The 72,089-nt window shown below is 38.8% G+C and overlaps 1 protein-coding gene across 1 annotated transcript; it reads right to left on the minus strand.

The window, feature by feature from the left end:
• Positions 1 to 21,362: 21,362 nt before the first annotated feature.
• On the minus strand, positions 21,363 to 59,280 carry TRIQK (triple QxxK/R motif containing; the record flags this gene model as incomplete). The annotated part of the gene is made up of 3 exons (XM_082282257.1): positions 59,204 to 59,280; positions 31,405 to 31,490; positions 21,363 to 21,476 (listed from the first exon to the last, which is right to left on the minus strand). The coding sequence occupies exons 1-3, from the start codon at positions 59,262 to 59,264 to the stop codon at positions 21,363 to 21,365; spliced, it is 261 nt and encodes an 86-aa protein (XP_082138383.1). The 5' UTR covers positions 59,265 to 59,280.
• Between the last annotated feature and the right edge of the window lie 12,809 nt (positions 59,281 to 72,089).

Raw genomic sequence — 72,089 nt, forward strand, 5'->3', positions numbered from 1 at the left:
TGTGTCTGATAATCTGCCAGAACACACCAATCTCTCCAACCTGGCAAGGAAGCATCACTCACACACCACTCACCTGCAAAACCAAACAATGTCTTTGTAACTATGCAGAAAAAGTGATGTCCCCAGGGTATCTCCTTTTTTGAATGGCTTTGGCATTAAGTCTTCTGTAGTAGAACATTTTATCAAGAAATCTTTCTGATTATTTTTCATAAACAGAAAATCCTCAGTGCACCAGTTACAAATATTCCTCTTCCTATTGAGCATAGATCTATGCTGGGTGTCCGTGTCAATGATCCCTATTCCAAGAAGCCATTCTGAGACAAAGATGCTAATGATCTTCCCAGATCAATAGCAACTCAAACGCTAGCCTGCTAAACTACCGTTGCTTAATTCTACTCCCACACCAAGGAAGCTCCTGGGTAATCACTATCCTTCTCTTTCTTCAGAGCTAGGAGCAGGATACCAGGTCAAGTTTGGCTGTACCATCTCCTGTACACACTTACACCCTGCGAGTGGTGTAAAAAGGCAAGGTTCACTCAGGATGATGCTGTATTATCTTATGTAGAGTTGCCTCATATGTAGCAAGGCTAAATTGCTCCCTGAATCCCAAAGATCACTCCCACAACCCTGCTATGGCACAAGTAGTTAATAAATCTTCAGAGTGCTACCATTTCTCAAGGTGTAGTTGTCCTTAATGCAGCAGGAATAACAGAGTTCATGCTCCTTGACAGCCTTAAGTGTCCCGCAGAAAGAGACTGCCCATCCCTCACAACCAACCACAAGGGTTCATAGGATTTGTGGTCTGAAATGGGCCAGATGCTCCCACAGAGCAGTTCCAGAGATCAGAGGCAGAGGTGCCAAGGGTCCTCTTACAAGCGTTATGTGCATTGGCTGATCTTATATTAGAAGAGTGTCTTAAAAAGCCTGTATGGAAACAGACCCCTTTGCCTCCGGGCATTGTTTGCTGCCAGTGATTGCAGCATCACAGTTACTCTCCCTGATGTGGTCTATCGAGTATTTCCTGCTTAAAACTAATAAGCTGTGAGAGTGTTATTTGTTCCCCCACCTCCCACTTTTTCTAATTTTCACTGCAAACACAGCTTATTTACACTCTGTCTCTTTTAAAAATCAAGTGTCAACCAAGTGCTAAACTGCTGCTATTTGCCAATGTTTCATTAACACCTTATTAACTTCCAACAGCTGAAGGTGACTGGACCCTCACCTCTGTTTATTTCCTCAAAGTAACAGTTAACTGAAGCATCAGGATAGAGGCACCCCTGTAAATATGACTGAAAACAAATATGCACGCAGAATATAATCAGGCACAACTTCAGCCAGATCTGCTAACTGACACATCTAGTTAATTTTATGCACAGTCACATACTATCAAGTTTGGAGCTCAGATTTTTATTAGAGATGATAATAAAGATCTCTGCTTTTTCCCCTAGTCCATATCAGAAACTGGCTAAAACAGAAATACAAACCTTGTACAAATTAGGCCACCAGTAGTTTGCTATTTTGGTTTAAATACCAGGTACAAAGATGTGATCCTCTTGTCATGTAAATCAGCACAGCTCCACTGATTCCCATAAAAACTGTAGTGTTTTACATAGCTGAGCCCCCTCCACATCTATATACATTCTTCTGTATTGAATTTCAGTCTATGTAGATATAACTGTAAAAGAAACAAGGAAAAAAAAAAAAAACTACAAACCCCAAGAAATAGGACTCCCAGAGCAAGAGGATATGAAACATCCTCCTTCAGAGGGATCCCTGAATTGACGGAATTCAAACCTTTCTTCAGCTTTCCACTATTCCCCTGCCCTAACCTCCCTCTCCTCACACCCACTTCTGTGTTCTCATTTAATTTGAAAGGAAAGGGACAGGCGAGCTTAGATATACATGTTTTCTATATCTCTTTCTCTGTTTTTAATTAAAAAAAAAAAAAACTTTCCTGCTGGTTTTTTTTTGTCCCACCCTTCCAGATTATCATTTTACACACCTGGAAAAAGTAACCAATTTCGTGGAAAGCAATATATAGAGATTTTTGTTCCTCCACCCAAATTGGCAGGGTCTTTGAGCTCCAGTAAAGCTGGAGGAGCTGGAGGTCTTATGGTTGTTCTCCAGTTTATACTTCTGTTTTTGAATGGCACATTGGTTTCTGCGACTGCATCACATATGTATTAACTCTGGGAACTCAGTGGTGAGAATGCTGAAAAGTTAACACTTTTCATTGTCTAAACAGGAAGAATACAGATGTTTCCAATAAGCTAAAAAGGGGGAGGTCTCTTCTATGAATAAGCATTCAAGAACTTGAACTAATCAACAATAAAATTTTCATGCATATAGTGAAAATAAATCACTTTTTGAAATAATCACTGGAAAAGCTGGTAAATCACAAAGCAGCTAAGGTGAGAAGAGTAAAAGGAAAGGAATTGGCAGGTATTTAGCCAGAAGTCTAAAGTCCAGAAGTACAAAGAATCATATGGGTGATTAATAAAACATGGCTAAAATAAATAGGGTGCTGGTGGCACTTACAAGAGTAGTGTATCTAGTTGTTGCAAGGGTGGAAACTTGGATTATAGGTCCCATCTCAAAATACTGTGTTAAACTAGCACATTTAAAAATATTTGCAAGCTCATAACTTGAAAATTTATGTAGCTTATCTGATTCTCTTTTTTTTGCATCTACCCAGGAACATTCCCAGGTTTTACTAGTTTTGGTATAAGCTAGTGGATAGCTTTTAATCTTTTAGTGTTAACTCTGTTTATGCTTATTGTTACACAGAGACTTGTGTTCAAGGATTTTAAAAAGTCGGCAGTGTGGTATATTTTACTTGAGGATTGAAATGAATGCTTTGCTCTCAGATCTCTGCAAGTAGATTGGACCAAATTTTGGTCTCATTATCACCAATTTAAATCTGGAATAGTTCCACTACTCTCTGTAATGTTACTCCCAATACATGCTGATTTAACTGAGTTCACAAGCTGGTCCATTGACCTAAGTGGTGTCAGTGGGAATGTACTGTGAAGAAAATTTGATCTACTAAATTCAAATCCTTGAGGTGTTGTTCTAGCAGCCAAGTTGTTTAGAAAGAAAACACTGAACTTGAATGTCGACCCTCCATCCCAGCTGGATCTCCATGTAAACTGTGCTCCTGCTGTAGCCTTTTAAATAGATCAGCAATTTACATTTTAAATAGATCAGCAATTCAAATTAGTAAAATGCCAGGATGTAGGTAGTGTGCAGTGGGGAGATTTAGCACTACCTGAAATTTCATCAGTGTTCAGCAATGTAACTCTCCATACATTTTCTGAGAGCAGGGACTGGATGGGCTGTAGGGATTTGGCTACGGCACCTCTGTACCCAGGGATGGCAGAGCTGGCTGCTAGATAAAGGACAAGCAGAGATGGACATGATGTCCCAGATTGTCACCAGACCTTGACTGAATATAACAGGTGGGCTGAAGCATGAATCTTGCTGGGGAGAAACATGCCAAAGAAGCATTTTGGACAACTGTGGGAGACACAACCATGCTCCAGCCTGGCATGGTTTGCTTATGTGGATGTGTCCCACACGTATTCAGAGTGTGGGGAATGGAGTATATGGAGCAGGGATGTGACAAGATGATGGCTCTGTGTTCCAATTTCTACTCCTTTAAAAGCCCAAATGTTTCCAAGAATAGGAGGCATTTGCTCCTGGGAGCTCTGGGATCTACTAAAATGGATGTGGGTGCCTCTAGGCTTAAATCACAGTGGCCTGTAGGTTTTCAAATCATATTCTTGAATTTTAGTGGCAAATAGGTGGTCCAAGTCTCACCAAAGATAAATTACTGGCAGTGAGAGCAATGCATAGAGGAAAATGTAAATGGAAAGGCCAGTGCAAAAGTGTATGACTATGTGGCGTCTTCTGAAGGCCCCAGGCCCCATCAGTCTGTATCATACAGTGGCTCATCAGGTCCTGCTAGACAGGGATCTGTCCTTCTGCCTTCCCACAGAGCCACATCCATGGCAACAGTCACCTGTCCATGGGGGCCCAACTCGTGCTCCGTACAATAAGCCTGTGGGATTAGTCATAAGGTAGAAGCAGCTAGTTCTTCTGATTCAGTGGTGCGAAAAAATACAACTGACACAGAGTGAGATTTTAATCAGATGTTTTGTTTGTTTGCTGCTTTTTGCAGCTTCCTCATTTATTTGTCCCTCCCTTCATGTATTTAACCATTGCTGCTGGGCAGTGAAAATTAGCCTTCAGCACTGATCTTACTCCAAATGGGCCAGATGATTTTGGGGTGATAAAATGCTGCTGCAGTTCTCAAGCCCAAATAATTTTCCCCTCAAAGAAATAGTGAAGTTTCAGTACTTATGCTCATCTACATCCCTTGCTTCACACGCACAAAGAGCCTTTAATTGCTGCCACCAATTAAAGGCCTGTAGTGCAGGCATGCACCCCTCACCCCCCACTGTGCTAGGTCTGTCTCTCCTTGGCTGAAGGAATACCACTGCATTTTATCTGCCTCCCTCACAGCCTGACACACAGTGCAGAGCAGTGTCACACACCTCAGCATCTGCCTTAAAAAGCATCTGTGCCAATCACAACACAATTATTCTTAATCCCTCCAGCTCTGGCATTTGTTCACCTCACACCAGGAGGAAGAATAGGGGACAGTTGCTTGGGATAAACAAGAATGACTGTGGGTGATCCTCTCAGGAGCAGCCCTGTCAGAGAGGACATTTGCCTCATTGACAGCCCCACGTAGCCTGTCGGCTTGGCTGCTGCTCTCCACAAGAGAAATGGCAGCATTTCAGGCTCTTAAGGGTGTGATTGATGGGTGCTGTCGGTCCCTACCTGTCAGCTCATTGCACTGACAGGAGTGAGATCCGCCAGGGGAGGCAGCCTTACACAATACAGCCCAGCCGTCCTGTTCAGTGAGACCCCGATGCCCTGCTGCAGCGCTCCTGGCAGGTGGCAATCTGCTTGGCAAGACTGGGGAAGGGCAAATGAAGAGCTGGGAGCGCAGTTTTTGCTGGCAAGGGCAGTGACATCTCTCTCAGAAGTACCTGGAGACTCTGGAGCGCGGCTGCCAGAGCAGCTGAGGCAGGCTGGCTGCTGCAGAGCGCTGGTTCAGCCTGGGGTTAGGATAGATCCTGCTGCTGCAGCTGCAGCTGAGGGGACGTCAGTGGGAGAAACTTGTGGGATGCTGGCACGACTCCATGGCTTTGCATGTGCAACATTAAACACGTGCAGAGGGTTTGCAGTATGTGCTCCTGAGCCCAAGGGATGACAGAGGTGATATAACCATTTACCCCTGCCTGGAGGAATCCCCCACAGATGCCCATGGCAGAGCTGGCACACGTAGGTGTGAATTCCTCACCCCACAGGAGCGAAGCTCAATGTCATCTGACTGTTCCTCTGGTTTTGCATCAAACTACATAGAAGAGTGTGGTCAGAAAAATAATTCACTCTAGGAACCAGGAGCTTTTTTTCTGTTTTGTGTTTGACAGCAGGAGGTTTAAGGCTATTTTTCAACATTGAAGTTTAAAGAGGATCTTTTAATCCACAAGAACATACAAAACCTCAGACCATTCAGCCAGTGTTAACAAGAAGAAAGCAACAGCAAGAAAATCCAGCTGCCTTTCAGCCTTTTCTGGCTTTCCCCTTCTCTTCCCCACCCTCTGCCCCTCCAAATCAGCAGTGGTTAATCTTTGAGCAGCTTGACCTGACTCTCCCTGCACCTGGCTCAAATCAGCACCAATGCTCTTGGGCCAGGAAACCCCAGTGGGGTCATCCAAAGCCCAGTGAAGTCAGTGGAAATACTCCCACTGGCTTCAGGGGAGGCTGCATCAAGCCCAGTTCGAAGCAGGGCCATCTTTCCTTTAAAACCTTTGCTCGACATTTCGGAGCCCACACTGTCTACGCGTTAATACTTTTGGGGAATTGCTACAGTGCCTGCAAGGCAAGCACTGACATCACAGCTGGATCACTCCTTTCAGCTGGTGCCTCGGATAACAGTCTCACAGCTTCCCTTTCCCCTCCAAATCAAAGGCAGCGGCTGCAGCTGCACAGACCAGCAAGTCTGTTTAGTTTCTGTGGGCCAACAGCCACCAGCTGTAGAGGCTGCTGTGCTTTTTACTGGATGGGAGCTTTTAATTCCAACAGACAATGTGTACAAATATTTCCCATACCAAAATTGTTCCATATCTTCCTAAGTTAATTAAATGCTAATTTTCTAATGAGGTGGCAACAATGGCAACAACCTGTTATCAGCATGCTAGCTAGTGCCCGTAACCAACCGGTGAACACAGAACCCTTCCGCTGTTATTAAACTGCATTCCTATATTAATTAATTACTTTTGCAGCTGTATTATTCTGAAGCTGGACACAAATGTGGATAGTAATTAAATAAAAAAAAAACATTTACATCATTTGTAGATTCCAGAGTTGCTTTGTGGAATTTATTATTTCACAGTGTTGTTATAGAAACCCCTCATGCATCTTCAGTTCCGCTGTATGCTAGTTTAGCAAAAAATGGTGGAAGGAAAACTCAGGATGAAAATGCTTTTTGTTGTGGTCTAACCCCAGCCAGCAGCCAAGTCCCACGCAGCTGCTGGCTCACTCTCCCACCAGCAGGGTCAGGGACAGAATTGAAGGACAAAAGGTAGAAAACCCATGGGTGGAGATAAAAACAGTTTAACATGGAAAGCAAAAGCCATGGACACAAGTAAAGTAAAGCAAGGAATTAATTCACTGCTTCCCATGGACAGGCAGGTGTTCAGCCATCCATAGGAAAGCAGGGCGCCATCATACACAATGGTTACGTGGCAAGACAAACACCATCAATCTGAACATCCCCCTTCCTCCTTCTTCCCACTACTTTATATACTGAGCGTCATGCCACATGGTCTGGATATATCCCTTTGGTCAGTTGGGGTCACCTATCCTGGCTGTGTCTCTTCCCAACCTTCCATGCACCCCTAACTTCCTCACCATCATGGCAGTACAAAAAGCAGAAAAGGCCTTGGCTCTGTGCAAGCCCTGCTCAGCAATAACTAAAACATCTCTATATGATCAGCCCTGTGTTCAGCACAAATCCAAAACACAGTCCCATACCAGCCACTGTGAAGAAAACTAGCTCTACCTCAGCCAAAACCAGCACACTGTTCAATATACACTGAGCATAAATTAAAGTTTAAAAGTTTCCTGAGTTGTGCAATAAGAATGAAATCTTAAGAGTTCAGATGGAAGGGTGGGCATACATCTGTCATGGCTTTATACTCAGAAGAGGACTTAAGTGCTTAAAACCTGGCAGAGTGGGAGTTTATGTGCTTACATTCAAAAGAGAGATTCTGCTATCTGCTTCAGATTTCCAGACTCTGAGCTCAGCTGCCAGGACAAAATCTTCCCAGACATCTTGAATTTGGGTCATACCCAAGAGCTCTTTGATTTTAAAAAGGTCAAGTTGCCCAGTATCCCATTCAGGCACCACCTTAGTTCAGACACAAAAATATGCTCCTCTGTTTATCTCCCCCCAGGGCTGGTTTGAGCACTCCAAAAATTCATACTAAACAGCTCTGAAATTGGATTTTTCATAAAACACAATGGCAGCTATTGATTTCTTTTGAAATATGGCTGCTGGAGTCCTCCCCTGGTCTAAGCTATTGTAGTATTTGAATGGGATATGAGAGATGCAGCTCAATGCCTCACTATGCCCAGTCAGAGCTCATAGAATCACAGAGTATCCCAAGTTGAAAGTAACTCACAAGGATCATCAAGTCCAACTCCTGGCCCTACAAAGGACCATCTCCAAGAGTCACACCATGTGCCTGAGAGCATTGTCCAAACACTTTTTGAATTCTGTCAGGTCTGGTGCTGTGACCACTTCCCTGGGGATCTTGTTCCAGTGCCCAGTGACCCTCTGGGTGAAAAACCTTTTCCTGATATCCAACCTAAACCTCCCCTGACACAACTTCAGGCCATTCCCTCAAGTCCTGTCACTAGTCACCAGATCAGTGTCTGCCCCTCCTCTTCCCCTCATGAGGAAGTTGAGGACTGCAATGAGGTCTCCCCACAGTCTCCTCTTCTCCAGGTTGAACAGACCAAGTGACCTCAGCTGCTCCTGATACGGCTTCCCCTCAAGGCCCTTCACCATCCTTGTTGCCCTCCTTTGGACACTCTCTAGTAGCTTTATATCCTTACATTGTGGCACCCAAAACTGCCCCCAGCACTTGAGGTGAGGCCGCCCCAGTGCAGAGCAGAGCAGGACAATCCCCTCCCTTGCCCAGCTGGCGATGCTGTGTCTGATGCCCCCCAAGATGTGGTTGGCCCTCCTGCCAACTCCCCTTGACTCACATTCAACTTTCCATTGACCAGGACCCCCAGAAGAACATATTCCTCTTGTGATATACTCTAGTCAGCAGATTTCATCTCCCTGGGAGGTCAGTGCGAGATTTTCTCACCCCTTCTCATAGAAAAGAAATGGCAATTTCCATCAGGAGCATGATTAAGAGATCCAACAGGTGCTCCACTTTTGACAGAGCTGGCACCTACTACCATCAAGAGAGCAGTCAGATGGTGGGGAAAAGGACAAGCCTTCTTGATGGCATTGAAATTAAAAAGTCCATTAAAAAGCCATTCCAAAGTGGGGAAGGCCATGGGATTTCAGACAGGCTCCTGACTTCCACATCTCCGTGTCCTGTCACCAAGTATGCTCCACCCCCCAGCACCTCCATGCACTGTTCATGGACCCTGGTCACCCAGGTCACCCAATTAAGGATCAGGTACTGAGAAACTGTATACATCAGTGGTAGAGTGTTGTGACAGTAAAACCTGCACTGGTCTTGAATTCTCTTAAATCCTGGGATTTGTATTTGGGAAACTCCAAATATTTTTCTGCCAATGGCCAGCATGCTTCAAAGATACAAAGGACAGATTTTTCCCCACTGTTGGAGAACAGACTATGTTTATAGTGACTGACAGATTTTATTAGGAATAAATTGTATGCACTATGTTTAGATAATGAGGTAATGCACTTCCATGTAGAACATTTTACAGCCATTCTCTAAATGGTATGAATTTCATCACAATGAACAGGTGAGATGCCCCTGTAAAACATTTCTTTGAGGGCTTCACAGAGCCAGTGTAATGATGTCCTACAAAGGAATAATAAAGTCTGCCAGGAAAATTAAGACACAGTGTGAAATTCATGTTAAATCTGTTCAAAACAACTTGTTTACTGAATTCAAATACCTCCAAACTGTTTTCATTACATTTACTACTACCTGAGTTAAGGAAAAAAAATACAAAGCTGATAGTAAACTATGAGTCCATTTACATTAAGCGATAGGTAGACAATTACCTCTGCTGTATTCCTGTGTGCTTCTTTCTACTCCTAATGTGGATAGAAAAATTCTCAGTATTCACGCCTAGTAGTTGAAGACAATGACAGTAATAATAATGATGATGATAATAGTGAAATAATTTACATTTAAATAAAACATTTCCAGTAAATAATTCTACAAACTTTGCAAAATGAGGCAGTGGGACCACTTTACCCAGTTACTGAAATGCAGCCACCTCTGGAGTGAATCACAACATCTGCTCAAATATGGGTAAGGTCAATAGTGTATGATAGTTTAGGATCAGGAGAAGGAATAAATACTACTATGTAAAAATTAAAGGGAAAGTATTTGAGTTCAGGTTTGTAGGAAAACAACAGCTAAACCTCTCTGCTTCAGAGGAAAGTCCTACACAGTGTTTAGTAATTATTAGGTTTTTGAGTTTCACTTCAACCTAATGGCAAAATCTTAAACTGTGCAGTGATCCAAACACCATACTGGAGGATGGAAAAACCTGGCTATGACATACCAGCACTGTAACTTCCCAATGGCTGTGAAACATCCTGAGCAGGTTTCAGGAGGAAGCCTGTTGGCACCATGCACTGAATGAAGTGAAAAGGTTTTTAAGACGACTCTTTTCATCCCAACCTATCACTTTCATCTAAATGAATTTGGTATTATTCAGAACAGTGGATTTAATTAAAGATATTTAAAGTATTTAAATTATTAATGATTTAATAATTAGAAGTATTTTAATTCATGACTGAATAATATATATTATTAAATTATTTTTTTTGCAAATAATGGTCTATTCTTTTCCCTGTATTTTCAATTCAGCATTGTTCAGACATTGCAACTCCGTTATACTGGCTTGTTGCAAAATACAGTGAGTGCAAAACATCTTATTTAATGTAGCCCAAGAAAACACACATGCATGTGGGACAAAGAAAGTGACAAAGTCTCCTAAAGCTCTGCTAAAATCTCAGTAGTGATTAGATATAGTGGTGGGAAAAACACTGGAAAAAACAAATCACAAGACATAAACAAAAAGGTTAGAATTACGCCAGAGAAAATTTACAACTTTTATACCACTAGAAATAGGACAAGAGGTAATGGCATTAATTTGGAAACTGATAGGTTTTAGGAAAAAATTCTTTACTGTGAAAGTGGCACTGTCAGACATTGGAACAGGTTTCCCAGGGAAGTTGTGGATGTCCCATCCCGGGAGGTGTTCAAGGCCAGGTTGGATGGGGCTCTGAACAACCTGGTCTAGTGGAAGATGTCCCTGCTTATGACAGGGGGGTTGGAATTAGATGGTCTTTAAGGTCCCTTCCAACCCAAACCATCCATGATTCTACGCATGTGCTCACAGAGTCTTGCTCAACACAACATCATACATAATCATGTGTATTCGTCCTTCATACAGGCAACAAACATGGGCTAGCCTGGGAGCAGCTGGAGACAGCCCTTCAGAAACCACACACCCAAGCACACCCACAAGTAAATTTAATATTGCCATGGCATGAAGTGGGTCAGTGCATTACCAGACAGGCTGTTGCAAAACACAACACCTGGTTGTTCCACTGTGGACAGGGAGCAGACATCCTGGTGGGTGGTGGCCCTTTGGTGACATATCCACACATCTACAACTGCAGACTGCCTTCTGCTCTGCAGAGTCTTCTGGTGTGCCCAGTTGTTCACTGTACACTCAGGATCTGTTGAGAACCAGCCCTAAACCAAACCAACATCTAAATTCCCTTCATTTCTGACCAGAGTTGGATTTGGACACCAGCCTTCTGAGAATTCAGCAAATCTAGGCTCTGTGTCCCCTGTGGCTTCTGCTCATCCTGTCACATGCATTCATGACTTGGTTTTGCCTCCAGGGTATTGCTTGCTCAGGTCTACTGCAGAGACCAGTCCTGTCAATACTAAAACTGCCTGGAAGGCTGATTCAGCAGCAGGGAGCACATCAGCTGCACTGGCCCTGCAGGGACTCCGGACTCCCAGAGCAGGCAATACCCCTGGGAGAAGTGTGTCATGATGGTGTAACCATGAACAGACTCCTGCCTTCTCCAAAACAAGCTGCCCTGCCAGAGACACTGCACCCATCTCTGTGCCAGCCACAGTGAATCAAACAACTATCTGCGTGGGCTTTTTTTTTTCTCTTTAATGCAGCTGCCATATATTCAAAAAACAAGTAATTAGGAACATAGCAGTATTAGTCAAATCAATTTTGTTTATCAGAGGGATGAAAGCCAGTGATACAGTTCACAAGTAGGGAGTGTCAGTGGGTGGGAGTATTATGCAGTTTTTCAAGCTCTCTTCTTCCGTGTGAGCAAATTTTCATTCTTGCAGAGACCTCCTGCATAATTGCTGTTGAAGGTCACACAAGCTTTGGTTTTCCCAAGCTCCCAGGTAGAGTGAACTGGCCAAAGGCTTGGGATTCAGATGGAGAGGAAGTGCTGCTCCTCCAGGCCATGGCACTGCTGTGGATTTGAGGCTCTGAAAAAGAGACTGCTCTGCTTGCTGGTTGCTTTCTTCATTTCAGTACCATCTATTCAGCCTTCCACATCACTGATTATTCCTCCACTGGGACATAGATGGCCCAAAGCTTTCTTCACTGTGCTTTCCAAAGAGGAACAACAGTGTCTTTCCCAAAATACATTATACCAGTTCCACCTCCAAGGACAGATGAGATATGTGCCTCCAAATAATTAAGACTAGCACAAAGTAGAGGTTTTTACAGACGATCCTCTTTTTCTTCCTCAATAGCCTGCCAACTTCATCTCTCAGCCCACGCTAAGGTCAAGGAACAACACCTTGGGAGAGGACCAACATAATACAAAATCTCTCACAGAGTCTCTGTATTCCTCAAGACTTCTGAGATACATAAGAAGTCAACAGAGCGTGAATATGTTGCTGGTGGATCTGTTTTTGATATTTGGCTGTAATAGTGGGGTATCTATATAAGCTATAATTTAATGAACTGAGAGTTTTATTTCTTCAGCTCTCTAAACTGGGGCATTTAGGTAGCCTGGTGTTTTGTAATCCTGTTTTACTTAATTAAAGTATTCCGTTGGCTCGGTGGAAAGATGTGTTACCCTGTGACTACCACATGATGAAAGGAGACATCAGTAGTGTACATGACCTCCTTCCTCAGACTCCATCAGAGCCAGGGCCTTTGTAGTTCCTCTGGAAGAGAATTAGCATATTTCTTATTGAAATGTTTTTCAGGTTTGGGATTTGGGGTTTTTTTGGGGGGGGCGTGTGTTGTTTTTTCTCTCATATCCAGCCGCATCAACTCCCTCATTACAAGAATTAAATTGTTTAGTTATCTGTAATGTATATCGACTTCTGTGAAGCTTTACAAAGGAACTTTTGCTGTTATGCTAAGAATGGTTTATTGTAGCACTTGCAGTTCCTATAATCCTGAGTTGTTAATGAACTGAACAACTTTTCCTCCTTAGCATAAGAAACACTTCTCATGGTCTTACTTATGAAAAGACTGCATTGGGGTCCTCTCCTAAGTTTTCTTGGGTTTCTGCCATTGGAGGAGGGAGTCCATAAGCAGCAGCATCTGGCAGAACATCTGCATCAAGTCCCTGCTGACATCCCGAGATCTGTCTGCCCAGGCTCACTTGTCATACAGAACTTGTCACACTGTGTACCCCACTGCCAGAAAACCTCAGCAAATACTTCTCTCTCCAAGGGAGGCTGTGTCAAGTTTTTCAGTGTGCTCATCCTGTGTTACCTCATTGCTCACCTGATGGAAGACTGCTCAGAATCTTTTCAAACTGCTAAGGCTCTCTGGAAGGAACCGGACGAAGAGCCTTGATCTGAGCAAGCTGGAAAGCCTGATCTAGGTGCGAAGATCAAATCCAGCCTTCTCCAGACCAGGGACCAAGGAGTTTTAATTCTTTACAAATGACAGGAAAACTAAGTAACTAAGATAAATGTCAATGAGTGGATGTGACAAATCTCTTCCTCAAGGTTTTGCAAGGAAGCAGCAAGGAAGTGCTGAAGGTCCCCAAGCCAGCTCCGTAGCTGTTTGGTTGAAAGTCAGTCATATTTTTTTTTCTGTTATTTTACATCACTTTGAGTTATACATTATTGCAAATACCCTCTGGTAGACCCTTTCAAAGCAACCGAGTAACTCAGTGTTTAACAAAGATACTTTAATTTTCTTGTTTAAGTTCTGGGAAATTCAAGATCATTTTTCATTCTGAGTTGGCAATGACGATCCCCAAACTAGTGGTGGAATAGGAAGAATAATAGCTTTGTGGAAATTATTCTAGAGATCTTTATTGTAAGGAATGGTGGATCAAGGAAATCTTCCTTTCTGTATTTGTATTTTCTTTTAAATTGAACATGTTATCTTTTAAATTGCACAACTCCCATGCCACAGGAATGATTCTTGTTTCCAAAGGCCCTTGCTCATGGGGAACATTTTTTCTTTTTTTTTCTGTAAAGACATATAAAACAGAATCTATCTTTTTCTGTAGATAGGAATTAATTTAGTAAGAGACATCTCTTCTGTGTATAGGAGCCTAATATAGTGTAGAAGAAATACTTGCCACTGTGGGTTTGAGGGTGCTACATTCACAAGCAAAGTGAGCTGTCTCAGATGTGCTGCCTCTCCATCACCCCATAACTCTGACATAGCCCAGTCGAAGCAGTGTGTACGTGAGGTTGAAAAATGCATGGGAACAGCCTCTCAAGCATTTATTTTAGTCCTTTCATTTGTCCTTCAGGCATTTCCCACTCCATCCCAGTATCAACTTGAAAATTTCTTAATACAGAAGATAAAACCTGCTGACAAGGAAGAATTTCAAAACCATTGCTTTTGTTAGAGTCATACATCTGATATTTCTGTGGAGAATTTTCCAAATTTCATCACAGTCTTCAGAAAAAGTCATACATATTACAAGTAATTCTTATTTTGAGTTAACCCTTAACAAAAGGGATGTAATTATCATTCTGTAACATTTCAGATGAGAAGCTATATTTGACTGAACTGTATCACTGACCACTCTTCTATTAATTAAAGGCAGCTGATGATCAGTTTATGAGAAAATAAAAAAATCAGATGTATTCTCATGAATAACACAGCCATGTTTATAACTTGTCTTATTTGAATGAGAACTCAGAAGCCTCTATGTATAAGCGCAAGGACTGTCAAATATAATTCACAAGAATAGGTTGTTCTTCAAAATAAAAATCTATATAGTGTATGGGAGAATGCCCCCACATATATTGCCTAACTTTAAATTAATTTGTGGCTTTGGTAATGGTCTAAAAAAGCCGCTCTACTCTCTTTTCTGTTTAGTGCATCCTGTTATTACTGGAGCAGCAGAGATAGAGTAGAACAAAGGCAGAGTACTGCCTGAGAAGGGCAGGTCAAGAAAGGCTATGATTAATGAACATAAACATGGTCACCTGCAGTCATGAGCTCTTTAGGGCAGTGAAAACCCATGATACTGTTGTTAAAACAGCCCTGCCTTAAGTAGAGAAGCATAGTACCCTAGCTCATCTTAAGCTGAAGAAGTCATCAAAAGGGAAGTAGGCAAAATCCCGGAGTTTCACCATGCTTGCAGCTCTAAAATTTCCTCAGGCAGGAAAGGATAAATAAAGCTGCCCTGAATTCACTATTTGCTGTCCTCACCAAAACAGAAAAAAGTTTTACTACATTACACAGTAATAGCAACTTGAGGCCTCTTCAGCATCAGCCAGGTGAGAGCAGGGGAGACAGCAGGTCATTCCCCAGCCACTCCTTGCAAAAGAATAAGGCAGCAGGCCTCATACTACCAAAGAGCAGTAGGCATGAGTGTGGCATTCTGTGACTGGATAGAAGTACCACAGACAGTAGGAGAAACAACTATGCTGAAGAGTTTCAAAAGAACAACAAAACACAATTTTTCTGGCACCTTCCTGAGAACCTAATAAATAAAAGTGAAATGGCTGAATGTCTCAGCATCTATTTACTTGTGGTAACAAATCAGGCACCAGTAATGGTAGGACGCTCACCCCATAGGTTAAGCTCTGCTCTGTTCTTTTTGTAGCCTGTCCAAAGCAATCCAAGACTGCAGTCCTACTCTAAACACCAGCAGCTCCCCACTGAGCCGGAGAGATGCTTTAGGAGTGCAGAATCAGCAAAAGGGCTCCCCTGCCATTTCCCTCGACATCCCTCCACTCTGCTAATAGTATCACAGGAGAAGGTGCCTCTAGAGAAATGTGGACCTTACCAGTATCAGAACGTTTACATTTAACTCTGTAACAGACACACAAAGATACTCTAGCTTGGCATAATGTGACTTTCTCCACACGTGAAGGCAGCAGCAACTACTCTGTGTAAATCCCCAAACCCTGTTTCTTTCTTACCTAAACAAATGACCCACTGGTCCAAGAAGAAGCTGCTTTGCTCCTGACACCTTTATCTCCTTGTGGTCCTTTTATCGTCCTATGAAAAAGAAGTTGTTGTGGTAGCTCTGATTTTATATCAGACGTATCTCTTCTTGAACAACATGGTGAGATGTGAGGTGGTTGTCTCCTGGAAGAAGTGGCCATTTTGCTTTGATTTTCTACCAGTCTTGTTTAGAGGAAGTGCGATAGAACATCTGTTTGTCACCAAACTTCAAACTCCATACTCACCCCCGGTGGCTGCGCTATTTTAAATTCCTACAGTATCTTTGTGAAATGGCAAAGGAGTACTAAAGATCATTATGTTGCTCAGCTTTTCCATGGTTCAGCAAAACAAAGCTCTTTGTAGCTCACATTTGTAACTGATGTTGATGCCTGAGATGTGGACACACACCTTTTAGGGAGAGTTTGGGCAAGGCATGAACTGTGGTCCAGGGCGGACAGCTCTTATATGCAGTTTGTAGCTATGGAGAATAAGACAACAGAATCAAGCCTATTGATTGACTAGTCACATATTTATTTGTGGTTTTAACATGCAAAACCAGTATAACAATCACGGAATTTAGAAAAAATGTAGCACTGAAAAAAAGTATTCATGCAGAATGAGTATTGTACTTGAACTATCCTCCACAATCATCAGTTAGTCTGTCCCAATATTTATAGTTCATCATTACAACTGCCAAAACTGGCAACCACCAGGATTGTTGTCTCAATTAAGGACAGTAAACAGATTGTCCCATTTTTTTAATGAAAAAATCTAAAATGTAATACTTCACAGTTTAACATGTTTATTCATTTAAACGAGCTAAAAAATAGTGGTGTGACATCTGCTTGAAAGACACTGGTACCTAACATTTTGGCTGTCTCCCCACTAATTTGATTGTGATTAAGGGGGATAAAAGGATGAGTAGAGGATTCTGTCAATTAAATGAATTGATGAACTGCAAAAAAATTTTTTTCATTCTTGGAAATGTGTAGAAAGAAATACATCTACAAAAATGCATTACAGCAAACTAAGAGGATGATGGGGAAAAGTACTGCAAAATATCTCTGCTGGCTCTTTCAGGGAAAAATATTGTAAGCATAAGATCACAGACAATCTTTGCCAATTTATTCATTTCATGGCTTCACTTCCTAAAGTGCAGACATAATCCACTGTAAAATCTTTTAGGATGCAGTTCCAACATCACATTTCTGCTGTCTTATTGATGTGCCATATTGTTATTTTCTTAGTCATAAGCACCACTAATTACTATGCTACTGTAAGTAGAACTTGAAATGCGATCAAGATCTGTAGTATCTTTTTTGTTGGCACTCTAACTTGCCTACTCTGCTTTTCAAGTATAGTCATCTACAGAGAATCATCCCGAATGCATTTGACCTTCACCAACTGGCTCAGCTGTGCCTTACAGGCACAATCCCCTATCAGTCATCACTCTACTGGGAGCTGCTAGCAACATTTTCCTTCTTGAAATGGCAGCATTCAAAACTTGGCCCTAAGTCAGAAGATAAGCCTCTTCCATGGTAGCAATTTTCATGGAAGAGGCATGAACAGTTTTGTAGGTCTTTAACTGTGCTTTCCTTTAGTAGGGTTGTTCAAAACCTATGTTTTCAAACACAACTTTTAGGTCAGCTGCTCTAGAGGACACCTAAGTAAACAGATGACTTTGCTTGTGTCATAGCTATCTGCAGTTATGTGCAGCAGCACAATCTCCCAGTCTACATGTCATCCCTGCTACAGCTGGTCTGATGCATGGAAGGAGCTATTTCTGATCCTGAATCACGATGTCTATATGATATGCAACAGTGAACTTTAACTAAAGCATTCTTCAAGAAAAGCTTAAATGTATCTCTAGGGTCTATTAGGGAAATGCTTAATGTGCCTCCTAACTTCCAGTAAAATATGTTTATGGACTCTAGGAAGTCGAGCTAGAGCCTTTCCTTGGCAATGTTCACTAGAAGCACTAGTAAAAATCCTAGACTGAGGCTTCTGTCCTGAGATGGTCTCCATGCTAGTTCTTCTTTTGTAGGATCAATGGGAAAAGAAAAACGGCCTAGGAAGATATACTGAGCAAAATCACTGCTGGAAGACTGTTATGCCTTCCTAGCCAGAGATTCTTCCAGACAAGACATCTGCTCCCACCCACAGTACAAGGACTCAGTATAGGCATCTCCTCCACAACCTCTGCTAGAAAGAAACTCAGTTTACTCCAGGAGGGCAACAACACTACTGATGTCTACCTTTTCCTACAGGTAAATACCTTTGAAAAAACTCATTAAGCCACATTTGCCGTGTAAATTATTTGATCAGCAATCCTTATTTGAAACAAGCATATAGAATTATTTATTTTATAATAAAAAATTCTTGTAAGACTGAGGTGATAGAGCTGCATGGATCAATTGCAGAATGAGATCTGATGTATTGGTATTGGGTAGGAAGCCAAATGAAGTTCTCTTCATTGTCCTTTAAGTATTCATAGGCCACATTTAGTTTTAATATGAGCTTAGGGGCTAGAACTGCCTAAAATAATCCAGATATTCTAAAACTGACATCAGTGCTCACTTTTTAACATTGTGCTGTTTAGATTGCTTTAATGTCATTACAAATGCATACATAATTCAATGTGTTCAACATTAATAAGAGAACCAAAATAGAAAAAAAAAAACATTTCTTAATAAAATAAGACACCGAGCAACTCATACAAAGATAGATGGTCCAAAATCCAAAAGGTATATTTCAATCTCAGATACAATTAAGGGCAAAATAAACCACATGTCCCATTAGGAATTATTGTACTGATAAGAGAGGAAGTATATTTGTTGCAATATTGACCATGTATTCCTATGTACACTGAACAGAAGTCTACCCAGTCTAAGCAAAAAGAAATTTTCCCCTTACATGAGACTATCCTTCTAGTACCTGAAGGGAGCCTAGAAGAAAGATGGACATTTTACAAGAGCATGTAGTGACAGCACAAAAGAGAATCGATTCATATTAAAAGAGAGTAAATTTAGATTAGACATTAAGAAAAACTTTATTCTGAGGGTGGTGAGGCACTGGAACAGGTTGCCCAGGGATGCTGTGGATGTCCCATCCCTGGAAGCTGGACGGGGCTTTGAGCAACCTGGTCTAGTAGGAAGTGTCTCTGCCCATGGCAGGGGTTTTAGAACCAGATGATCTTTCAGGTTCATTCTAACCCAAACCATTCAATTAATTAATGATTCCATGATCTTTCATGCAAATGAAAAGACCTAATTCAAACAAAGCCAATAGATAAACTGCAAACTGTGGGCAATATGGACTCATAAGCCACACATAGGGAAAGCTGACAGAATCTCATATATACGCACTTCAGATTTGGTCTGATTCATAGCCATGGGAAATGGAATATTCCTGTTCTAGGAACTTCATGTTCACAAATTTGACAGTAAATTGCTTGCTTTTTAACACAACCAACTGAGAGAGCAGGTTACGAGATGACCTGCATGAAGGGAGTAACTACACATCTTTCTCAGACCACACATGACCCAGAGAGCTATATGCTGACATTAAGAAAGCAATCTTCCCAGCATGTTATAGAGCAGAAAAACTGCTAATGCAAAGTAACAGGAGAGGTGTGCAGCTTCTGTGACATGTGGTTGGGCACTGGTGAAGTGAAAGGCATGTCACATCCAAGGAGACAGCTTGTGATATGCTTTTCCCTCCAGTGGAAGTTGGGCTATGTGTCAGATAATGCTTCACCATAAATTCAACATGTTGCGAGAAGTTTGGTCACATGTGCGACTAGCACTGGACTATAAGTCATATGCATGCATAAATGTTAGGATTTTGTAACAGTCATAATTAGAAAATGAGATATATTTGCATATATATGTTTCTCTTTCATATATTTTTTGGAAGACTGTTTACTCTGAATTTCTAGAGGCGCTGTTTTGCATTGCATAAAGTGAATGAAGACGATGACACGTATGAAATGGGTCCTTAGAGACTCATAATGTATATGGTCATAGTTACTGTATGTTTTAAAAATTAACTGTATTGATCCAAGTTTCTTAAGTGCTGATAATGGTACTGTGTCAATTTAAAAGAAATATATTTTCCATTATAATATTTGCTGCGATTTGTATTCCTTTGTCTTCAAAATCGCTATAAGAAATCTTAGGTATCTAAGGAACACGACAGTAAATATCTCAGCTGCAATTAAACCTAACATTCAGCTCTGAAGCTGATACCAAAGGCAAAGCCAAGCTAGTTCACTAACTCCAGTATTATGAAAACTTTTCTGGAAGTCAGTCTGCCTAAATTCCTTGCCACATTCAGCACCAAGGGCTCTACGTGTTTCTTGATATCAAACTCAGAGAAGGACTGACCACATTTTTAAGAGGATCAAAACTGAGTCTTTACATCCACAAGCTGAGTTGTATACCAAACTCAAAGCAGAACAGGATAAAGCCAGAATTTTAAAGCTCCCTGCAGCTGCTCTGACACACCAAATTCTTCAAGTGGCTTCTGGCTATCAAAAGGAACAAAAATGCTATCTACAGTGCCTAATTTGAAAGGTAATTTGCAAGAACTGGAGGATGTAATGGAGCCAAGAGTTACCAATTATTAGTACACTGGAAAAAAAAAGTGTTTTCTTATTACTTACAATCTCTCACATTAGTTTGATGATTAAAATGACTGTATAGCTGGAAAGAAGTGTTTTTATACAACATGCCCCTAGCAGGTAGAGCAAGTTGATACCAAAAGAATCAGGAAGAGCATAATTAAAATACAATTTTGGCTTTATATTAATAGTAGACCAATACACTAATTAAAACCAACATCGACTAAACTTTCTATTTACACTAGTTCAGACAGCACAGGAGGCAAAGAACTGTGTTTCAGAAGCATATGTGAATGTTAGAGCTTCTGTCATCCAGGTGCCATTTCTAACAGAACACATGTGTGCTGAACAGTTGGCAAAAGAATGAAAAAGATTACTGCAGATACATGGGCACACAGAATCTGGAATGACAGAAAATTAAGTCCATATAGAAGGTGACAGACTGCTTGTAAGAAGGTATTTTTTTCCTACAAGTTCTTCCATCTTCACGCATGTGCATGCATGCAGAAGAAAGATTAAAAGGGAGAGAAAGGATGAGGTGTTTTTGATATATTTTAAACACAAATGAAGAAAATACTTTTTATTTGGTATTTCTGCTTTCTTTTGGGAAAGGAAAAGGAAGCTAATTTGGTTATTAGGAAGCTCTGATTCCTAAATTTGGCCAAGGCAGACACTCCTCCTGTGAAGTCAGCATCAATACCCATGATAATAGTAGCACCTGTCTTTTGACATCAAAGTTCTCTGCCTGAGAAAAAAATAATGTAAACAATAAACTTCATCTATTGTACTGTTGCTCCTGGCTTTGGTGTTAAACAAAAACACTTGGCCAGGCATAAGTGTTCTTATTTTGGAGACCTGGAATGTGACCGACGTATTGCAAAACGTTCTTATGAATTCGGACTGCAAGAAATGGTATTGTTTACTGTCTTACAGTAAAGGGGACTGTGTGTTCCTATGTAGTCTTGTTGAAGCTGAAGAAATCTTGATGATAGATTCATTACATCTGCTAGTTTTCATCTGGATCCAGATCAAGGTCAACTTCATTGGAAACATTAAGATAAAAAAAAGCATAGAAAGCCAACAAAAATACCAGTATAGCTGCAAGGACAAGGGCAACTTCCTGTAGAAACAAAAGAAAACAAAAACCTGTTAGAAATAGTACCATATTTTCAGATTAATCATGACTAAATATTACTTGCCTTCTATAATGCACATCAAATAACATCACACATATAAAATTGCATCAGGCATTGATGTTTTAATGATTTCTCTACTGTGGTTACCATTTCAGATGTTGTAGAATCCATTCACTTAATGAAGATTTTGGTGAGTCTGCTGTACCATCAGAAAGAGGCTATTTAGCTTAAAAATCTTTAGTCTGACCTAGAAATAGGAGCTTTATATCTTATTATCCTATTCCTTCTTTTTTAAAGGAAAAGACAGAATTCACAAACCACAGTTTTGAACACAAATTTAAGTTATGAATTTACACTGTGAATTTTGATGTTTTCTAGCAATATGTTACTGCTTTTTGCCAACAAATTTGTAATTTTTTAATGAAGCAAACACAGTATGGTGGAAGTCAATGAAAATTGCTACCTCTACCTCCCAACCTCCTGGCATGCAGTACAATATGGAACTACAAACTCCTTCAGAATTGGATCAAACTTTTCTTTCTTCCGCTCTGCAATAAGGCAAAAAGCACAACAATTTGCACTTGCCTCTCTTCCCATAAAATATTGCAACTTGCTGCATCTTCCTTAATTAACATAAAAGAGACTTCCAAAGTATACATGATTTATAGCAGCTTTCAGAAGCAGAAAAATGTTTTTGTACTACACATACTCATTATGTGGCTGCCTATCATCTTAAGGCTGGACTCTGTAAAAATACAATAAATTATTGTATGATCATCCTCTTTATTTTCTTTCTTATATTTCTTTCCTTTCTATTTCTTTCAAAGACACAGTATTTCACATTTTAAAGTTTTTATTTTTCTGTACGGCACAGCACACTTCCTATAGTGTTGACTCTTGTTTTGCTATACAATGAAAGATGAAACTTGAGAAAATTCCTTCTGTCCCTTCAGCTCACAGAAAGTGTGACTCTACAGCTAACAACATCTACTGCTTCACTCCTGACCATCACGATGTATTTTTAAGAGTGTGCACTCAAGATGCTCCAAACATTAGTACAGTCCAAACCTCACTCTCCCTCTAAAGAAAGAAGCCAAACTTCCCCTCCAATTCTCAGCTTCATGTTAAGCTACAAAACAACTACATCGGAACAATCCCAAAGTACATTTAAAATGAGAAGAAAAAAAGTTCAGTGATTTTATGACAACTGATCTGAATTGGTACAGAAGATGTCACATTAAACCTACTCTGTCAGTGGGACCGAAAGGAAATGCCTACACTGAACCAAGACAAGACACCATTTACTGTCCAAGGACAGAATCTGACCCTCTTTGGTCTAAGATTTATTGTGTCCTTTAAGACAAGCCAGGTGAATTCTTCCCGAAAATCACCATTTCTTCCCTTAGACTAGAAGGGAGTGCCGATGGTATCTCTGGTGTGCACTGCGGGATTAATCCTACCCAGCATCTCTACATTGGTGGTGGCTTTGTACCAGCATTGTGTGTCCACTGACACGAAGGAGTTAAAACTGTGCATTTCATTTTTTAGCCCATAATCTGGCATTCTTCTTTGGAACAGCATTTCATTTGCATTTACATGAATGCATTATATAGTTTATCAGAATGTTGGATCAATAATTCAACATATGCCATCTAATAAATTTTGAAATACTACTGCCTAGTTGGCATATGTTCTATAGGAGCATATTCTTTATTCTATAGAAACCTTTGCTTTATATTTTATATGGATGATTGAGATGTACTTTAAATTTGTTTTACCACATAAAAATTGCTCCTGCAAATTTGCTGAGGCTGTTGGCTACAGATTTCAGCTACATTTTCCTCTTAGAATTGTACCATCCTCTGAACTTCATCCTCCTGATTCAAATGATTTGATTTTAAAAAAAAGAACATCTAATACACTAATATATTAAAGGAAAGTGATTTTTGCTTTGTTGCAGTTGCAACACGTCAGTATCTCACAAAAGGGCATGGCAGCATCAGACAGGTTTCATTTATTTCCTTGTATCCACAGCTGTGCTCCCAGACCCATCTGGCCACACAGCTACTAATCTTAAGAGGATGTAATAAACAAGTGACATACAACTGCAGGCTCCATCTGCTCAGGAGAGTGGACAACAAAACCGTACAATGCAGGAACCATTCACACTTGACACAGAGAGCAAATTCATTCCAGTATTAAAAAGTTTTTCCCTTGTTTGGATGCCACACTTCCCACGCTTTCTGCTTTACAATAGCTTTACCTTTCCCCTCCCTTCTCCCCAGTCTCCCTTACAAAATGCTGTGGTAGCAGCAGCAAACTTTTGAGGAACCTCTGCATTAAAGATTTATTTCAAAGGAAGTGGAATTGGGAAAATCCTGAGTTTTATTCTCAGGCTGCCCAGTAACTGCTGGAGAGCAGCAGTTCTTCAGTTCCTCTGCCTTAGTTTCACAATGAGTAACACTGTGATAACAATACTATTTTCCTTGCACAGCCATTAGGAACTGGGTGGCTGGATCAGTATTTATTATTCCTGGGAATGAAAAATCGTAATGAAACCCCAGGCTGGAGAATTGTGCAAGAATCTTAATTTTGAGTTACTGAAAAAGGCAGAGTAACAAAAATCTAAAATAAATGGCCTAACAAAGTACATCTGGCTCTCAGCTAGGGATATGCAGTCTCTTAAGAATTGCATCCAGTTTATGAACTTTTATAAACATAAAGTTTGCAAGGTAAATAGCAAATGAGATCCTACACCACTATACTGTATTTGCAACAACAGATATATATTGTCATTTTGTTTTATACTTTTCAGGCTTTGCTATTTGTATTTTAAGTCATGCATAGAAATGAAATGCTAAAATACTCCCCGCTTGGCATATATAGCTCCCTTTCTCTTGCACTTTATGGATCATCCCCGTCATCTTCTGAAAAATCCATTTACGCAAAGGATTTCACCATCAATAATTAAAGAATATAGAAAAAGTCCTATAGAAATAAAATGATCAGAGGGTTTTTTTTCTCCCTTTCTTTTTTCTTTTATATCATGGCACAGAACACTAGGAAACAACATCCCTCCTCTCAAATCCCAAAGTACAGTCAAAGAAGCCTTTAAAAAGGAACAGAATTTTCTATTTTATTCTCTTACATTTACAATAACATATGTAGAACCCTACCGATTTCAGTTTAAGTTTTACAGAAACTTTTCATAAAGGAAATGCATACCATTACAGCATAATGTAGATTTAATTCTCCTATCATTTTTTGTCAGTTTTATGTCCCTCATGCCAAAATACTTGGATTATGTCCTCAAATTCACCCTGATGGAGCAAGTGGCAGAGCTGGGATCTAAACAAGATTGATCAGAAGATGGGGTGAGGAAAAAATGTAAGCTATGATAACACAAATCTGGACACTGTGTATGGCAGCATCATACCCTACACATATAGAGAAATATAATTCTTCCAGGAAATTTCAGGGCGATTTTACATGTTTTTTAATTGTCCTTCAAAGAGAATCACACCTTTTTTACCTGAAACCTGCTTAAAACTAAGTGAAAGAGTACCACAAATTGCTCTCTTTGAAGTGCTAAACTATTCCTAGCTCTTTCTGAAAAGAGATGGAAAGAAAATCAAGCTGACCAAGGACACCTGTAAAAATAAATATATATTAACTTGAAAATCTTTTTATCTCATATAGTTTTTAACTAAACGCTTAAGGTGGATATTCACTGCGCCCATTTTTTAGAGTTTTAACTAAACCATATTTAAAAATAAATGTTTACTTCCTTAATGCAGGACATTCTACAGCTAACAGAAGGCAGCAAAAGTAATTTATGAACTTTTATCCACACTTTTTCAGTTCTAATTTTTTACTGTAGGTGGAAGAGAGATCTTCTTCAGGTGGAAGAGAGATCATTGTTATCTCAAATAATGAGAACAAGGTACTATTAGAGAGTCATCAAAAACACTCGGCTATATGCCTACAAAGCAACAGGATTCATTTTAATACAGCTAAATGCAAAATAATATATACAGGTATCAAAGATGAAGACAGTACTTATAAAGTGCAGTACTCTGCCTTGAAAAACTATGATTCTAAGAAGGTCTCTGGATTTCAGGAGTAGCTACTCCATCAGCGTGATTTTTGGATGTACAAAGGTGGAGGAATTTCCAGCAGGGAGATGACCAGTATTTATTTTATCATAGAGAAGAATGAGAGGTAGTTTGGTTACAGCATATAATTATATACACCTTATTTGAGTAAAGCATTTCACAGTGTGTGGTCCTTCTATCCTGTTTACAAGAAACTTTCAAGGCCCAGCTGCATTTAGATAAGTTCAGCCTTGAACTAAGATGCCATTTTCTAGGAGCAAGAATGATTGAACATTCTTCGGGAAAATACGGACTTCCATAGCTGTGAGTCTTTTATCAACTGATCTCTCTCCAAAAAGTACAATTTTATTTAGCAATTGTGAAGAATACTTCAACTCGGGCTTGTGTGAAAAGAAGGACCTGGCTGTCAGCCTTGGAGTCAGCAAACTCAGCTCTCCTAGCTGTTCCTCTCCTTCAGGGCCATAGGAAAACTCAGATTACTTCCACAGTCAATGTTATATTCTGAACCCCTGAAGTATCAGGTTACTAAAAGTAATAGCATCCTATGTTTAACTGCTCAGACTTTTTTATATAGCATAAAAAGTTTCTTGATGTAGAAATTTTCCTCCAATTGTATTGATTTCATTTCTGGGACTTGAGGTTTTGCTGTTGTTGATTATTCTTTGAAGTGTTACAGATTTGTCCTAAGTAGAGACATAAGAAGGTTTGAGAAAGATGAGCTACTGCTCCAAGCTGGTACAGAAAATCCTCCTAAGATTTTACTTGGTGCATCTTCTTCACACCTCAAACCACCATGAGTACAATACATGTGTTCAGGTCAGTCAAGGGTCTGATTTTGTTCTTTACTTTGTATGTGTTGTTTCTCCTCCCTTTCATTTCGAGGTCAGGGGTCAAAGCCTGACCACTGGGATAACTGGGAACATCACACTTTATTCATTGGTGGCACATTAAGCTGCTCTGCACTTTGTGAGACACGTAAGTTGTTTGAAGGCCCAGTATTCTGGCCATTAGAAAGTGCTTGGACTTTGCAGAAAGTCTTTGGATGAAATTTTATGATCTGTAACATATAGAAGTGCAGATCAAATAATCTAATAGTCTCTTGTGGCCTTAATTTCTGCAAAGCTATGAAACTGTATCTTGGCAAATACAGTTGACTAATTTAGCAGATTATGAACAGCATGAAATCGGAGAATACCCCTTGCCAAAATACACTAGGAATGTCTTTTTATCTATATCTATATCTAACTTGTTCCAGATGAGATAAACTCTCCATAGTGAGGTAGCTAATTACACAACAGATTAAGCAGATATGCAAAAGAATGACAGACAGTAAGCTCTCACTTTGTCTAGGAAACATTTTTTCCTTAGCTGAATTGATGTACTATGTTGCTAATTCTCTATGGATTGATATTCTGCAGTCAGTTATGTCTTTGCAAGTACTTTGCAAATACTACTTTTAAGATTTTTGCCTACCTTTCAAGAACACAGAAAACTTCATCACTTGTCCCATGGACCACTGATTTGTTCTTGCAGCCTGTGAAAAAAATCTCTCCCCAAGAACTCCCATTACTTTCGGTCTCTGCATACCAAACTCCAGCTATCTGGGGGCAAAGCTTCCACACTTCTCAAACCATTTTCTGCTTGTCACCCTCCTGCTGGCACATCTTCCTCATCCACTGAGAGCAGATCCAGCACCAGTGGTGGAAAGGCCTTCCTGCTCTACTTCGTAAGGAGGAGCAGCTGGACAACAAAACGACCCAAAGAAAGTTCAGAGGCTCCCTTTTTGGTACTGCTACAAAGAATTTTGTCTTATCCAAACACCAGGAGACAAACAGCATACTGCTTTCTCTTGGAGTCGTTTCTTAAGACAGGGGTCCTGCTTTTCCAAGAGACACAATGTATTTTGGCACTGTCTACATTAGTGTCACATATACAAACAGAGCCAGTACAATAGCTCTGCTAAAATATTTAATCTTTAAACATGTTTAAAGAGCAAATATGACACACCAAATACGAGCATGGTCACCCTGCTTGAGCTAACTTTTGATAGTTATTAGTGCTCAGCTGCTTCTCTGACATTATCAACACAGATAAAAATCCCTCATTGGGGAAATTAAAAAGTACTAAATGCCAGTGACTGAAAGAAACTTTGTTACTTTAAACCTTGCATTAAAATGACAAGGCAATCAAAGTTTGACAAGACAAGCTAATTAGTATGCCAGCGATGAAATGTGAAGAATCTCCAGGGGATTGGTTCTGAAAAGTTTTATGTCATTTATAGGGCCTTTTTTTAAGCTAATGTTGTCAGCTCTCATGCTGAAATACACAACATTTGAATTTCATTATCCTCGTAGAAATTAAGGACTAAAATCCCTTCACTATTTTCTAGTTCTCTTTTTTTCCACCCTAAATTCTACACTAAGTCTTAGTTTATAGCAAGACATTTAAGTTCTTCAGGACACTAATGCAAAGCAACCCTAGAGTTACCAATGACATTAAAAAGCCTATTGTTTTAAGAGGCTGTATGGTGCTTAGTGTGTTAGCTTATTGTGTACTTCACAGAACTACAAAAATATTCCCCTTTCCCAGAGAGTTTATACTTTTACATTTATCCTTTCTCTACAATATTTTTATTAACTTTAACTTAGCTTTTTATAATAAAAGGTTTATTTTGTAATGCTGCATACTGCATCATGTACTGAATAGCTATGTATATAAACAAATAAAATACATTCCAAATACACGTATGTGTCTGGTTTCTTCTCAAACATTTACAAGAACTTTGGACTTTTATTTTTATTTATTATTTATTTATTTATATTTAAACTGCCTACTGATTATTACAGCATTGTAGTTTTATCACTTTTTTTTTCCTCTCAAGACAGATTGAAGTCAATCAGCTGCTACAGCACAGAATAAGGGCCTACATAATAAAAAAACTAAAATCCCAGCCTTTGGAAGGTGAATCATGTTGCTTATTACAATCACTCATCACAGGGATAAGGAGGAGCTCTTAAGAGACAGAGAGGAGTGGAATTGGGTTTCTGCTTGGTGTGGCAGGCAAACTCCCTCCTGACCTACCTCACCTCTCCAGGTGCCCTTAAACAATAGATATGAGGCCCTGGAATTTGATGACCAGGGAGATGAGAATGTGAATGAAGATCCATCCAGGTTGGAGGGGTTGTGTAGGGCAGGGCAACCTACCTCCCAGATCAAAACCTCCTCAATTAAGAAAAAAAGGAGGGTAGTAGTCATTGGTGACTCCCTTTTGAGAGGAATGGAGGGCCCAATATGCCAACTGGACCCAGCCCATACGGAGGTGTGTTGCCTTCCTGTAAGGCCATGTAAGGGAAATCACCAAGAAACTTCCCAGCTTGGCATGGCCCACTGACTATTGCCCACTGGTTTTCCAGGTGGACACAGACAAAGTCCCAGCAAGACTATGGATGATCAAGAGGGACCTCAGGGCCTTGGGACAACTGATCACGGGATCTGAAGAACAAATTGTGTTCTCTTCTGTCCTGCCAGTTGCTGTCATACCAAACAGACGCTGTTAAGAATTATTTCAAAAATTATCCAGAAAACAATGGAGTATTTAGGATAGGTGTGGAGGATGAATGTAAAAAAAGGTGGCACTTGGACAGCTGGAGGATCTTAACACTGGACTGAACAAAACATGCTGTGCCTGAAGAGAGTGATATAGGTTATGGGGCTTCACAACTAAGCAGCCTCTCAGGGGTAAGGAAGGTGATTTCCCTGCAGACACTCCAGGAGCATCTACTGTCCATGGTGAAGCTCTGCTGCTGGAGGGATTGAGCAGGGTGAAGAGCTGTCACCGCAAGATGGGAAGAGGTGCATCTTTACCCCAAGACATTAAATACGTCTCGCTTCCATGCTGTGTACTGCAGGGTCTGTCAGCAGAAGTGCAGTTTATTCTACAGAAATTGCCCACGTTCTGGTAGAAGTATTGTAACATTTAGTAAGCCTGAGGTTGTTGGCATTAAGCAGGCTCAGTGAGAAAGATGTAGTCAAAAGCCCTGCTTTCCTTCCCCTACAAGCAAATCCCCAAAGGGAAAGGTGCCCAACTTACCTTCCTTTTTGCTTCAGCTCTGTCAGCTTTTCTCAGCAGTTTGGAAGCAAAACAAATTACTGTGATCTACTTGGGGATGATCCAGTTTGGTTTTTTTTAAGGTTCAGAAGCACAAAAAAATATTACAGCCAGAAGAAAATATTTTAAAGATTTTTTTTTTTTTAAGGCAGAGGCAGAATTGCAAACCTGAGACATCACACAGTGCAACCAGCAGAACCTTACGAACACACCCTCATGACCTGGAGAGCACGTGTGCACCTTGATGGCAGATGTCCTTTATTCACTAATACTCAATTCTTCATTACATATATGATTACACATATGCTTTCCCATTCACCCTCATTTTTAGGAAAGAATTACTTAAGAAAATAAGGAAATGAAACAGGTTTTGAAGGACCAAATCTCATACTCTTCTCACTTGTGAAAGACATGCAAAAAACTTGTACATTTTAAAAGAATTAGGCTGTATACTAAGTCTCCAAGTAGAACATCACTTTTAAAAGGTCACGTCATTGAAAGAAAAATGAAAAGAAAAAGGAAAATTTAATAAGGAAGGAAAAGGAATTCAAAAGGTTAATAATCTATCCTTTAAACAAAAAAGGCAATCTACTTTTTCTCATTAAAACCTGACACACAGCACTAACTGAGGAGATTATGTTGTGAAAACATACTGCATCGCATGGTAATGCTTGATCGAGATCAGCAATCAGGAGCAAAAAGAAAGCACTGTTTCGTGATTATAATAGCAAATTCTGGAAGACAACCAAATACATCATCTGGCAGCCTAACAGCTGTTACAGCTTGGTAGTAATACCTTGGCATTTGCTATAAGCTATAACTTGAAAAAATTGATTTCTCATCTGCCAGAAACAAGAAAATGTTCTCCTTTTAACATTTCTGAAGTTTCTTTCACTAGAATATCCAAGTAATAGATCCACTTTTTTATTTATCTCAGGTTTTACTCCTGCTGCTAAGTTAATAGTGTATCAGTTAGATTAAAAAAATAAGTTTGAGGAAAAAAAATATTGGAGGCAACATAAATAATTGGTGTTCAGATAGATCCCATTTTGATGACACACTGGGTAGTAGATAACAGAAAATATTTCTAATTGCCCTCCTTGCTTATATTCACAGCCGTGATCAAAAGTAATTGTTATACTTCATACCTGCCTGAAAAGGGTACATTTTCAAAATAAAGTTTAGTACCTTTCCATATGTTTTGCTGTTAGCTAAGCCTTCTTTTTCCAAGTCAGAGGCAGTACATGAGGATACAGACTGAGACAACAATGCTGAGAATTAACAATACTTAAACCCAGACTTCAAATTACTACTGGTATAGGATCAGAAGAGGAACTCTGGAGATGTTTATTGTAATTTGTCTAACTGTATGAAATAGTTAAAGAACTTGTTCTGTGTGTAGACAGGCTCCCCAAAACCATCAATTTTCTAAGCACAGTACTTTAAACCTTAAAGTACACATGCATCATAACAAGGACATAGACTATGTAAAATCTTTCAGCACTTCAAATATTCAAGTCATTTTAGGGTTAAGTAAAAGCAATTCATCATAAATATTTTAGATTCTAGCATTCTACTTAGATTTTGAAGTGTCATAAACAATATCTCTCAGAAGTCAATATTCACACAGTACATCTATGGGGAAAAGAAACAAACAAAGGTGGTTTGAGCTATCAAAGAGGTCTCTACCTTTACGCCTAGTGCAGTTTTCTTGGCCTCCGCTTTTAATCTTGTAGCTCTTAACATAGGCCTGGTTTTCTTATAATCTTGTTTCCCTAGAGAAAAAAGCATATTTAATGAAAACGCAGCAAAAAGAACATAAAGAAAGTGAGCATTTATTTCAGTTGAAAAGTCAGGTTTAACACATTAAAAACATCCCACACTCCAGCATTTTAAACAACAGCTACTCTGTAACACAGGGACTCAATCTGTGGAACAACCATCCTTAACACAAACAGTGATAGCACAAGATCCAACAAATCAGTGTAGAACCTGTTACTCCACAGTGACATCAAAATACAACTATGGATAGATATCCACTGGAACAATGTTTAATAAATTGCTCCATAGGAATCAGCCAGCAAATACATAGATTAAGGGTGGATGATGTTTTTCCCTCTCATTGAAATCAAAAGTTTTCATTAGAATTTTTCTTGGTTAGTCATCTCTAATGCATATACATAAATGCGCAATACAAGACATTCTAGTGAATGTAAACATTTATAATTCTGAACTGGAACATTACTTGCAGGCATCAGAACTCAGAGATATGGAGATCAGTCTAAGTAAACACTAATAACACCATTGCTTGACACCATCTGCTTGTAGAAACACGTTACACAAAATCTTCTAGAACTTTCTACAGGGACTATCTCTTGCAGTCACAGAGGGCAGTCCAGGGCTTGACTACTGTGAGTCCAGATGAACTGAGTTCAGAGGAGGACATGTAATTATTCAAAAATGGTAGAAATGGTATAAATCATTTATCTCAACTAAATAACAAAGCATAAAACACTTGGTATCTCTCAGGGATATTTCTGCTGTCTGAAAGGCCTGTTAGTATTGTATTATGAACTATTAACCATACCTTATTTAAGTTAACAGATGTCAAGGTACAGATACAGTCACAAAAGGAGAAGAAAAAGAGGATCTGTGAAGAAACTGCTCCAAGGGATAGAGCCTCAGTACAACTGCTTTGGTTTTTTTAAAAAGTCCTTTTCATTTTTTCACTCCTAATGCATACATATCTTTTTTTTTTTTTTTATGACTAATTCCAAAGCCAAGCTTTAAGGCGTAAAGCAGAGTGTCTGGCCTTTTTCAGATCACTAAGTTTACCTATTTGTACATTAGCTTTCATTACTGCTACAGTCAAATAATTTAACCTTTCCTCTATAACTTTGTCCAGTGGTTTTGTATACAAAAATCCCATTTGTCCAAGCAGATGTGATTTTACATTCATAATCAATAATGCAAACTTCTCATTTTATGGCTACCTTCAAAACTGGGATATTATAGTGTAGTGATGAAATTCTGAAACATGAATGTCTTCTCCAGTGATATACTGGATTCATGGAAACACACTTCTGACTTCATCTACTGTTTGTATCACCCTGCTCATACTCAATACAAAGATTGTCTGTGTAGCATACTGTGAATGTTGATTACAAATTTGCTTTCATTATATAATCTCTCCTCAGTCCTATGGATTATATATTGTGAAGGTCTCCATATTATTCTTTGGTCAGATACTATTCATAAAAGACTTGAAATAACTTAAAATACTCAATGACAAATGGAAAAATAACCGAAACCATATGTATTAGGAACAAAAAAAAAAAAGGCAGCATATAGCCAAGGAAACTTAGAGGATAGAGTAAAGAAAGGATGACAGAAAGATGATTTATGTCAGATGCTCCTATATATTCATCTAGCCAATACATCTTTTAAGCAGGACAGGACCACTGCAGCATTATTTTTCAGAAGTCAGTAATATCTGATAATAGGATGCATCAGGAGCACAGTAATTTTTTAGAACATTTAAGGAAAGAATTGCAGAAAACACAAAAATGGCTAAGTCATGAGATTAAGCCAGCCAGAGAGAGAATGTGTTTCTGCTCCCTGAAGTCCTGCACTCATACTTTTGCCATGAAATAGTTAAAAGATCTTTCAAAATTTCCATTACAAATGGAAGTTTATTACTCATAAAAATACACTCCAGGCTGAAATTTGGCATAGACACACCCTAGCCTTGAATTTTTTTGTTTGTTTGTTGGGAGCCAACTTTCATAAGTCATGCAGCTGTTCTTACTTACTTGTGAACAAACTATAGAAATGTATCAATCTGAAATGTTTTAAGCATGAAAAATAGCTTAGTTTGGAACTATATAACTGACAAGCACTAAATTCAATCTCAGTTCTCGTAATTCAGGTTTGCTGCTCTTCCATCAGGGGTAAATGAAACAAGACGGTCAGAGATTTCCCTTCCAGTGATGCAACAGCATTAGATAATGAAAACTAGAAAGCTTGGTAAGGTCCTTTAGGAATGGGACACAAGTGAGCTAGTAAAACCCATCTCCCTTTCCTCCCATTGCCCATTCTCCCTCCTCCACAGCTCAAGTGTGAAGGTGACACGAGCAGGGGAAAATACTGCATAGAAGACCCAGTCGGTGAAATACATCTATGGGCAGGACCATGTTTATTCATCCAAATGAGAAAGCTTATTGGTACTCTTTCCCTTGGTTTCAGGCACCCTGCTGCTCCTTATTCCAGTATCATGGCAACAGCTAAGACTGGATTCTTCTTATCTAGAGAATACTTCCAGATTTATATGAAGTCTGATATGAATCACTTACTCTCCTATAACAAACAGGCTATTTCAATGATGACTCTAGAGCTGGTAGTTCTCCAAATCCATGCACCTGCCATTAATTTACCACTCTCCTTGCTAAACGTAATAGCCAAAAGGAAGAAAATATGGTAGGGAAACAGTCTGAGTCCACCAAGTGCAAAAGTTTAAAAAGGGCATCTGTGGACTTCTTTGTAATGAAAACCAGATTCAGAAATCGTACTAGAAGACTCTTAAAACATGTGAACTTTCTGAGGCCTTGGGAAAGACATCTGAACTACAGGACTATAAAGAACAATGAAATGCAAAGCTCCTACCACATGAATACTAATCATTACCACCTGAAAAACAAGCAGAAAAAAATTATACAGGCTCCCTACAGCCTCCCTTCTTTTGGGCTTGCAAATTCAACCAGTTGGGATAAGTATATTCACACTCTCAATGTCTTCTAGTTTTATCTCCCTTGTCCTGCAAGCTGTCTTGTACATTTATCTGTCAGAGACATCAGTTTAAGCTAGTTCTTCTTCTCAGGAAGTGATCATCAAAGCCAGTTGAGACAGACTCATCAGACAAAGCCCCATTTGTCTGCTTTATCCAATGCCTATCTGAGACACCAAGTTCTCCTGATGGAATATATAAAGGCAAGAAGAAGCCAAAAAGAATTGGAAGATGTCCAGACTAAATCTTACTTTTTGTATTGCTTAAACAAAATCCTTACCTCTTTGACTGGTCATTATTGTTACCAATTTGTCATCTCTTCTCTCAAACTCTAAACTTTAGTGCCAGTTTTCCTTATTTTTTTTTTTATAACTACCCCAATTTATTTATTTATTTTTGAACAAATGTACTACTTCTTTCCTTTTTCAGGTCCATCACTTCCTTTCCATTTTTAAGGCCAAAGACGTACTCCATGATAAGACTAAACTATTTATACTGACTACAGCTCTCTACTTCCTGACAGTCCCTCCAAAGATTATTTTACTAGATGTAGGATTAGAAAAGGGTGACCATAAGGGTGACATACAGGGAGCTTTTTAGCTACTAAAACAGCTATATTGTGAAAAATGACAAAGGGTGCATCCTTCAGAGTGGGTATTAGGGATTCATACAATATGCAACATGAGTTTGTTTTTCTTCATGTAACTAGGAATAAATATCTATAAATTTTGCAAGATTTTTTTTATTTAACTCTGCTTACAAAGGAAATTGAGATCCCATACATCTTCTATTGAATAATTTTAATAACATATTAGAGATGACCTGATCTTGTATATTCCGTATTCTTTTTAATTAAAACCTCCAATGACATGATGATAAATGCAAAACTTAAACTAAATAATATGTATGAGCTAGACAAGTTCATTAAGTTCTGGGTTAATTTTTTTTAGTCTACAGAAATACTGTGACACTGCCAGGTAGTATGCACAACACTGTACTTCTGCATGCATACCAAGCTCCTTTATACATGTAACTGAGAATGCAGTATGTTGATGAACACTGTATTTCAGAAAACTGACTACATTTACGATTGTGTTTAAAGATGTTGCTGTTTAAGACACAACCTGAAAAAAATCTACAGAATAACTTCATGAGAAAAATAATTGTATTTCCAACCCTTCTAGATATTTACTCTTTCATTCTAACAATAGCTCATTACTGGAATTGAATAACAGACTAAAGACTGCCTCTCTGCTTTTCAATTCATCAGGCTTAAGCAGAAACAGGACTGCATCTTTGGCCTTTGTTGATGCTGCTGTCCAAGCTTATTATCATATGAATATCTAGTTATTGTTTTATAAATGTTCACATTTCAGGAGCTCCCTGCTTTCTTTTCTCTCAGCAGACTTTACAATATCCACCTTCATTATCATCATGTGGCAGCATTGCTCTTCGCCTGCATTTGCTACTTTAAAAATTAATGCACTGCTATTTTCTGAATACTGTACTGCGTAAGCTGCTTATGAGTACATTATGCTATCAAGCAAGCACATGCAGAAAAGCTTCCTAAACTGTTATTCTTTCAATGAAAATACAGCTGGTTCTGCTTCAAAGGCACTTCTTTTCACCTGCAAATGGACTTGCTTCTACACTTATTCCTCAATTCATTGTCTTTTATTTGTGTCTGCAAATCTTTAATTGCCTTTAATTAGAAAGAAGTAAATTCAGTGCTTTAATCTTGCAAATACATTCAATCATAATTCTGTCTGGGATGAATACCAAGTTCTATTCACTAACTGATCTTTATAACAAAGGTATATAAATTTATTGTCCGTTTATATAGACCACACCAATTAAGCCACAATGGAAAACCAAATAGATAAGAGTCAAAATATTTGAAATGAGAAATGTGCAATCTAAATTTAATTACTCAGACAAATAATTTAAAGATGAGTTATTTACAGCATGCCAAAAAACCTGACAGATAGTAAAATTTTTTAATCAACACTACAGATTTAAAATTCCTTTCAACACTTTCACTATAATTTGTAACAACCAGCAAACTGCTGTCCTGAATTTTTCTGTACTGGTATTATATCCATACTGAAAACATTAGTAAGACATTTTCCATACATTAGCAATCCATTTCATATGTTAAAGTACTGTTTAAGGTGCAATAAAACTACAACTAGAGGGTAAATTTTAGTTACCGGTAGTAGTTTAACTAAAGTACCTTACTGTAACTGATACTGAAAACTATACTAAAATATATACATAGCTAATTAGAAACTAGAGACAGATTGTGGAAAGATTTACTGACAAACTGCAAGTGTGAAATCACACACCCAGTTAAGCTGAAATCAATTTGTTTATTATGATTATTGATATGAATTAGTGAAGGTTCCAGGAACTCTTCACAAAACCCCACAGAACATAGAACAGGAAAATGGACCTCTGGTCTTTTCAGGGTTTCCACAGTCTGACTTCAAGCATCCCGTCCTCTTCCCTGCAGTAACAGGAGAATTAGATCTCACTGGCAGGGACAAAGGCCCAAGATGGAGGAAGGTTCAGTCATGCTGTCCCTCCACAACCTCCTTATATGAAAGACACAGAAGGTCACACCCATTAAACCTGATTTCAGTTTTAGGTGATTGCTAGTTTAGGTCTCTCTTTACTTCTCATAGACAGATTTCACCAAAGAGTGAGTGACAGCAGTCTAGCACAGACTAAAGTACTCCCTGGTGCTGCCTGTTTTACTGTCAACAAAAACTAGAGATGTTCAGAACCCAAGTCAGTTGAAGTACTGGCTTCAACTCTAAGGTTAAGCAGAATAAATATGAACCAAGGAAATAGCTCTAAGGGACAAGTGGAGAAGAAGTATCAGTCCCTACATGACTTTATCTTGATTCAAGACATTTGCAGGCATGGTCAAATTACCTTTGAAGTAATTATCTTGAGTATTACTAGTACTATAGAGAGAAAATCATAGAGCCATGGAAGGGACTGTAAATTGCACTGAAAACCACAGTCTGAATTCCATCCCTGCTCAGCTGTGACATGGTGGTTCCCAAGCTAGTTAGCTGTGCCTGTGCTACAGAGCCACTGCACTGAAGATGCACACTGCTACTTCAGAACAGCTCCTGTATACCAGCTATGGTTCTGCTTTAAGCTACAGTCTTGGGGTACAGGTTAGGTTAGAAGACATTTCTGGGGGTCTTCTGCTCAGAACAGAGCCAATTTCTAAACTGTATTCAACCTGAAAAGCAAGGGAACTAGTATAGCTGAGCTTATCCAGTTAAGTTTGGAGTATTTCCAAAGGTAGAGATTCCACAACCTCCCTGAGAAACCCTTCCCAATATTTGACCATCCCTCTGGTAAAAATATTTTTCACCTACCTACTGAGAATTTTCATGTTCTAACTTGCTGTTCCTACCATTGTGCACCTTTGAGAAAAGTTAGGCTTCACCATGTCAGTAGCCTCCTATTAAGTATTTGTACATGGCAGTAACATCTCAGCTGAGCTTTCTCTTCTTAAAGCTGAAAAGACAGCTCTCTCAGCCTCCTCTTGTACATCCTGTGCTCCAGATGGACATCCTGACCCTTCACTGGACTTACTCCAGTATGTCCACATTCTCCTTGTTTTCTTGTGGATGAGCATGGCACTTGCCTTTTTCAACCATAAGGGAACCACTTCTGTGGAACCAGCTAAATGGCTGACAACTGAGGGAGAATTTAGCCATAAAATCATATTGCCTGAAATACCTTAATGAAATACCTTGCAATGGAACTAAAGTGCACCAAAGGAATTCAGTAGGGTCTGTAAACAGCTAGTCAATGGACTAAAAGCTTCAAATCAGTTTGCACTATCAGCAATTCTCTATCAAACTTTAGAGTAGTTTGTTTTTTAGTAGGAGGGAAGACAAACATTTATTTTCTTACATGCCCTGGGACTCCAAAACTGAGCTCTATAATCTCATACATAGTAGTACAACTTTTCTTTAAGTGCCTTTCTAAACACCAGCAAGTTAGGTGTCTGGCATGGGGAAAGAAGTGTTTTCTAAAGTGATTTGTAACAACATCAAAAAACAAAGAAGTACCTACTCACCTGCCTCCTAAGGTGCAATAACAAGTATTTAATTCTGTGATCTTTGAGAAATTTTAAACCACTCATTGTATAGTCACTGAATAACAGAACTTCAACCCAGTGAAACTCCGTGAAATTCTACTCTCACACACCACATCTTCAACATGCCTGCTTCATTCTGGAAGCAACTATTTATTTAGGATTTTGAGGAACCTCAGAAAAACAAAATTCCATATGAATTTCAGGCCTAACTTCAGTAAAAGTCAGTTGGTAAACCACACATCAGCAACGGTTTTATAACCTATGTCTGAGAACTGGCAACACAGCCCTAGCTCACATCTTTGGAAACTAGATCAAGCTCTCAAGTGTTTATTATTGGGGTCTGTGTTATTAGTGTCACACAGATAAATTCAATGACTATTCTCTTCCTGAGAAGCAGAAGTGAGATTTTCTTATTTTTAATTGCTGTGATTCCAGAGGGAGTTTTTGGAGTCTCAGGTTAACAGAAAGATTTTTACATGTCTTATACCTACACAAGAGTGTGTCTGTACTCACAAAAGGCATGAAAACCCCCCACGGCCTCTCTATTTTATTCAGGTTTAATGGCAGCTCAAATCACTGACCATTTTTCAATCTTGAGAGACGGAACAGCTTGACACTAATAATACATTTGCAAAGGACACATCATCATTTAACACAACATTAAGTGCTCAGGGACAACTTTTTACCGTAGACACAATGTGCTCTGAGCTCAGGGTTGACATTTAATGCTACAAAGATAATCCAGCCAGTCATTCATGAGGGGTAAATTAATTTTCAAGCAACTATATTTCAGCTTTAAGCCAACAAGAAGGATGAAGAATGAAGGGTGAATAACTTCATTTTATGCTGCATGCGAGATTTAAAAACCCCAAAATATAATGCATTCTTAAGTACGTCAAAATATACACATTTAATTATTGCTATCTTTCCCTGATTCCAAACCAGAAGTCTGGTAATATTTGTTAAATATAATATTCTGACTGGAAGCAGAAAATCCCTCAGAATTTTCTATGAGTTGCCATGAAAAGCAGCATTTCATTAAAAAAAGGTTTACATTTAAAATTTGTATTCCACTTACTTTGATTGTAACAAGATTCTTCTTTAAAGGAATATTTTAAAAAAATCTACATAAGTATTAAAGAAAATAAATTCAGGAAACCAGTTATCAATAATGTACAGAACAAAAAGTATCAGCAATACTTTAAATCAGCTAATTATTCAGGTAATTTTTTTCAATACCTGTACAATATACTCAACTGCAAGACTATAATAAAAGATCTGAATAACAGCACTAAAAATATTGATGCTTACTAGTACTATTTGATAGGCAGTCCTTTTTCATGCCTTTCAGTGCTAAACTATCTGTTGCAATCTTGTGCTTGCTTAAGTCCAACAGGTGCATGCCTATAGCCATTAAAAAGTAGTGGCTCCATGTAAAAGGAGCCACACAACGGCAGCTCTCCAATTAACCTTTCCAACAATCTCATTAACATTTCCTACTCAAACAGACAACTGTGAAAACCTTAAATACCTTTCTTAAAAATAAATTAACACAATTCATTTGAAACAGATCACTGAGTGGGTGTTTCGTTTTTCTTCTCCACCTACAAAATACATACATATATTATTTGTATGTGCATGTTGTTTTGAGTACACTTTTACTGCTTTGCTATGGAACAACTGCTCGCAGTTACACTTTCATATAAACAACCTTATTTTAGTATAAATTCTGAAAATGATAAAACCAAACCAAAACGACTACTGCAGAGAGAGAATATTTACAAGAGCATGTAGTAAGAGGACAAGAGAGAATGGCTCCAAACTGAGAGAGAGTAGGTTTAGATTAAATATTAGAAAAAAATGTCTCTACTGTGAGGGTGGTGAGACACCGGAACAGGTTGCCCAGAGAAGTTGTGGATGCCCCATTCCTGGAAGTGTTTAAGGTCAGGTTGGATTGAGCACTAAGTAACCTCATCTGGTGAGAGGTGTCCCTGCCCATGGCAGGGGCTGGAACAAGATGAGGTCCCTTCCAACACAAAGCATTCTATGATTCTGTGAAGTATTCACTATTAATGCAATTAAAAGCCATATTTTTATCAAGCATTTGATGAGATGATTTTTGGGCAACAGAAACTATCATACTATTTCTTTGATGTTAAGAGGTGTGAAAAAGGCAGCATAGGTGTGGTAACAGAGACACACACAACACAAAGAGTCTTTCTGCCTCGGACTCAGGCTGCACCCAGTTGCAATTTGGCTTACACTGGTTTTATTAAGGGTTGGCTGCAAATAGAGGAAATGTGATATATCCCCCCCAAAATGTGGAAACAGATCTTATTGCTATCTTTTATGTACATATTTTTCTTACACATTCAATTAGTCTGCCTGTGACTCTACTCACTGTTACAAATCCTTTCTCCAAGATTATGGCATAAGCATTTCTTACACTTATTCAGTTTATAGGTTGAATATTTACACCACAGTTAAGAAACTTGTCCTTTTTCTAGTGGATTATATTCTATTTTTCCAAGCCATTTCACTGATTTCTCAAATTTAGTTTGAATTTGCCTCTCATACTTGTATAATTTGCAGACTAAATTCATCATCCCACTGGCAATTGAAATACTGGCTCCAGGACAGGACACTGTGTATTCACTAGTAACTACTGAGAACAGCTTTCGTATCAGTTGGGTACCCATCTTGCAGTACCTTCCTATTCATACATCTCAAGTTTGTTTACCAGAATACATTGACAAGGTCAAGGTGAATGGCACCTCTTCCTCTACCCCATCAATGGAAAGTTTGCTACTCTGTCAGAGAAGAAAATTGAACTGATTTGACAAAACACATTGGCTATTGCTTATCTCCTTGTTGGACTGTGGGTCCTTACAAGAAACTGTCCCTATCCTGAAGAGCTTACTGTGAAGGATGAGGAAGCTGAATTCAATAATTTATGAATATTATATATTCCATCTGTTTGCTTGTTATTGTGATGTTGGCTTTATAATTACCAGAGGTTAGCTCCAATAAACGCTGGCCTGTGCTTAGGCAGGAAGGTAGGAAAATACTAATAGTTCTCCACTGAGAGCACTTAAAGACAACAAAGGAAAATATAGAGACTGATGAGCAGGCCATCGCATTCAGTTGCCCACAATAAAGCATATCCACATAACAGATGTTCCACAAAATATCTTCTCTGCTCTTCTTATACATAGCCAGAAATGTCTCCCATTGTCTTACATTAATTACTGTCTTTTGACCTTGAACAGAACAGAAGCAACTAAAATCACTGGAGAAATCAGATACCCACTGCGTTATGTTTTTAGGAAAAAATTCAACACACATGTATATGATTCTAGCACTAGGATCAAAAGGATCCTGGTCAAAAGGATGCCACCTTCCTTCTTCCCTCACTGAAGAAAATCTGTTCAGCAGCCCTAGCCCATCTGAACTATCAAGAAATTCTTCCAGACCACCTCTCTGGCATTAAGCAGGACCAAACCAACCACTGCCAGAAAAATGTATTCAATATCAGTAACTTGAAATTTATTCCTAATTACTCTGGTATCATGCTACTGCCAGACCACACCACTAACTCATTCCCAAAAATGGTTGCTGTATAAGCACCATAATATCACCAAGTACTGTAGCAACACTTTTAAACCTTCTGGATAAAGAGTCACTGCTGTTTCAGGAGAGGAGGATGTCTGTCTTTCTGCTGTAATTCACATCACACTACCTGACATATTCAACCTTATTAGTTGACTGGGACCAGTCCCTGGGGGATGACACAGTGGCACTGTGGCAGCACATGAATCTGGAGTCATCCATTCTCCGATGTCTAATGCTTCTTCACAAGCACCCTCCAAGGAGCCACAGACGTCCCCAACAATACCTCACCAACTTTTCTGCTGCAGGGCTTTGCTTAAAGGAGGGATGGTGACAACTAGTCCAGGAAGGGAATGACACAACCTGTCACCCACAGCTTCTTCTTCCCCAACAGAAACAGAGAGGCCTTGGAGGTGGCACAGAAAACCTAAGCAACTTGGGCACCAGATGAGGCCATATGAAACATAGTACAGGACTTTCACCACAAATACCATATCACATCTGTTTCTATCAGCTTCAGTTTTCTGTTCTCACACACAATAGGATGGTACTATTTCAACAGTATTAAAGCATATATCTGATTTTATGAAAAACAAACAAAGCCTTGCAGTAAACAAAGAACATCAACAAAGTCACATGATGAACCAGGGACAGAGCCCCAGAGACAGTACAGCTCAGGAGAAGCTGGGGTCACTTCTCTGTAGCACCTGCTTTGTTGAGCTGAAATCCCTTTTAACATTAACCTGAGACTTTGCTGCCAAATTTACGTTAAGTCACCACTGGTCACGACTTGCTAAAGAAAAGCCTTCCAGGTCTGAACCAAACAAAGCCTGGACTGGAGCTAGAACCTGTAGGGAACAGACTAAATTTATGGATTTAGTTCAAGTGTGGGATTCATGTTATTCACCTAGGAGCAGAAGGCCTGCAAGAGCTGAGGAGGATATCCTATGAATAATCACAACCACATTTGGAAAGCCAAAGGAAGAAAATATCCGAGTGAGGAGACCTGCAAGAAGTCAGGCACCATAAGAATGGCACAACTGTGATCCTGAATGCCTTAACTTCTGATCCAGTGTATAATGCTTTTCTCAGAATTGAAAATAGAATGCTGCCTGCCAAGATGCAGTAATTTCTTACTAGTAAGTCATATCATTGTGGACCAGCTGTATATAACCAGGCCATCCCAAAATACAAGTTGCAATTCATTAATTCTGCCTAAGTAAAAGGCTTCCAGTAATACTGACAGCATTTGCAGTTCTCACTTCAATGAAGCACATTGCAAAGGATGCTTCGTCAGACCTACATATCACTGTCACTCCAGAAGTCAGTGCACTGACAGTCGTAGCAGAGGTGGATGTTACAGGATACTGTGAAAGTGATTATGTAAGATAGAAAAGCAGATTTTTGGAGTCGCACTCCAGCAATGCAGAAATCAGAAGCTTTTAATGGAATTAGCCAAGAAGGGAACATCTCTTGTACACATCACCATTATCCCTTGGGATCCTAAAATTACTTGTGAGGAATAATCTCTCCAACTCACTCATAATTTTAGCATGCCTAAGAACTACATATCTTCAGTTCGCCTGTAATTTGAACTTCTTTCCTTCAACAGAAACACCACCTGACAGGTATTAACTAAAAGTGAATGACAGCAATAGCAGCTTATTTAAAAGTGCAAAGGAAATGCATATTTATGAGCACCCAGAGTAATGGTTTATGGACCTGAGAACTAAAGGTGCAATAATGTCTTGCAGGCATTTCAGAAGACACAATTTTACCTTCAAGAGCCAAACCAGGCTTCTGTCAGTGATGAGATGGGTGTTAATAGGATAGAGGAGCCTGGCTAACTTTTAAATTTATCTTTAATTTTTCAGACCTACTATTTCATCCTTTTCCCTTTCTGAATGCTCACATAAAAGCAACTACACATGTGTGCATAGTAAAATAATGGCATCTTACTCCTAACTTTGGGACTGCGCTTAACTGCCTGACAGGTGAATGTCTGGAATCCTTCACAAATACTGCAATCTAAAATACATAGTGAAGAATAACTAGGCTTTACTTCAAACTTTCTCTTTAGAAATATAAATTTGTCAAGTAATTTATATGCTGCATTCTTTCAAATAGCCGACATCAGAGCGATGGTAATGATTTTATCTGAGACCTTTGGATTTTATTTCACCATTTGCATCAGCATTACTGCTTTGTTGATATTTTAATGAATAAAATCAGTTAGTTTCAGTAATAGCCTTACTTTGAACATCACTACTTTATAAATGAATTAAATAGTGAAAAGCATGTATTAGGGCAATCTATTCAAAGAATTAAGGGTCGCTCCCAGTATCCTTTTTTCCAAATCTTTATTCCACAGGATGATCTTTTAAGTATAATGTCTCTTGTAGGAAACATACAAAAGATGGAGACACTATTGAGGAAAAAAATTCTTCCATCTGGAAAACTATTTGATTAGATCAGATAAAGCATGGAGCTGTCTTCTATTCCTGAACCTTCCATAAAATTACTGTATGACCTTGGGAAATCTCTTTTCCTTGCAAGACTTTGGTACTCATCAAAAACTCTTGAGATCCTGGTCTAATGGTATAATAGAAGTAAAAAACAACCATGAATGTTATCTATTAGAGATGATTCTCTGATGGCCTACATTAATTTCTTTTTAAAGATTTTAAAATTACATTTACAAATATAATGAGAAATAATTAAACAAGTACCTGAAAAAGTAACTGAATCTGCTACTGACCCTTAAATTCAATTTCTTATTCATTAAAGATGTGTGTTAAATATTTATAAATCCATGGACAAAGCAATTTCAGTTTCTGGAATTACAAGCATACAAAATTAAACAATTAAAGGCAAAACTAACTTTTAGCTATGCTATGTTCCTCACAAAGTGTATGTGGACATTGCTCTGATCACAAAGGTCCTATGTGCCACCCCCTGCCTTCCCTTGATGAAGTCCTTCTGTCTAGTCACCTAGACACCTAGTCACCCCATGACACAGGACACAGAACATCAGCCATGCACCATTAGGTGACCAGTGACTTGGTCTTAGTTCAACTCCACCTCCTGTGAGAGTCCTGATGCAAACCATCAGCACAGAGAACCCCCATCTCCCAGGTGGGCTCCCAGCAGACAGGACAGGAATTGATCTGCACAGATGAGAGTACATTTGCAAACTCTCTGAACGGTCCTCTATTGACATTTCTCAATCTGATGCATTCTATTCTTTAAACACACCCCAGAAAGGACACTTTCATTGTACACAACATGCAGAATGAAAAATTGTCAGTACATTTCTTTTTCACAGTAATTTTTCAGTTCCTTGCAGCCTAAAGGTTTGTCTCACATTTGGAGAGAAATGTTTTTCTGAATGTCTCATTTCACAGATAGATAGATAGATGGATGGATGTAAGAACACAGAACAACAACAAAAAAAGCCACACACCCTCCCTATGGCCTGTTTTTCAACAGCTGCATTCCTCAGAAGAGACACAACGTCACTTTTAGTAACAACACAGTCCTTGTGACAGACATGCTTCTCCTAGAGCCAAAAAAAAGCCAGTGAATCTCACTTTGCCAAGTTCTAAGAATTTAGCAAAGGGTTTTTGCAAATGCAGAACAGAGGACACTGAATTATTAAAACAGTATTACTACAACATTTGAGTCCAAACACTGTTCAAATGGCAGCCTTAGCTGACACATCGGTGTGATATGTCAGTGACCAACAGTCCACAGAGATACATGTGTCTCCATCACTTTCCACTCCAGAGGTTTACTCTGCTATAACTCACTCTAGCCAATATATCAGCCTATTCCAAGATTTACTGAGAACGGTGCTCTTCCAGTGTCCCCATACTGATGTAAACTTCTAAGATCTGAGCAATTCTGCGGGGAATATTTCAGTAACTGCTGCACACCTGCATGAATTTCTTTCAAAATGTGATAAGCTAGGTTAAGATAGGTTAATAATTGGAGAATTACTGATTTTGCATATGCTGTGTAATAAATAAACAGGCAGACAAGGAAAACTCCACCTAAAGAAAGCACCTCAGCCGGTGATGTATGCAGTGGAGATAGAACATATTACCATGCCCTTATGCCACCACCTTTGGTACCTGCTGTAAACTTTTTCCAAATCTTCTTTTTTACTTACTAAATAAAATATGTTCCCAGGTTCCTTGTCAACCTACAGACACTATGTGTCTTTCTTTTCTGTCACTCCCTGGAGATGAGCTAATTGCTAGATGTATGTGGTATGAACTCCTTTTAGTTTCCTACCGAGATTTTTTGATGACAAAATGCCTGTGTCACATCCTATTCCTACCAGTGGGACATGCTGTAACAGCTAAGGCCAACGGGTAACATAAGCAAGTCCTGTCAAAGACTTACAACTGGGGATCCTCTGATAAACTGTACACTGTACTTACTACTAGACTGCTAAGTACTGCACTTCTGTAATACAAAGAACAAAGAGGGCAGCAACACCAAATGTACATTCAACATTTATTGAAAAGTCCCCAAAACAAACAAAAAAAATGGTGCTGTGGAAATATTGTGATAGCTTCACCACACTGTGTTGAGAGCACAGACACTGAAAAACAAAGTTTAATGTTATGATCAAAATGTGTCCCTTTTCCCTTATCTCTCTCCTTTCAGCATGAATTTCATGTTCTTTCCAAAAAAAAAAAAAAAAAAAACGGAAAAAGCCTGTGAAATTCAAGATTATGTTGTCATTTCTCCTGAAATCTTGATTTTGGTAAAAATATTCAGTATTAATTTTTCCACAAGTAAAACTTCAGTCAAAGTTATGGTAATCCTTCCAAATGCATTCTCTAGCTATAAATACCTCAGAAAGCTGCTCCACTTCACAGTGAAACTTTGTCCATATGGAACATATGACTAGAAAGGACTTGGTGAACTACTGAAATCCAGTGCTTTGCTGGAGAAGACACATGTATCATTCTGTTTTCTTCAAAACTGATTATAGAAAAGGATCAGTTGGAAAACAAGTTAGAGCTTTCAGTTTGGGTTTTTGGGTTTTTTTTTTCTTTAGCCCACATTACCCAAGAAGTTCAATCTCCTATTAGTAAGAAACCACCTTCTATTTCCTGTTACGTTTCTTTATGGACAATTTATACAGTTACGGACTGGATATATATGGACCTTTTCTTTCCCACGTGTTTACTTGGGAAGTTCCAAAAGGAACCATATTTGTCTTAATTCGTGTTCAGCTGTGCTAAACAAGGCTTTTCTTGGTCTTCCCTAGTAGTTCTTTCAGCATTTCTTTCACTTTCAATTCATCTTTCTTAAACATAGATGAGCAAAGCAGCACTCAGTACTTCAAACTCACTGTCCCCAGTGCCCTATTTAATGGCTTTAGTATTTTTTATTATTACTTTAAATACATAAAAGGAAAAAGTACACTTTTTTTGTGACCATGCGTAATCACTAGAAACAAGGGAACCTTTCCACTAAGATTTCCAGCTGATTCTATCACTGGTTGTGAATTAGCTGTTCATCAAAGTGCATAGTTCTTTGATACCACTTTGACCATAGACAAAAAAACGGTGAAGAAACATAATTAGCTTACCCAGCATCTAAATGTTCTTCCTTTTTTCTTCACACTTATGGATTGGATTTTGCTCCCAGTTACAAGGATGAGTATCTGAAATAACTGCTAAATTCAGTAGTGTGATACCTATCCCAAATTTCCACCACAAGAAAATCCAACCTTCCTACTCATAGTCACTTGACTATAGGAAGTGTTTCTCTTCAGACTAAAAATTATCTGAAAGGTAGCTGAACAAAGCAAAAAACACTAAACTATGCTTCTAATTTCTCTTTTTTATCAGTGACAGAAATAAGATGAGGAAGACAATCCTCTGTGAGATACATTTTTTCTGCTTTTTTAAGAGTCAAAATGTTTTATTCTTCCTCTCTGAGGAATACATGAAAGCACTTCCCTCTTTGTCCTTCTCACAATGATTACTCATTAGAATTTGATAATTTTCTCTACACAAACACGAGTTATACTTCCTTCTTCCATTAAACCATTTGGATAGAAGCTCTTTCATGGAATATATGTGCTATGAGGTCTGTGGTTTTCCAAGCTGCCTATCAAGACACACAGAGCCTCCTGTATTATAGACATGAGTCTGACTTTCTTGTAACTCTACCAAATGTTTCCATCTGGTATTGTACTTAACAGGTGGATTTTCTGAGACACTTCACACTATGAAGTATGTTAAGGATTGTACCTTCAGTTCTATTTGATTTGCAATTTATTCAATGTTTCTCTGTGCATTTTAGTTTGCACGGTCCTCATCTATTCCAGAGAAGACTGCAGCCTATATTTTCTGTAAAAGTATTTCTTCACAGACAACCCTACTAGTCATTTCACTCCACTTCTTTCCACCGTTCAGTATGCAAAACACCACTGTACTGTACCTGAACATTATGGAAAAGGCTGTGCCAAAAAAGAACTGCATTCAGGTTTTGTTGTGCCTTCCACACGTGTGAAAGGCAACCTCATTGCCCACTGAAGACAGCGTAAAATACCTCTAAAAATACATGGATTTAAACTATTGTAGTTATTATTCATGAAGTAACTCAACCTGCAGGCCTGATCAGACCTACAGAGGCCACTGGATTGAAATCAAAACTGATTCTGAGAAGCTGAGGGAAACCTACACAGGGCACGAATCCTTTTTATGCTTCCTAATCTGTTCAATCTGCATGTTATATGGAATAAAGTCTTCTTAAACTCAGCTGACATGTGGCTTGGCTTTGCAAAGTGTTCAACAGCAACACTGGCTTATGGCACTTGCTGGCCTGAGTTTTGCCACACATTTCAGTGCCTGCAGGGTGCTGTCCTGGCTTTGATGTGTATTAGCTTAGTTTGTGCCTGCAGCCAGATGATGAAGCAGATCAGGGAGTTCATTCAACTCACAAACTGCTCAGCACATCTTTTACTTCAAGCTGGATCAAAATGGCATACAAACAGCTGTGCCATCCTAGATGATGGTGAACTATACACTGTGACAGGAACAAGGAGAGAGAGGTAGGTGTTGTTAAAGATCACTTTGTAATGTTGACCTGTACCCTCTGCATATCTGGTTGCAGGTACACCAGTATATTAGACAATGTAAATAGGAACTGGAATTCAAGGGTATGCTCACTCCAGTTGTTACAACAATCCCTGACACAGTTTATGCCCACCGTCGCTCTCTCCCAAGTAATTCCTACACATGGCTCAAGAGGGAACTGAAAATTGCTCGGAGCAATTTTCCATAAGGAGTGTGCAAGCAGCCAGTCTGTTTTATGGATAAAAGAGTTTAACTGTACCATTTTTCGATGCCAGTTGACCTATGTGCCAGAAAGCAGTACAATGCTTGCTTAAGCTACAAGCACAGATGTGAATCACCAGCCCAAACTCTCACCCTTCACCTGCTAGAACAGAAACCTGTAGAGATTATTCTTACACATCTCCACTCTATGCCTGCAAAAGGCCCCACTTACATTCTACTTTCACTTGAAACTTCTCCCTGCTCTTCAGTTCACAGTGACCGCAGGTCCCCCAGGCCAGGTCTGAACTGACAGCTGCAGACTCATTCTGCCTGTGACGTGAACTGGTAAGGCACGAGCAGGAGATCCATTGCTACAGTACAGAGCATCATGGCCAAGTTAATTAGAGCTGATAAGAGACAGGACAACACAAGCACTGTGCTCAAGATGCCCAAAGCTGAAGGGTTTAACACGCACTGTGAGCTCAGACTTACTCAAAACGGCGCCAGTAAATCTGGGCCACGCTCTTATCAGTATGCTGTAACCTTGAGCTGAAGGGACCATGTCTAATGCTGAGACACTGTTTCATTCCATATGCTAGTTCATTATCCAGCTCCTCTCTGTTTTGACTGCCAACAAATAATGATGTTTTTCAACACTTCTCCACTAGGAACTGAATGCACAAACATCACATCATAAATGCCACCCAACATCTGCCAGGCAGTTACCATCTTCCCATGACTATCACCTAGGCTGAACCTGAGCAAGTGATTTACTGACAATCTGTGTCACATCCTCTTACCTATCACACCCTAGATCATCCAAACACCAATGCTTATGAATGGCCCACAGGTATTCAGTTAAAATACCACAGGAAAATTATTTCTAACAAAAAAACCCCCACGCGTCCTAAAATTACTGTTACTTAGTTAATGAAAAATCAAATATTGCAACTGAGGATATCAGTTTTGCTACAAATCTTACAGCATGAATGCAAATATGCTGATAATGATGAGATATTCACATAAAATAAATGAAGGAAAAGCCAGGCTTTTCCACCTTTCCTATTTAACAGGCAGTCAAAATTCTTGAAAATACTATTGTTTACTATATGAGTTATTCTTGAACAGTATCAGTAGCTTAGCTGAGCAGAATTCCCTCAGTCGGTCCCATAGTAAATAGGGTATCTATGCAACTGAGATAATGACAAGGACCAGATTTCAAGTAAAGTATTTCAGAAATTAAGCAACACATTAGTGACTTGCATATATTATCTGTAAATTTATTAACTGAAACCAGAGTGCTCAATCAGGGCAAATTATTTGTTTTCCCACATTCCACTTACTGTAGAGCTCGTTGTTCACTTCATGGTGCTTTTCCGTACTGATTCAACTACTACAGGAATGAAAAACCTCAAAATAACTTTGAATGTGTGAATATTTTCAATAGTGCTTATTTTAATCAGCCTTTACCATCAAGTAAGAGCAAAGGTTAGTCACATGATGTTTGAGATTTCTGTAATTGTAATTCAAATCAAGTAATATCTAATAGCAAAAGCCTTTTCTTATTTTCATTCTAGCAGTTTGAGCTTCCTAACACCATTCTCCTTCTGCCCTGTAAGTTCTTTTCTTATCCAACATTTAAAGCCTGCAAGCAATATGTAGAGCTGAGCAGACAATCCCACAAATAGTTCAAGACCTTGAAAAGCACAATGTGGCCAGTTCCTAGCTTTCTTCCAAAATAAGGCATACTACAAGCAAAAGCTTCCACCAAAAAGAAAAATATTTTTAATACAATCCAGTTACAGAAATCCATGACAACGTGCAATTAATGGACTGCATGATAGCAATCACCAACATGACTCATTACATTCAACTCATTACAAAATCCAGATGACTATTCTATGGTCATGCTTACACTGAACATAGACATCTAACACATTCTTTTAAGGCCATAAATAGGTGCAACACTTGATGAACTACATCATGCACATGGTCACATCCTGAAGCATGAAATACAAAAATCCCTTCAGTTAAACCTCTTGAAATGATCCAAGGTGATTCTTACGTTTTTCTTCTTAGACCACTGCCCCTGCAATGCTTGCCAGACTCCTTGCTGCCTTCATTCCTGCTAGCCTAGACAGGGGAGGAGCAGCAGAGGTTTAACAGATCACCACTTTACGTGGTAGGACAATGGCTGTACAAAACTTAACTGCACCCAAAAAGCCCAGCACCACTTCTCATAGCATTGTAGCTAAAGAAATGCAGTTACAACTATGAATTATGTTCACCTTAAATATCTATCAAACAGATCTTGAGAGATGCATCTGTGCTGGGCATTTCATTCTTATGCCTGCTCCAGTGTTTTGTTATGATGAAATGAGAGGAAATCAGATCTGTAGTTCGCTGCCCAACTCTCCTTGCATTTATGTTGATGTAATATTACCTACAAATATAAGCACATGCACCACACATAGAGAATGTGTATATATGAACACTGTATACATAAAAAATTATGTCTGAGATTTTTTAGAAATGGTTGTCTAAAATTAGATTTACATATTTGCATTGAGATTGGAGTACTTTGAAGTCCATCCTTCACACATGAGCTAAGATTTTCAAATCCTGGTGAAAGAATTTCTAAAAATGTTAAACTGCTCTGCCTCTGAATGTAGTCTATACATGCTTATATGTGTCTATAGCAAAAATTTTATGTATTTTGTAAAGGATTGTAAGAGCTTTTTCCCAGTTGATTTTGACTGCAGGAAGGAATTCACTGAAGAACTGATCAGAAGCTGAGAGTAAGTACGAACACAAATATGTAGCATTGCAACAGCCCTGTAGACACCGGATACCTTACAGGAATTGCAAGTGCTTGAAATAACACCATGCTGAAAGGCAGTTCAGCAACTGGAAACATGTCAAATTTCACTCTCATTTACACCTATAAGAAATTTGTAGCAACTCCACTGAGTAAAATGGTGATAGGGTTGATGAGATTAAAACAAGAGCAGACTATGAGCCTCCATCTGTATTAAAGTACTAAACAAGTGTAGTATGAATGTATAGTAAAAGTAGTATAATCAAACAAGCTCAAAGAAACTTTTGCTGTGGAGAGGGGATGAGAGCCAAGGGTTTAGATACACAACCTTTCTCCTTAGCTTCTCTTCGAGGTGTGTGAACACATTCCCGCAGTCCTCTGGATCTGCAGCCACCCCTCCCATTCTTGCTCAGACTGAGCCCATGTCTGCCCAACAAATGGAAACTAAATAATATCCACACAAATGTAAGTACATATCCAGATCTACTATCACCTTTTATGCTCTAAGCCAAGGCAATAATATAAGGAATAGCTCTGCTGCGTTGGACTTAAAAAAATATGTGACCACAAACTGCATGTTCTTAAAATCCATCATCAGTCTTCACAGAACATATTTAAAAACATCCCAATCATCACAAAATGTGGATTAAATTAGTATAGCCAGACTAGGCTTTACTTCACAGTAGTATTTTCCTCAGCTGCTCCCACTGGTTCCAAAAAGTGATTCCACTGGCACAAAATTAAAATCAAAACAGCACTAACTGACCAAAGGATGTAGTTCATTTTTCTGTGACACCAAAATTCATTCTTCATAAAACCTCCTCCCAAGAAAAGGGACTACATATGGTATCAGTGGCCTATCACTGTGAAGTATGAAACTCAGATTCCAAAACTTGCCAGCAGTCACACAATAGCAAAAGAAGGGCATTTTTTCCTACATTTCTTTATTACATGCTTAATAGTAGATTTTTATTAGAAAAATTAAAGTGAGGAAATGTAATGTTCCATATGCAAAAAAAGGTTACACTAGAATTGCCTATTTCTTGGGGGTTTTTTTCACTATAAATAAACAGTAGGAGAAGACTTACCTTTTTGTCTCAACTTAGTCAGTATTTGTTTCTGTACTTTTCCCCTCTCTTCCTTTCCTATTTACAGTAAATAGGTGATTGACATTAAAATAGGGAAAAAAAATTAGACTAGTTAAAAAAATAGACCGGAGCATTTTTTTATTCCATTGGCATCTGTCCTCCTACATCTTTGCTTACGGCAGAGAAGAGAAATCTCAATGATGTAGATGTTGCCTTCTGGTTCCTTGCCTTTTCTTAACACACAAAAGATAGAGGAATTGCTGTTTTGTGACAAATAGTGAAATTTTGAAATTTTCAGTACAAATTCAGTCCAAACATTTTTTGCTGTTGCTCTTATTTCAGAAATTATATCTAAAATTTTCATGCTGACAACAAGCATTTCCTGATCCAAAACAAAACAACCACATTTCACTTCAAAGTATGCAATGTATTTAAAAGAAAAGTATAGAAATGTAACATTTTCCCTCTTTTTAAGCTGAAAAGGAAGGCTGATAACGGCCAGGTTTTTTTGAGTATGCCATGGCACTACTCAGGACAAGGAAGGTGGAGGCACACTAACCCCATAAAAACACAGAGAAGGTAAACAGTAATGGAAAACATAGAAAAGGTCAGGCGGTAGAGAGTAAAGACAACTCCTTTAGCAGTAGGGCAGGTGGAAATGGCAATCTGCCACAAGAAGGGCTTCTCTGTGGAGACAAGAAGGCAACAGGTCTATGCTCCAGATGGCAGCTGGAAGTGGGAACCCCAGAGATGTTCATGCTGCCATTAGTTCCCAAGCTTTTCTCCATCTCAGGGCTACAGTGAGAGCAAAACCTGGGCCCCAGGACGAGGCACCTTTCTTCTGGACAAGTCACCAGTCTCCACACCAAGGAATTTTTAAAAGACCCAACTTTACCCACAAAGTTTTATCTGTTAGTTCATGTGGGCAGTGCTCTCTCCACTCCTGCGCTGGCACAGCAGGACTCAGGACTCCTACCCAGTCCCCTTCCCTGCCCCATTGCTCCATGTGCCATGCCAACGAGCACCACCTCCATCATGAAGTCACCGTGCTCACTCTACCATCTTGTGCTTTCCAAAATAAAAAGAGAATGTATTTTCATTCATAACTTTTACTCCTTCCCAGGGGATGTGAGGAGCCTTATTTGCTCCAAAGAACCCCTGGGCTATGCCTATATAAGCTCCAGCTCCTAAAAGACCAAGCTGGCAAGTCAGGAGATACAGAGCAGACAATAGGCAGACCTTTGAGTCTACAAACTGAAGGTTGAATGATTGGCAAACAACCTCTCCTCATGAAAAATTATGCTAGAGCAACACAATAGTAATGGGAGCCAAAAGTATGTCTATTCCTGATTTGTAGACCAGGTTTTAGTTATACTATAATCCTCTCAGTATGCCTGCTTAGGATCCCACAATCACACAAGTCATGAACACTACCCACAAATCCTGCGGCTTCCATGCCGAGCAAGCGACACACCAGATGAAGAAGGATGGAAAATATACATGTGGAATTGTTCTGGGAACTTAAAGCACACATAACAGTAAACAAAGCAAATATGGTACAAAACCTGTTGCTATTTTCACAGCATTTGTGGAGCAAAGCTGCATAAATGCAGAAGGATGCATACTGCCTCACACCTTTCCTTAGATTCCAGCAAATTAAGCACAGCAGCACAAACAGCAGCAGGGAGAAGGAAACACTCTGCAGAAGAGCTGCCCTGTTTACTGCTGCACTACAGGTATATATTTGGGTATGTGAGCCAGAGATGAATAAGAAGTGTTAACATTACTTTTCCTCATGTGTCTTCCACAGCCTTGGCTGTTCATGGAGATTTGAACAGGGAGAGATTCCCTTGGTGCCATCCGCCCTCCTCCAGGCACAGCTGAAGCCAGTTTGAAAAGGCTGCTGTGGTTGTCCCCTGTCCACTTGGGGATAGGCTTCATGAAGTCACTGCCAGTTTTGTCTGGTAACTAAAAGATTGCCTCTGCTCCCCACTGAGAAGGCAGTGCCACTGTCAGATACTGGAGCACTAGCTCAAGTGGCACTACAGACAAATTTTGGCTGGTGGCAGGAGAGATGGCTGAAAGCCAGCTGACAGAGAAGAGCAGTATCAATCTCTGTGCTGGGGGAATCCCCTGAAAATGCTACTGAAGCAAATAGCAACAGCTAGCGGCACAGAGGCAAACAAGACACAAGTGATCCTGTTCTCCTGGAGAAGAGAAAAAGGCAAACGGCTAAACTGAAGTCATCAACAGGAACTTGAACCATGGCAGAGGGCAAACATGTGGCATGCCGTATGGAAACTCAGCACAAAACAGAAAGCTTGGAACAAAATGAAATTAAAAATCTGGTTTTATTTCAAATTACTCCACTAAACATCTAACTGAAAATTGTGTTGAAGTTGATATGACTTCGTGACATGTTGTTCCTTGAAGGCTGCCATTTTCCATCAAAAAAAAGGTATGAAAAGCATTTCAATCTGGTTACCTTCTATCCAGCAAGGCTAGAAAGCACGAAGTTGTAAGCTAAAAAATAACATCACACCATTAGTCAGCAGGAGATAGCTGTTCAGCCAGCATCTATCATAATGTTTTCAACAATCCATAGATACCAAATGCCTGGAAAAGAAGGCCGGCAATCACTCCAAGCATGGATTTTGAGCTTTAAATGCATTTGATAAATTAATTTTTTTAAAGACAAGTCCTGTGCAGCCTCTCTTTCTTTCCTGTTTCTAGATATAATCTACCTCAAAAAGGGTGATGAAATGTCCATCTCCAAAACAAATGAACCTGGAGCATTAGGGCATTCTGTATTCTGAAGGATCATCTGTTGAACAGCTTCACACTAAAACATCCCTGCAAAAGTACCTAAGTTGTCAAATCTAAGTTTTAATGGATGAATGTGTTTAAAAACAAAATAAATTCTTTCTGTATAATTTCTAATAAGTACCTGAGTGAAATCAGGCCAAGAAGAGTCAAGAGGAGTTAAAATGAAGGATCTAGAGCCATCTCTCCTATGAGGAAAGGCTGAGAGATCTGAGAGTGTTTACATAGGAGAAGAGTAGGCTCAAGGACTTCATCAGTGTATATAAATACTTGAAGGGAGGGTGCAAAGAGGACAGAGCCAGGCTCTTCTCAGTGCTGCCCTGTCACAGGACTAGAAGCAATGGGCCCACACAGAAACACATAAGAAAAAAAACTTTTACTTTGAGGATAATCAAACACAGGAAAAGAGATTGTGAAGTTCCTAACCTTGGAGAAACTTAAAAGCCATCTGAACATTGTTCTGGGCAACCAGCTCTAGGTGGCCCTGCTTGAGCAGGGCAGATGGATGAGATGATCTCCACTGGTCCCTGTTAACCTTAACCATCCTACGACAAATGGAGGAATTATTACCAGTTACGCAAAACTATGTAAGAACAAAAAAAATCAGTAATGACAAAAAACCCCCCAACTTTCATATTCATGAGGGCAATAGTGGGCAGTATTTGTCAATAATACACCTATTTGTCCTATAATACACCTAAAGGCATAATGAGACTAGAGCGCTCACTAATGAGACTAGAGAGCTCCAATAAGCTCTGCTCCCATGCCTAAAGACAGCCCAAAATGCTTACACGTAAAACTCAAACGCACCTGCAACACCTTAAGTATAAAACCATATCAATAAATTTTCAAACTCTCCCTCTTATATTCATTAAGTTCAGAGAACTAATTTCCATTGGCAAACTCTACAGCTGTATCAGTGAATGACCAGAGTGGGAACTGAAACAATCATCATCAAAAGGCAGAGCACAGTCTATTTTAGTTCTTGTTCTCCATCCTCTAAGGAATATCACAATCACAGAAACACCTCCCAGGTTATATAGTTTATTTGCCTGCCAGCATGAGATTCTTCCCTACAATAATTTTTAACACTTGCTTGTGCCAAGTTAAGAGCAATGTATCATGTCTAAAGGAAACGAGCTTATTATGAACCCCCTCTATATTTTGCAGTACCCAATGGATGATGCTGCTGTAGTGTAACAGGGAAGGTGCCAAATTGTTCAGACAACACACCAGGCCAAAACTGTCAAGTCAGCAACATAACAGGATCCCTCTGAGTGCTGGGCCCCAGTACAAATACTCCTAATGCCTTGCTATAGTACAGTGTCCTCTCCCCTGCTCAAGGCACAGCTGATCAGTCCTGGCATCTCACAGCTTTGAGAAGTATAACAGTGTCACACAGCAGTCATGTGCAAGAAACAGCACAAGTTGTGAAAGAGTGGGAGGTATTGAGCCTCCTACTTAAATGAAGCTTTATACCTGCCCTGGTCTCTCCAGGGGTCCTGCTGGTCACCACTCTTTCACTCTGCAGAGGATTTCAAAAAACAACTCCAACCATGGTCACCTGAAAATGTTCACAAAAAACCAAAAAAAGCAACTCTAAAGGTGGTGGTTGAAAAACAAGTGATCATGACAAAAAAACAAGTGGAGAAAATGCCAAAAAACTGCTACGATCATCCTCTATCCAAGCACCCAGTTACATAGGATGAGTTGTCCCAAAAAGAACCTGCAGGGCTCCTGGTTCTCACCAAACACGTTTGGGTGAAATATTTGTGGTGTCATCTTCTACTGGGCAACAGTTTCGTTGCAAGGTTTTCTATACAAAACCTAAAAAACCCAAAAGCAGAGAGTTCATATTTTTAAACATTTTTCTATTGTATCTGCTTCTCATCCATAAAGGCACTCACAAGCTTTCAGCTATGTTTCTCATAGAATGAGCCAAGGAAATCAGCCACACAAACTACCCAAGATTAGGAAACATAGACCACTCCATAGCTATCTAAACCAAATTAAATACAAAATAATCCCTTACTTACAACTTGATGAAAAGTTGAAAAGACCACTAAAACAGTTACATTAAAATAATCAGGCAGCACTAAAAAAATTAAGACATGACAAAAATATGACTGCTCACATAATCCTAGTTCTTTCACCATGAGAATGCACATTCCAAACAACTTTTTTTTTCCGCAGACAATTGTTGTTCTCTGCATACTTAAACAGATGTGTGTGCTTAGCAACTATAAAAGTAATTTACTTAAATAACTGACTGCAGATTAAGGTATTTCATTTTATATACAAACTTTTAAAATACTGTGAATTTTATATTATTTAACATACAGAGACAGAATCCTCATATATGGATTTCAAAAATAGCTCACCTTTGCACTTAAGCAAAGAAAGAGGGATTTGAGTTTGCTATGTAAGTATCTATGTGAAGGTACACGTGTGCATGTACATACTTTGTATACATGTTACCTACATATGTAGTAGGTAAGGACAGAAAAAATCCTAAGAAAAGAAACTATTATATTCAAAATATCCATTAGTGTGAGAAAAAATGCAGTTATACAATGCAAAAGTCTGTTCAGTGTATCAAAAATTGTTATGAATGAGGAAAGTATCTTGTTAGAAATGCCCATATATGAAATTAGAGACAAACAGGAAAATCAGGAAAGTTCAACCAGTTCAGAAACATTGTGAAACCACTTCACTACAGTATTTCACTAGTGTACCCAAACACAGAGCATATACTTTATCTAAAGTCACTCAAAATACTGTCTTCATAAAGCTGAATGAATTACTCAACAGCATATAGAAAATGAAGTTTTTAAATAGGAATGCTACATTTTGTTACACTAATGGGAATTGCTGGGGGAAAAAAAAAAAAAGTAGGGTTTTTTTTTAAGCACACAAACTTTTCTTTCAAACTCTTACCTATTTGTTTCCTGTATTGGTCAACAGGAGTCCTTGATGTAGAGGCATCTTTTCTACCCATTGTTTTCACTCCAAAAATCACTGTCAGTATCAGAAAAAAAAAAACCAAAACAAAAACCACAACATTATTCCTAAATAAATTACCAACTAAATCAATTGCTTATAACATCAGAAAAATTGTAACAAGCAACATTTACATGATTATACACAAAGACATAAGCCTTCCCAGAGTACAATGAAACACTGGAGTTAATCATCACTATTCTGAAGACTATTAGATACATTCTAAACATACCTTTTTCTCCATTGCATGGGTTATTAACATTACAGAATGCCTGTTAGTTTGAATAAAGAAAAAAGAAAGGATTTAAACTGATTGCACTGTAATTCAGCATTTGGTACCACTGAATTACATTTCTATATAATTTATTTCTTTAGTAAACCAGGGAATGAATGTAGTATTGTGAGTTGCTCCCATTATTGGCAAATACATTTATACCACACACAGGAGTCAAAGGCAGGACTAGGCATGTGTGCTTTCACAGGTGAAATTGCTCAGGAGACCCACCTGCAGACACAGCCCTCCAGCCATCTTGAGAAAAGGGAGGAGCAGATACCTAAAACACAGCAACCCCACACTCTCCTGCCTTCCTGCCATGGGCTCTAGATACCTGTGAATGAAAAGGAAGTGGAGAACAAAAACTGAGAGCTGGGGCTGTGTGCATTTTACACTTCTTAGCCAAGGTATTGATAGTTTAAATCACCTTCACTGCATTTAAATAACAACCATCCTAACCCTTGAATGGGCTTCTCATGTTGCACAGTCATGTTGCACACCACCTCACAAGGAGGTGACACTAGGATTGCACAAGGAACTGCACTATCATCCATATAAAGATGGTCTTTCTGTTATATTGATGCTTCCACACCATTCATGTAACTGAACAAGCATCATCTGAATAGTGCTCTAACAAATTCGTGACATATCTTTTAACATGCAAAACCTTATGGTTTCATATTCATCCCTTCACAGGGCTGCCACTCAAGTGGCAATACAAACATGCTCATTTCACCTCTTTTTCCCTAGTTAAGAAATAACTGGCTGTTACAGTCACACTCAAAACACTGGGATCAAACCATTTCAGCTGGGCTGAAGACATTACTCACCACAGTGATGATAAGCCCCACCATCTGACTGCCTGTATGACACAAGAGTCCCAACATCAACACCCACACTCGTGAGAAGACTGACATTTTCAAGAAGTGTCAGATTTACTGTTCAAGCACAGAAGACACACAGCAGCCAACCCCTGCCTTTTTCCAAATGGCCCTGGAGAGCACTGTGCCAAGGGCAAACTTTGGCTGAATCATCCTGGGTAGCCACAAACCATGTGCAGATTGTGCACATATGGCTGTGGAGTATCTGCAAGAGTTGTATTTTTCTGTTAGGCATAACCAGCTGTGCTACAGCAAGACGAGCTTCCCTGGCTGCTGCCAAGGCACGCTTTCTGGGAAGTGCAGCCCTGGAAGACACTGAGATGCCAAATCATGACCCAAAAAGCATGCCACGGCACTGCTGAACACTACTGCCAGCATCCCAAACTTAATGCATTCACCATTTTCTCCATAGCTTCAAACACGATTTAAAATACAGTTGCAAAAATGACACCCACCAGTTATTTGTGCATTTTAAAACCACGAAGTTTATTATTTTATATTTATTTATTCTATAGGAACTACTGGCATTTAATGTCAAGTGACAAATCCAGGCTCCTCAATTTCACTTGTGGGACACAGAGCATAAAATGAACTTGGATACTCCAAAGTCAGCAACTTTTGTTAAAATGTATTCAGGAATAATAGCAAGGTACAGAAGAGTGCCATTAATTTTTAAACTGAACTGAAAATTCAATTATAGTGTTCTAATTTTTCCATACATTACTTTGGTTGAATTCAGAGAATACTCCCTGCTTTATGTAAAACACGTAAGCAGTGAATCGTAATCCACTGGGTTCAGTTTCCCCCTCTACTGTGCTTCAGAGAAATTCTCTAAACTGGGTTGTATTTCATAACATTCACATCATAATTATTAGAATGGAAAATAAAAGTATTGTTTGAACTTTCAGCTAACCGAGGAAGTAACAGATACATTTTTGCACTGCAAAACTAGTTCTTGGCTTTTTTCTGCCACTGTTAAGAGACTGTTTTGACTTGCCTTTTGCAATTTCCATAGTCTACTAATGGTTTATAACAAAACATCAGCTGTGAAAGATGTTTGCAGTTTTAGCAATGCCAATAAAACACAAGAAGAAAACACAGGCAAAAATTATTTCCTGACTTAATATGAGCCACAGAGATACTCGCATTTGCCCACGTGGCTCAGTGTCACCGACTCTCACATCTAGAACCTCAAGTCCTCTTTGTTCTTCAAAGGGATGCAGTAATCCTCACTCATTTCCACTGCTTTGATGGTTAGATAGCAAATGCCTGAGAAACCCATGGAGACATTGGCACACAGAGCCAGTGACTAATAAGACAGCTATTTGCATAGAAGATCAGCCACAATTTAGAATGTGTTGTGATAGATGTGGAAAGGGAATAACAGAACTATATTAGCATGTACGAAATTGAGATTGTTTTCAAAATTTAATTCCTTAGGGACTATGGCCCATCACCTTCTTTTGTAAAGAATCCCACATTCCCCAAGGAGGCAACTTGCCATGAGCCAGATTTAAACTAAAATATGGATTAATAAGAGGTACTATTTATTATTTATGAACCTTGCTGTAGGTTTTCAATGCCACTTTCTAACCATTTCTCGATAAAGAAAAAGCCTGAAACCTTTGTGAGTCACAAAACTAATTCTCCCCATTTAAAACAGCAGTGGTCATACTACAATAGTTGGTCATCTTTACTATAAAAGAAATTTACATTCAGGTGTCTGAACACTTTGCTGCTTCTGACATCAGCAAATGGAGGATCTGGCTTCTATATTTCTTTGCCAAACCAAAGGGATAGGCAGCATGGTGTGCTGCATGCATCCCAAGCAGCCTTCAAGTCCCTGGAGTTTTAATGATTACATAACCATTTAAAAAAACATGTAAAGGAGCTCGTTACTGCTCCTTTTACTGGCTATTCAAAATATTTGAAAAGTAATTTCAGATAATATGAAGGGAAAGTGAGCCATCCTCAACTTTCAAGCTTTTATAAAAGATGGTTTTAAGAAAACAAAGCGAGGCCCCAAAGAATGAGTTTTTGTTTACTTCTGCTTCAGAGATACTACAAGATTAAAAGACATATTTGTTTTTGTGGTACCCTTCACTATTTTGTCACCCCCTTTGGCTTCCCCTCTAGTAATTCACCTTTGAAAGTGTGCACACACAGAAAAACATAAGATTTTATTCTTCTCTTCTTTTACTCCTAAGCAGTGGCTGATAGTAATTAAAACACATAATAAATTGCCTATTATCACCTCTAAATGTCAATAGAATTCTGTGAGATTAAAATGAGTCCTAAATGTCCATTCAAGGTCTGGCTACACTTTAAATCCCAATTCACTGTTCTTGATGTATACATAGCATCTTCTATACCACTTAAAAAATAAATTCCAGCAACTACTTTAATGAAATAGAAACTTACTATGAATGACTTTAGGAATACTAATAAAAAATAAGAATAGGATCTATACATACAGAGATTGCACTTTCTACATTATTGGTGCAATACACCAATGATTAATAATAGTGGTAAGTCTTAAAAGTATAAACCAGTGAACACTGAAAAGACCTGCCTATCTGCATGTGTACAAACTTTCTTAGCAGTGATACTTGATAGCATGTCTGCACTCTTCAACAGTAGGTGGTCTAAATATTAAAAGTGGGCTCATTAAAGAAATCACCAATGAAATAACTGGTTTTGTAACTGAAATATGGTTAGTCAGCTGAGAGAAAAGCAAGTAAAACTTCAGGACAGGAAAGAACCACTACAGAATGTAAAGCTACTGGACCCAGTCTTCAGCATCTGTATATATGCAGAAGTTCCTCATCTTTAATTGCAAATAGGTATCTACCCTAAAAATAACTCCTTTTTTGTTCATTTTGTTGGATGTAATGCAGATTGATCATTTGAACTCATAAACCAAGTAGTTTTTAATATGATTCAAAGATGCTGTGAAAACTTACTGATATCACTGACAGAACTGGTCTTCTCCCAGTTAACTCCATACCTGACAGTTTAATAACCAATGGATATTAAAATATTTACAAGTTACAAGAGAGCAAAAATAGCCTTTTATCCACCTCAGGTAAAAGTCAAGGAGAACATCAGATCCTCTGCAAACATCACGTTATCCCAAAGAACTGGTAGCACTACATTTAAAGTGGGAAGCCATCTGCATGTAGGTATTTTGGAAATTGTTGCTGCTGGTTATTTTAATTGGCTTTTTTTGTTTTACTGCTGAAGTACAATAACTAAGGTCTGTCTACACAGCAGTGGATGTAGCCTGAAGCCAGAATTGGTAAAATAATGTAGATTAATTATTTAACCATACTGTAGCCAAGAGAAAGAATTTAAAAATCTTTACTACTACTACTACCACCTTAAAAAAAACTTAAACGGAAAACAAAATACATTCATATTCTTTAGGTAAATCTTACAGTAGTCTTCCATTCCTCTGGAAAGTCTCTCTCAAAGAATGAGACTATTATTTCAAAGGAAAGAGTATCCTGCCCATGGTGCTTCTTGAATAATCTCTCTCTGCTTTATTTGGGGGTTTATTTATTTTTCTGTTAATAAAAGGAATGTAATACTTCTTTACTTAATTTAGCCTTGAAAACAGCACAGGTGATTTAAATTTAATGAAATTTAGGAAAATTAATCAAAAACACAGGATCAATAACTCCAGTCAGAACAGATATTAAAATAATTTCAACTTTCTACACAAGGACAACAAACACTGTACCACATCCCAAGATTCAAACCATATAGGAACTACAACCTTTACTCGGGCATATATCAAGCTGTTTCATAGCTTCATGTAAGCACTAGGAACAAAACATACATTGTTATTTCCCATTAGTACCCTCTGCACTCCAGGGAAAGGAGCTGCTCTATTGTTTGTTAGCTATACAGAACCTACAAACCCCATGAAATTAGCTCTGCATTTATTTAACGAAAGTAATAAACAGGTTCATAGGAATTTTCAGCATATTCTCATGGATGTTTCAAAATCCTAAGGCAACATATTCTGAAAAACTAATTTCATCAACAACCCGGATTAGTTGTACTAAATTTCAGAAACATAACTGAGACACACAAACAACACAGCAGGCCATCTCCACTCCCTTTGCAATGAGTGAAGAAAGAAATGTAATGAAAAGGAATCCAAATCACCTCTGGCAATCTTGCTTTCTTGTTATGTTCCCAAACCTCTTCAGAGTGCCTAAAATTTGGTGGGATTGTTTACACCCAAATATTTGCATTTTCTCCTCCAGTGAAGAGTCTACATGCTTTTCCTAAACATAAAATGTTTTTAAACATCTGAAGAGTTGAAAAGATTATCCTTAAATGTACTCATAGATAGGAGAACAGTGAAAATTTCAAGAGTGGCAAAACCTGAATAAGATTTTTTAAAAGAACTTAATATTTATGTAAAATTGCTTTCTTATGCAAAAAACAGGCTATTAAAAATGTTAAAAGGTTCCTTCCATTCCCAGGAGAGTACAGTTTGTCTCTGCTTCTACAGGATGAATATGTACTAGGCCAAAACACACTTACAAAAGCACTACTTACACAGAAGAGATCTATTTAGCAATTGGTGTTATTCATGTAAAAAAAAGTATGAAATTTTGCAGAATATTCCTAACTGTAGTGATTCTATGCACCTTACATTGAATTTTCATTATTAGGATGTTATATCTTCAGAACAAGATTCCCTACTTACTTCAGTGACAAGTAGAACTATAGCATGTGTGAAACACATATTCAGTTTAATATGAAGACAAATCTTCATCTGAACAAATTTAAAATTCCAAACATTCAAAGAGGAACTTTTCCCCCCCATTTTTATGAAACTAAGATGGCACTGATGCGTCAAGAAAATATCCTTAAAGAAGTTCATGAAAGAAAAAAACACACACAGTTCATTTCTGCCTTGCCAGACAGTTCAAAATGTAGTACTTCACAGAGGGAAGAGTAATCTCTGCTAAAAGGGAAAATTACACAATAAATGACACCATATGCAGTATTTCAGAATAACATTCTTCAAAATAACAGAATCTGTCTAAACATTTTTGGGGGGAGTGGGAAGGACATGGGACTATGGTAGAAATCAGAGCAAAAAAGGGTAGAAAGAGAACTGACATCCAGACCACCCCAATGCCTAGAGGCGCATCTGCCAAGGATGGATACAGCTTTCACGGGAGCACCTGCAGATGCTGTACAGACACCTCTGTGGCATGGGGTATAAGGAGGATATCTCCACCACCACCACACAAAACATAGTGAAGTACATGCTCTCTGCCTCAAAAGTTCATCGAGTCAAGAGCAACAACAAGAAACAATTATTTGCTCTGTCTCAGTAATTGAATCATCAGCAGTGGACACTTTTGCAGTTCAGTTAAATCTGAGCAATTTTACTCCCTCTTTGATCCCCACCACATACCCCTTCAGCACTCATTTTCTTTCATAAAGTAGGGACTAATTTAAATAACAGGTATAAAGCTAGAGGTCATAGACCTTAAATTTCAAAATCAGCTTAGTCTGCCTAAGCACTTCACATTCTTAAATTTAATAGAGTCCCATGTGGTTTTACTGAAGTCTTACTCCAAAACCTCAGAGATTCTGCTTTGCCCTCCTAGGGCATTGTATTACAGCAAGGGAAGAGTGACTTCTTTCCCTTCTTTAAATGAGAAATTAAGCCCTCTATTATCCCCTCTTTAGTTTTGGGAACCGACAAAAATTCTATTTTTCCTAAATGTTACTTCTTCCCTGGTACTGCCACAAGCTACAGCTTGCTATAAGCCTGAATGCTTTAATTATATACACTTGTTAATTTCTCATTTGTATATTTTCAAGCTTAGGCTCATTTTTGATGGAAATGAAATTCTGATTTCTTCCTCAAGTGAGAAGAAGTATTTAGGGATTATCCTTCCCTTTAGTACGTCCATCTTAAACTACAGTTTTCAACCATCCAGAGGACAGTGTTTTACAAAGTTTTCAATATTGCAAAATAGGACAATGACCTTCATGAAAATAAATCTTGTAACTTCTAAGGTTATTCACACACACACACAAATTGGAACAAGTAATAATTTCATATTGATCATGCTATCATGCTTTTGTATATATATTGTATCATGTTTTTGTTTCTACAGTGCCTTTCTTTTCACTTGCCTTATCGTAAGACTACTAAAAATCCAAGCTTTCTGAGGGAATTATTTAAAAACTGAAACAGTTTTTTTGAACTAATATATCAAAACAAAACTGCTGGATTTTTTCCTTTCTTTTCACACTCCCGTGCTGTTTATTAAAAAAACCCCTTTTTAAAGTATATGAGGCTAAGTCTCAGCTTAATTTTTCTCCATTAATTCTAATATTGATACCTATTTTCCTTGAATATGTCTGTCATTCAAGCAGAAATCCAACTCTCGGCAAATAAAATTAACTTAACTGAAAACCAGAAGAGAAAACAGCCACAAATAAGCCATGCAGGCACAAAGCTGGGAGGCAGACAGTGCCCTTCTGTAACCTATTTCACTGTAGTATAACACAATGTCCCATCACATGACTTCAAGTCACAGTAATTGCTGGAACTGGTTACCACGTTTATAGCCTAATGATTGCTTCCCTTCTTACCCTGAGCAAGCTTGCAAGAGTTGAAAGCACGCTACAAATGACAGCAGCAAATAATACTTCATTCCACATAAACCTAATCGTAACACTTCAGCAAAACTGAATTATTAGCTCCATTACTAAACCTGGTGTTCAAAAGGACTTAAAGGGTAATCTTTCCATCCAGCATTCAGAACAAATGTGCATTTTCTTCCTTTCTCTCAAGCTACTGCAGCTCAGTAAGTATTAAAGAGACTGATTTATAAATGAAGAAAAAATAGTTTTATGCCTTTTTTTTTGTTTCACATGCTGCATTAGGCATTCAGGAAAGCAACTCAGCTTTAAAAAAAAATTACCTATTCTAGTCACCAGGCAAAAGAAACATGAAGTATAGAGTTTAAATTTGATGAGTTTGGTATTTGTCTTTTCCTCCATTATTCAACAGCTGATTAAAGATAGAGTAATCACAGAATCAGTCAGGTTGGAAGAGACCATCATGGGTTATCTGGTCCAACATCCCTGGTCAAGCAGGGTCTTCCCAGAACACATGGCACAGGACAGCATCCAGATGCAGATTTTACCCATAAAGATCAGAACATAAAGCTGGCATGCATTTCAGTCTTAACACAATATATCTTTTTTTGTACTTTTTTTCTTTAAAACCGAGACAAAAACCAATAGATAACCAGTAGCTAACTTAGTGTTAACAGATAAAATGCAAAGTTTAGCCTTACAACACTTAATAATGAGCTTAACAGTCAGGTTTAGTGAACACAGACCCATAGATGTTAGCAGCAGCATTTTCAAAGCCAAGTCCTACTCTACTGGTTTTGAAGGATTAGGCCATAACTGGGTGAAAAGTTTAATACGGTGTAAATAACATCAGCTCAGTAGTTTCCAAAGTAGTTCAAAACAATAGGGCAAGCACACTCTCTGCAGATTTTATCTAAATTGCTCAAGACTTGGCTCTCCTGAAAACTACCTAGAGATCCCATTAAAGGCAATGATTTATAGGATAAAGAATAAAGTAATAGCTTACATGATACCATCTCTTTGGGAACTTTATATTGTATTTGGGCAAAAAGGGGAATATAAGATCATTGATATCTATCTACAATCTGAACCTTGAACAAAGATTGAATTAAAGGAATGGATCAAAATCAGGCTAAAACCTTTATATGCATCCAATGGAAAAATAAGCTTTGATAACCATCAGAAAATCTGGTAAACTGTTTCCTTGCCTCATTTTAAGGCAGAAAAAATTGTGATGCACAGCTGGGAAGAAACACAGCAAAATGAAAAATCATCAACCAGCAGGAAAGTATCAGTTGAAATAGTAGAACATCAAGTGAACATCTGAAGATTTTGGATGCAACCATTTGTGCAAATGTCTGATTGGGCTCTTTTCATGGCTCTTCCCACTAATGGGAATGGGGTGGGAGGAGACTGCAGCCCCGTCTCTTCCCTCTGCTCCTAAGCAGCATGCAGGCATGTGTCATAAGGAAGAGATTTTGCTTCCAGATTCATTGTCCAGAAGAATGCCAAAAGAAAGGATGACACTGAGACAAACACATTAAAGAGAAGTATTCCTTTGGATGTTGCGAGTCATTCAGTATGAGTAAAATTCTAGTTACTATAAAAATACTGGTGAAGTACAAAATTGAACACATTTCGATGAGTGGCTACTTTAGGAGATGGCACATTTTTTTAAGATCCTAGATTCTGATGTGTTAAAGGTGGGCCTTTTCCGGCCTAAAAGATACCTCTGATGAGAGATTCCTATACCACAAACCACTTACAAATAGAATAATTATGTCTGCTAAAAGATGTAATTTGAAAAGCAGTTTGTGATCATTTCATCAGGAACCTAGCCTGAGATGAAACAGCAAGTGACAAACCACTCCAGTTGCTCAAATTTCCTGGGTGCATCTCTCTAAGCACTCCAGATTTGCACATGCCTTTGGCTATAGTCAAGCAGAATGTGTGCTTCTGCCATTAAGTTTTATTAGGAGAAGGTGGATGCACTGCCTGAAATCTAGCCTTGTAGATGACAGACAACAACAAAAAACCTTCTAGAGCATACAGTAAAATGAGTTCAGATTGGTTTTCTTAAGAATACACCAACATCACAAGAAACTGCAGGTTTGTTCTCTTCCTGCACCAATTGCCCAGTCTGGCCACTACTGTATCAACAGCTGTACAGCTCTGAAACTAAAAGTTTAAGAAGAGCTGGGTCAACTCTGAAAATGAAGCTGTTGATTCCTCTTTTACCTTTCAAAAGACTTTATCCCATGCACTCAGCTTTGAAGCTGTCCCAGTTGTTTCCACACTAATCTATATATTTATTTCAATAAGGTGAGTAAATAAAAATGTCTAACAGTGTAGTACAGGGGAAACATCTTTCTAGCTCTTCACTCTTTCCAGCAACGAGTGTTTAAGTGTGAAGGCTCAAAACCCAAAAAGAGACAAGTTTGGTCAGAGAGTCATTGCCCTGAGCTTTTTCCTACACACATTATTCCCTCCCCTTCAAGGTCCCCTCAAGGTACCGTACATATTCTATAGTGTCCTTCTATGGTCAGGATACAGAACTGAACCAAGCCTATACAATATACGTAACTTGTGTGCAATAAATGACAGAATACAAGTGCTTTGAATTCCTTATTCTGCATATATGGCTATGTTTTAGTACAGCATTCACATTTACATCATAATTTCCATGGCTCTATATAAACATGCATGAAGATAAACAGGCACTCTTCCCATGCAAAACTGGAAGAATTCACCCAGAAGCTTTGCTTTGTAAATTATTTCAGATCTATTTTAATAAAGCCATAAAAGATATTAGCAAGTGTGCTGGGAACTTTAGTTTTAAATTATTATGGCCTGTTACTCTAACAGAAGTTATTCATAGTCTTTAACCCCACTGGTGTACTTAAAATGAAAATAGTTTCAAGTTTTTTTCTATAGGTTTTGTCTCTGTAATATTTTTTCCAGAATACCCTTCCTGTTTAGCCTGTTGGTCTCTACCTTTGTATAAACAAAGATACCAAAATAACCCAGGCTTTCAAATTATTCTATATTCCAGAATAAAAAGTAAGCAGCAATCTAAGAACGCTTTATTAACCTTTTCATTCCAAATTACAGAAAGATTCATTCATAAATTAAATAGCATGTCAAAAAATTCCAAGGAAAGCAACATCCACCCTTGCTTTTACCATTTTATGATCTCAGAAACAAAAAAACCAAAAAAAAACAACCAAACAAAAAAACACACCACAAAAAACAAAAAACCAGGAAACTATTAGTTGCTGCAATTCTTAGCAGTTCCATTAAAATAATACTCAAATTTGTTGAAAAAACAAATTCTAGAAAGCTTTCCATGGTGCATATATATACAACAAAATAGAAACAATGTTTTTCATGTCCTCTGCAAAGGGAAGAAATGACAAATTCAGAGAGATTCAGCCTCCCCTTGCCTAGGACACTAAACAGTACAGGAGGGCCTCTGCAGCAACCAGGTGGAAGGGAGAGCTAACAGAGCTCGCTGAGGTAAGGCAGACGTGTGGTCAGAAACACCACAGCAAGGTGGAACCCAATCTCAAACCCACCTATCAAGGGCAGTTCTACTAACAGAACTTAAGTCTGTGTCTTTCAGGACCTTCATCATGCTTTCAAATTTTTCAGGACATGTTTTCCATAGAAATAAAACTGGATGCAACACTCCAGCACCGGTCTTAACATGCTCCTACCCCTCCTCTCCTAGGCAGTACCAGCCCTTCTTGACACTGCCCTGCACTTGAATCCCCTTTGTCTACAGGACCTTCCCCACAAACCTCTAAGTCTTCCCTCAGCCACAGCTTTACAAGATAAAATATTTCCATTCTGCACACACATCCAGCATTCCTCGTTCCTCAACACACGCACACAAACTGCATTCTAACATACTCATGTTACCATGATCTCAGCCATGCTTTAAACTTCATCCTTTCTTCATCAATCCAGAAATCACTGAACTATTCACCATTTGCCATTATTGCCTGTATGTTTACACACAGACAACTTACCAAAATGGCAAGCATATCACACCTGATGCAAATGCTGGGGGAAGTCCCCACAAGCTCTCAACCATTGACAGTGGCCTCTAGCCATTACTTCTGAGTGCTGGCAGCTCACCAGTTCTTTATCCATTTTATTGTTACTGTACAGTCCTAATTTTAAAATTAATTTTAGTTGAATAACAGTAAATCAAGGACCTAACCAAATTTAAATGTTAGCTAGATAAATAGTGTGCATTCAGTCTGACAGCCAAGACACAAAAACAAAACAATACACTGCTTCAGGTTAACTGTTTCTTTTTGGCAAGAGCATAAATAATACAAAACTGGTCTAGCTAGCAGTAAAGTAAGTGATGCAATCTTAACTGGAGGCAGTGTCACCAGCTCCACACACAATGAGAGCAACACACAGCCTACCGAACAATTTCTATGTATTTTTATGTAATACACATTACATGAAAAGACCTTTTAGGCTTGATCACTTTTAAAAGTAGACAAAACCATGGGGTCAGAGTTTATCTAGAGATGGTGATATGGTAAAGCCAAGTACAGAAATGTCCTCCACATGGACTTGGTAGAGTGACAAACTGAAAATACAGGTAATTTGAAAAAGAAAGTTTTAAACATGTTCAACTTAAAACTACAGAGGAGTCCCATCAACAAGCTGTGAGTGTCTGAGAGGCTTTAAGATGTTGGTAACCCAGGTGCTTATCTCCTGCCAGGCTTAAGGAGGCTATAAGGAAGGACAATAAAAGGGGCTATGTTCTCTGCCCAGGACCCAATTCCCAGCGCCTGCTCAGCACAAGGCACCCTAAAACAAATGTGAGTTCAGGCGAGGGAAGTGAACTGAGGTGCAGGTATTGCCAGCTCTTCCATACAGACTGCAATCTGAGGGGTGGGGAGAACCGACCAGCTGGCAGCATCTTAAACTACAGCATTTAAGACTTCCAGAGTACATCTGCCAGAGCCATTTGTGAATAAATTTCAGCATAAGAGTTTGT

Source organism: Coloeus monedula (genome assembly GCF_965178545.1).
Source record: "Coloeus monedula genome assembly, chromosome: 1".
In the NCBI taxonomy this organism is placed as follows: Eukaryota; Metazoa; Chordata; class Aves; order Passeriformes; family Corvidae; genus Coloeus; species Coloeus monedula.